We start from the raw sequence: 72,089 nt of genomic DNA on the forward strand, positions 1-72,089 counted from the left end.
CTTTGAAACTAAAGTAACTTTATAACCTATATATACCTAAATGTTCTAAATATAAAAAATAAAAAGAATTATAAATTTTTGGGAAAAAACTTGACATTGACATGAAACAAAACCATTCAAAACATCAAAATTAATTGCACCACTATTAATTGGAAAATGTCAAAATCCACAATTGTTCCACCCATATTGTTTACAATCTTCAATATTGAAGGAGGGATAAAAGTGGCACTATGCATGAGCTTCTCTGCACGCTTTCCTACCATTTCACCATTTAAGGTAAAGTGAAAGGACTCAGTCATGCCATCCTCCATGACCAATAGGTGTTCCCACACGTCCTTGAGAGTCCATTGTGATGTGATAGTCACATTCTTGACATCTCCTAAATGAGAGCCAATATATAAACTTACCCCTGTATTATCATCATCATTAGAGTCAAGGGGGACCCAATTGCCACCTGTTTTCTTCCAGCGTCTATATTAGAAAGCAAAATATAACATTTGGTGGGAGATGTGGTACTTGACAACCACATTGTCCTTACATACATGGCATTGAAACAGATCACCCTTTTGTTCACCTGACCTGCTTCCCCAATTCACCCCAAGCAATTCCTCAAGGGCATTCTCATGTAGGCACTTGCATGACCACATGGTTTTTGTTCTGTGCATCTGGATATTCTAAAAATAAGAAGCAAAAATGTGCAGAGGCACAAACTAAGACCACCTTAGCCATTTAGAGCCAAATGTAAACTTCATGGTCATGCCCACATCCTTTGCAATCTTTTCCTTGTCTGATTGCACTGTTCTTGTGTCCACCATGTTGCAATCCATGTCTTCAAGTTGTGGTGTTGCAATGCATTGAAGATGGCCATAGCCTGATGTCGTCCTTGGAGTAATGTACTTGGCATTATACCAATAGATATTTCTCTATTTCAAAGCGGAGGACTTCTCTCCAACATGCATTTTCCTTCCTAAATCCTCATGAATGGCAATAAACTTACCTAAGAAGCACTCGACTGGTTCCCACTCCTCAAAGTTTGAAGGAAACTCATGGAGGATGGCATGTCTGAGTCCTTTCACTTTACACAAAATGAGTTACACTTCAAAATCTTACACAAAATGTAGACTTACAATGCGATGGTATTGTCGATTGATTGCTTGATGGAGGAAGGCGCATGTCCTTCCCCATGTAGATGTGTTACATCTTTGCAAGCCATCCTTTCTTCGCAAGCTTGAACTTCATGATGCAGCCCTTCCATTCATGCAAAAGATCACCTCTTTTCCTCTTGGGAAGCTTATGTGGACCCTTGGCAGATCCTCTCATGACTATCCAATCATTCAAGCTATAGGTGCAAGGCACCCATTCACCTAGTGCATTTTTGCTCCTATGGGACATAGAGTACATGTATGGTCTCCTCACCATGCTTGTACAGAGTTCACAACAGCAATAGTGGACTAGAAAGTGCAGCTTGGAGGGAGAGAGCAGCTCTGATAGAGGGAGAGAGAGGGAGAAGGTATAGAGGGTGCAACTGAAGGTTGAGAGAAGCTCCAAGAGGTGCTGTAGATAGGAATGGAGGGAGAAAGAGCAGAGGGAGATGAGCAGCTGCTCTAGGAGGTGTTGTAGCTAGGAATGGAGGGACAAAGAGTAGAGGGGGATGAGCATCCACTACAAGAGGTACTATAGCTAGGAATGGAGGAAGAAAGAGCAGAGGGGGATGAGTAGCTGCTACTGTAGGAGGTGCTATAGCTAGGAATGGAGAGAGAATGAGCAACTACTACAGGAGGTGCTGGAGAGGGAGAAACATAGTGGACCAGAGTAGGAGGGGGCAGAGAAGATGCCAAATGAGTTCCCACGTTTGAAAAATGGAGGGAGAATGGAGCTAGACCAGAGAAGAGGAGGGGGCAAGCTGAGAGGGGGGGAAAATTCGCCCAAAAGGGCCCACCACCTCTTGAATGACTTGTAGGTTTGTTTGGGGGAGGTGCATATGGGAGAAGGGTCAAGCATGGGTTGAGACGGGGGGGGATGGTTTGAGTGGTCCCCGGTGTAAGAGGAGTAGTCAATAGGGGCTGTTTGCAGGTCTGCCCACCCTCCACCTCAACATGGCATTGCCCCACAAAAAGGAGCACTCCCATTGGTACACAAATACCTCACTAATCCCTTGAAATTAGGAAACACTAATTGGGGGCCCTTTGGAGACCTCAATTCTCCCCTAATGTATAAGGTATAGATTCTTTGGATCCCTCAGTCGTGATCACACTGTATAGACAAGGCCATGTAATTTGATGTTGGAGGGGTCGAACGGTAGTGCATCCATTATTAGGCCTTGAGAATGATGTATTGTTCTTGCTGCAGCTAGTTGAATAGGAAATTGTACTCGTGTAATGGTGTTTACTTTGTTTTTTCCAACTTGGAATTCTCTTGTTATTTGTTGAATTTGAGTCCAATTGGATGGGATGTTATTTTTGTAAATGTTTTTGTTTTCTAGTCGAGTTTTTGCTTCCCTTGAAAAGGATCCACACACAAGGAGGTGAGTCTTGAATGTTTGCATCTTTGAAAATTCTGTCTGCACCATTTACTAGGCCATCCAATATGTTTAAGTTACCCGAGGAAAGCTCTACTATTATATCTTTTTTCAAGTGCAACTCTTTGTGCAATCCAGTTGTGTTTTTTGAGTTGTTTGGGATAGTTAATGTTTTGCTGCATGTTTTGTGTTTCTTATCTATTGCAAGCAAAACATGTTCATCACCTTGCAACAAATTGAAAATTTCTTCATTGTGAATATCTTTTGCATTGTTTGTGTAGAACAAGTGTGGTATTGTTTTTTTGGCCAATGGATTTTTGAAGTATAGATTGTTTAAGAAAAAGATATCATTTTTTGTGTGCTTAGCTGTTCTAATTTTGTTGAGGATGTTGAGATATTCAATGTTGTTTTGCCGCATTGGAGTAAGCAATTCATATTGATTTACATTACTCTCCCAATATGATGAAGATGTAGTATTGGAATTGTTCACAAATATCCATGAGTCTTTTGTTGGGCTGGCACAAGTCGCCGCACAAGAGTACATCAACTCCTCCAAAAGGTTGTGAGTGGTTGTGTTTAATCTCTCTCATTCGCATCTCTGTTGCCACCAGTGTGCTGTGTCCAACCAGTGAAATTTCATCGATCACAATTAGTTGGAGATCTTGGTAGAGAAGGGATAGTTCTTGAAGCTTTTCAGCTGATAAACTTGTGTAGTGACTTGCCATGAGTGGTAAATGCAAGTCTAAGTGAATTGTTGTTTCCCCAATGTTGAATGCTGCTTTTCCAATGTAAGCAAGAAGCAAAACTTTTGGGAGTTCAATGTTGGAAGATTCTTTGTGTGAATAGTGTCGCATTAGAGCTTGTACAATGGCTAGCAAGGTGAATGTTTTCCCGGTTCCTACATTTCCCGTGAGGAATTTAATTTCTTTGTCAATTCTTTTTCTTAGCATTATGTCATCTAAAAGCAAGCATTGTTCTTGGTTCATTTGTTTAATTCTGTTGTAGTATTCTTGATTTGAAAGCATTTTAGATATTTGAGGAATTGTTTAGGAATTGTTTTGCTCTTGTTTGATTTGGTATGTCAAGTGCGAGATCGCATTTTTCTGGGTGTTTGAATGGTTGTGCTTGTGTTTGTTGTGGTGGAATTATTATTTGTAGTATTGGAGGATGATTTTTCCTTGGGAATGAGCTTGTTGAACTTGTTTCTTTGTATGTCAATTATTTCCTTGTATTGTATGTAGAAATCATGCCAGGTTTGGTCAGTTCTTTCTAGAGAAGACTCTTTGTTTTCAAAAGGTAGGAAAAGAGTGCACAATTCTCTTGTTGAGAGTTGTGGTGCCATGAGCACATGTAGAGCAAAGGTATGAGTAAAGGACAAGTTGCCACATGGCATGGAGGAGATATCCCACATGTGAGCAAGCAAATGGATGTAAGTACCCTCACCTATAAAAGGGAGGTTCATTTGAAGTAATATCAATCAAGCACTTTTGCACTATCTCAAGATTCTCTTTATGAGTCCAAGCTAATCTATCTTGGAACCTAATTGACTTGAGCTACATGTTATGAGCCTCGGGGGATTCGCAGGGGGAAACTTATGATATCACGTGAGTGTACAATAGGTGGTTTTTTTGAAATGAGGCATAAGCTTATACATTAGGGGTGGGGGCCCTTTTTTTTTCCCCAATATTGAATTTAAGCTAGGGGGACCACGTCATATTTAGGAAGGGGGGACATAATATAGGTTACCTTTGGTAACTAGTCCAAGCAAGTTTGATTTTGTGTATGGTTTTAAATAGTCATAGGGAAAGTAACCTGAATTTGCTTATTGTGTAATCTAAATGCTTGAGAGAGAATGTAGATTTAAGGAAAGGGGGGGACATAATGGAATTTTGGTGGTATCTTATAAGCTTAAATAGGGGTGTTTTATCATCCTACGTGGATCTTAAATAGGGGGTTTTCTTGAAGTTCATGCACGCAGGTGACGTCTCGCTTTAATGAAGAGTGAATCCCCCGGGTTATGAGCACTCTCTTCATCATGTCTCCACATAGGTTCCATCCACCTTAGAGTGCTCCATAGATCCTGAGGCACACATGTTTTGTCATGGTATCAGAGCATAGGTTTAGCTCTCCTAGTTTAGCTCATTAGTAGTTCACTAGGATTGATTCCATTCTTAGATTAGTTTTAGAATGTAAGATTAGTTTTAGATCTTGAGAGTTCTTCATTTAGAGAGTTGAGTTCATTGTGAGTTTGAGTGTTTCTTGCTGAGAGATTTGAGAGTTCTTCTTGGAGAGTTTCCATCTAAAGAGAGTTCTACTTTGCACAATGCAAGGTGAAGATGCCGTTTACTAAGGTAGTTGCATGCTTTGCTGTCTTGAGCTTTGTTTCTCGAACACACGGTCTAGTCTTGGAGCGCTGAATGGCTTGGCTAGCCTGAGCCTGCTAGTAACTTTTGCTGTAGTGTTCGGCGAGTAGGAGTTGCTTGACACAGCTCCATTGAATGGGCTAATGGACTTCAATGGCCCCTTGCCTTCTACGACCTTAGCCAACCATCTCCTTCTATGCCTATCCTCCATAGCCTCAACATTAACAGCTGCAGCAATGCTCACGGGCTCCTGCAATTGATAGGAGACTCAGTGCCTGAGCTACAATTTGGAATCCACCCGCTTGAAGCTACGCAACAGAGGGCTCAGTCGTGAATCTCAGCTTCTATAGTCTGATGACCACCAATGAACGACGCTCCAACGACCTTGAAACTCCACGTTTCACGGGCTCTAAAGCTCACGGCAGCCCATCTACCTCTTCGTATCAACAGCAGATAAGTATGGATACAAAGCCAATGCTCCAACATCTTTTGCACTGACAACGAGGACGATAGGCCTTGCACACGGCACACCTTCAACAAGCGATCTCCAGTAGCGTCAACAAGTGCCCATGCTCCAATGAGACCCAGCAGCCCGTCGACTCTCTCGGGCCAACACCGAACATCTCCAACGAAGAGCAGCGACAACCGCCGAGCCACGGACAAACAGCAGTAAGCCAACGGGCTCCCAGATCTAGAGCAATCTGCATTGCCTTCACGACAACCTCTCGTGCCTCGTCCGTTGCCAACGCATCTCCGTCGTCGACGTTCCTGCACAGCAAACCTTCAATTTCTCCTAAGGTTCTAGCATTAGGCCACGTGGCAGATAGGTCTCTAACCAAGGTGAGGTGATGTTAACCCATGGTTCATAGGCTTGGTCAGTTTCTTGCCATGTGGAAGATAGATTCTAACCTTGGTTAACACAATGGTTGAGTTTAGCTAACCTTGAGTTCAAAGACTTTGGTTAGGTTACATAGGGTTTGGTTCAGTTGCAGGTTGGTTAAGTTTCAGTTTGGTCAAAGTTGTGCCACATCACCCAAGTGCCTTCTAAGCACACAGCCTCTTGTTAAGCACAACATGTGAATCTCTGTGCCACATCATCAAAGGCCCCTCTTCTTCACAAAAGCTTCAACAAGCCATAACTTGCAATCCAGGAAGAATTTGGACATGCTCCAAAAAGGAAAAGTGATCGTCTTTTTGAGCTCTACGCGCTTGTCAGATCAGAATCATTGTATGCAATTAGACACTGCCAATATTGAAAGAAATCAATTGGTAAGACCTTTGTAACAAATGACAAATCAAAGCATGAATTCACACATCATTGTCATAAGCATGCCAAAAGCACAAGTGCATGAGATGACCATAGCACAAAGCATGGCATCCACATAGAAAGCATCAAGGCACATGGAAGAACAAAGCATCATGCATGAAGCTACACAAGAAAGAAGATTGAATATTGAAGTACCAGCAGGTCAACTACACAGCATCGTCATCAAGCCATGAGAAGAATGACAGGAACAACATGTATTGAGAAACAAAAACCTTGCCAACCTTGCCTATGTTTTGTAAATCAAGCCTGACCACCTGAGAGTAGCTATAAAAGCACCCAGGGGAGGTATTGACATGTAAAATCCACACTTGACCACCTTAAGTAGCAAGGTATGCACTAAGGGGAGGTGATGGAATGTAACTCACATCTGACCACCTTGCAGTAGCCAAAGGATCATGGCACCAAGGGGAGGTGTTGAGAGTTGTGGTGCCATGAGCACATGTAGAGCAAAGGTATGAGTAAAGGGCAAGCTGCCACATGGCATGGAGGAGATATCCCACATGTGAGCAAGCAAATGGATGTAAGTACCCTCACCTATAAAAGGGAGGTTCATTTGAAGTAATATCAATCAAGCACTTTTGCACTATCTCAAGATTCTCTTTATGAGTCCAAGCTAATCTATCTCGGAACCTAATTTACTTGAGCTACATGTCATGAGCACTCTCTTCATCATGTCTCCACATAGGTTCCATCCACCTTAGAGTGCTCCATAGATCCTGAGGCACACATGTTTTGTCATCTCTGAGATAGTTTTTTGGATCTGTATGCTCACTGTAGTTGTTGAACCTCATAATTTTTGGCTTTTCCCACTTTGTTGATGTATTGTCGTTGATTGTGTATTCACTGACAAATTCAGCTAAACAAATTGAAGCAAGAGTTGTTGGACGATGCTTACAATATTTTGGGATGATATCATCGAAAAAGATTTCAGTACTATCAAGATGCATCTTCTCCAATCGTGCTCTCCTTTTTAGTAGAAAAGTTCTGTTTTCTGCAATGTTTGTGTTGATATACTGAAATTATCTAGTAGAGCTAGTTAGTGGCAACGACAATGCCAAGTATGCTGCTTGTTGTGAGCTTATGTGTTGTGTATTGAGAATATCATTGCCAACTTTTCTGATACATTCGTTTGGTGGGGCTTTTGAGGCTATGCTTTCATTGTACGCTACCTTGATAGCTTCTATTGTTTCTTTATCTATTTTTGTGATGTATGATGTGCAATAGGATGCTGCTCCATGTGGGTTAGAGATGATGCAATTTATGTGAGTGTGATGTAAGCTATGAGGTGTGATAGAGGTAGGTGTGATTTCATTAATTTTTTAGAGGATCATGGTGATGGTTGAGATGATTGTGGATCTGAGATGTCACTTGATGGCCAATACATGCAATCACTTAGAGAGTGAAATGGCCTACAAGTTTCTATGTCGACATTTTGTGATGACTACTTTTGAACCCCCATAGTTCTACTAACATGGCATCAGAGCGATGTGCTCTCGTATATTTCTTGCAACCTATCTTAGCAGTAGTTCTTTTAGCCCATCCCAGCAATATGTACTTCTACTCTCTCTCTTCAGTCTCTTTCCAGTGCTAACATTGTCTTCTCACAGCAACAGTTGTAGTAACAGAGCTTTCCTCCAATACTAACGTTGTCTTCTTTGCAGTCATGTAGTCTTTCCATGCAATCATTGGCCTTGGACTAGATGATAACTTGATTCATCATGTTGATTTTGAAAGAGACGGCCGAAGAACATGCAAAGGAGCATGCAGATCTTGTAGGAGAAGAAGATGACAAGGATGAAGATGAGCATTTTTTCTACAAATGGAGAAAAAGCTTTGTCTGCTGCTTACTGTAAGCTATCTCTTCAAGAGGAGAGATATATTGATCGAGCTATCTTGTATGTGTGAGTCAAAGGTACTCAGACTGAGTAGTCCCCCAAAATGAATAAATGGAGTCTTTTTTTGCCTTGTTTCTACCCTACTTAGAGCAAGGGGGGTGTTTTCTGGGTAGACTGATGTACATTGTCATGAGTGGTCAAGCTCTCACATCAAGCCTAATTGTGAGTTTTAGGTATTGGCATCATTGTGTTTTTTTGTAACACATGATTGCAACCTTGAGCCGAAATCACCATGACTAATGAAGGTTCACTAAGACTTCTTCACCGTCGCTCCGAAGGGGGGTTCGGAATCAGAGCCTCAGTGAGTGTGACATGTGTCTTGGTTTGAGTATGAGTGTGAAAGGGGTTGATACTTGTGTGAGTTAGAAAGGCCACACCATTGGCTTGCCTTATACTCTCGTCTCTACTAGAATGTCTAACATCACATTTACTTGTGACATTATATTACATAAAATAAAGAACCAGCTATAGTCTATGGAGATGAAATCATGCAAATCATGTTCGTGTTTTAAGCTCTCTCACATCTATGGTTGAGTTGGTGGATACACCATGCACAAACAGTCTAGAGGTTTGAGCAACTCCTCTTGGAGACTTTTCTTTTGTGACATTCTGCTTCCATCCCTAATCAAAAGTGTATCTCCATAGTCACCTTATTTCTAGAGATACTTTTATTTATTACAACCTGTCTATATAATTAACTACGCATTTGAGAAGCTATCCCTATTAGAAAGGCTATCATCTACAGTTCAAGGCACTACTGTCATAAAGTGGAACTATAACTACGTAGCTTGTCTTCATTCTACAATGCTTTCATCATGTTGTTCTTTGAATGTCGAGAACTTAAAGGTGTCATGAAGAAAACAAAACCATATTCTTATGGAATTTCATGAAATGTTGGCCTATCTAAGTTTTTGGGCACCGATATACATCTTTATGTTTAAATCACTTGTAAGTGAATAGACACTATCCTTGTATCCATCGAGAGCAAGAGATAAGATCATCTCTCTAGCATGTCTTCACGTATGCACATAGAAAAGGATTTCACAAATGGCAAATTAAAAAGAGGAATTTGTGGAGATTGGTTAAAAATGAGGCATCCACTTCTTCCATTGCAACTCATGAGGGAACAACTAAAGGAAAGGGTAAGGGACTAGCTTAGGATTGTGGTAGAGATGTTGACTAAGACACTAAGCATATTTGATCATTGATCTTGGACTTGGGGATAATTATGTACACCACGTCCTTGATATACAGTCCCTAGCTAAAATATTGTGCCAAACTTGTCATGTGCTTTGGAGCTTGAGCTAGAAACTCTAAACTATCTCTAAAATTATATTTCTTTGAACTATAGTTAAAGACATATGAATCTTTTTCTTCCCATTTTAATCAAATGAGGAGTCTTATGACTCAATTGGTTGTTGTACGCTCTCTATTGACACAAGATGATGCTATGCCATTACTTCTTAAAAGTATGCTAGAAGAATACGACAACCTAGTAATTACCTTAAAGAATCTTCCAAATCCTACCTCGGAGGAAATCATCAGCTCCCTTACAAGAGGAGGAAAGAAAGAAGGATTGTAGACCTAGGTAACCTCGGTTACCCAAGCAATCCTGGGTATATGTATCAAAGTAACTAGGCACTGCCAAGGCGAGTCATCAAGTAGCGAAGCAAACAATTATATAAAATCATGGGCAAGTGGCAAGCTGAGAGAATCACGCAACCAAGATGGTGATCAGCCTCCTTTTGTGTAAGTAGAAGACAATTTAGGTTGACTTTGACTTTGTATAGTCCAAGTAGCGTTCAAGCTAACTTGTGACTGTTAAAGTCTTGTGGTAGAGGCTAGAGTCTTGAGTGGAGGCAACTAGAGAGGGAGTTGATGCACCAGCACTTTTGTTGCATGAGCATACTCTTCTCCAACCGAGGCTATTTGCAAAGGGCTACAAGTCCTTCTTATGGAGTAGCCAAGCACCAACCAAGCAATGAGCTGCCACCAATCTACCCAGTGGTGGGAAAGAGACCGTCAACATTTGGTAATCCTACTTAGGACTAATCTGCAAAAAATGAGTTGAATGAGCATTATTAGTCGCTAATCACAAGTGCACAATCATCAAGAGAATCAGTTCATGCTATCAAGCAATAAGCCATGAGAGCTGCTTAGGATAGCATACTGCTATGAGAAAGTAAGCCAAGTATTCCAAGACGATTTGTGGCTTGTCAAGGCTTGCGCGTCAACAGGAATCTGGATGGAGGACTGCAACCAAACCGTATGTAGAGTACTTGGAGCCTTAACAAATGTTTGACACATGCTCGGAATGTCACCATGTGGCAGGCAAAAAGAGCACTTACACTACCGAGGCGATGGGACTTGCCAAAACCTAGAAGTAAAGGGATGGATGATCGACAACAAAGATCGAGAGTAGTGGGTGGGCCCCAGAATCAAAGAGCACGACAAGTGAGAAGGCTTGGCCTAACTTAGATAGAGATGTTGCTCGACTATTATGTCGAGACCAGGAGTGAAACAATCCCTGATTTGCAACCAAGATATGCTAATGAGCAGGACATAGAAGGACCCCCGAGGCTATCGAAGGGTGAACACTTTGAGCATTTTTCTACGAAGAGCTAAGATACAGAGTACTTCCAACAGCTTACCTATGAGCCGAGTCTGAGCACAAACATTGACCAGCTGAGCCTGGGGCCAAGGCACGTCTCAAACTAGAAACATCGCATTGCAAAGGATGAGCTACAATTGAGTCTTGATTGTGACCAACAAGTACGTGAAAGAAGATAATATCAAGACCTGCACGGTTGGGAGATCAAGTGTAGAAGCTAAGAGCTAATGCCCAACAAGTCTAGAGTCTCGATGTGTCTTTGACCAAGAGTGACATGCAAGATGGGAACCATGATATCCCAAGTCTAGATACGTGTCTGATTGTGAGAGGTGGACCACACCCCAAGTCTAGGTGTGCATCCCATATCGAAGCCACTGCCTGCTATACCTCCTCCTGTAGGAGGCTATCAAGGACATGGACTCCCTTCTAGGGATGCGGACTCCCTTCTAGGGAAGTCCGATGCGGGGTTGCTCTAGGAAAAGTCGCCAAGGAGTGATCTCACTAAAGGAACATGGTAGAGAGAGGGAGAGAGAGAGGGCAGGCTAGGGAGAGAGGAAGTGATACTCATGATGAGAGACACTTCCGATTGAAAAAGAAAAGGAACCCCAAGTCACCACATGCGTCCGACCGAGAGTGACACGGTAGATCGGAGGCAAGAAGTCAGAGTCCAGCTACACACATGCATAACCAGTGGCTAGGTGGAACCTAGAGCAAAGGCCGAACACCCACTGAGAAATCAAAGATAGAGTTGGAGCTCGGAATAGGATAGTTGGAGCGTCTGAGTCCAAAGAGCGCAAGGTGACTAGAAGAACAAAGCTAAAGCTACTCATCTCATTAAGGTAAAACTCTGAGACTTTAAGGGAACCGAGAATGAAGACCCCTATAGTCATATGTATAGCTTCTTGCATGCTTGCCACATCAACAGAGACACGACCAAGGAATACATGAATTACTTTCCATATACTTTGGTCAAAACAGACCAAAGATGGTTCAACCAATTTCCTATTGGATACTTCATAGATTGGCAACACGTGTCCAAGTACTCTATCAGATGATAAGTCAATGTGTACTTGGTTGTTCACTGGCTCCCCCATGGACAGGCATCCGCTTGAAATAGTGAACCCCAAGCTCCTCAACCAAGCCATTGCCTTGGAGAAGAGTGGACCTGATAAGATGAAGCAAAAGAAGAAAAGCAAGAGCGAGGATGAAGGCACATCGACTTTAACCAAGAAAGATCCACTCACCTCCAAACTCAAGAAGGCATTGTAGGAAATGGGTATGCACTCTGCATAGCCCAATTTCAAGCTTCCAAGAAAGCAAAAATATTATCAAAGATCTTCTGCCATGCACGAAGCCAGTCTGTGTGTGGTAGTCTTAGAACCAACGAAAAGTGGTGTGACAAGTGCTCACATAACGGGCACACAAAGGAGGAGTGTAGAACCAAGTATCGTGATGCATGTACCAAGTTTGGGCATGATCGATCAAAGTGTTGGTATGCCTACAAACACATAGCGCATGTCAACTAAGATGCTCAGGAAGAAATAGTAGCTGCTTCACTAATTTCAAGCATATCAATGCATTTTTCAATTCATCATTGCGTAGTCACCAACATCACTAGATACGTACCAATATCAACTCCCACAATTGAGCTTCAATTAAGTATTGGCCCCTTTAGAGTTGTTTTATCACCTCACGTTGCTCTTTGTAATGTCATGTTGACCTCATGTAGGCGGCCTCAAGATTTGGAGCTTTTCTATCTCTTTCTTTAAAAAACTTATTTTCATTCTTTTACTAGACCATTGATTGGATTAACACTTTTTATAACTAGGTTGAGACACCGTTCCCTTCAAATTTAGGCAAAGGAGCTTTTATGTTTGTTTTCTCAACTTTGTACTCCTTTAGCCGACCTTACATTCTTATAATTATGTGTATTTCTACCTATAATCCATGCTCTTTTAGCAATCAATGGACATCTCATAAAAAGGGAATCCAAATAACTACCATCAATTCATTTGCATCTCATACCCATCCTTTTTCTCTAGGTTTTGAAATTGTGTGAAAGCTCAACTAAAGGAACTATGATATAAAGTAAAATCAGCTTCCAACTTACAGCATGCACCTCAACCTAGGTGGTGTTGAGTTTCATGCAATGTTTCGCACCCATCCGATAATGCCATAGATAAAGAGCTTGAAGGCCCACCTTAAGAAATTCTAATGTGACTGACAATTTCTAGGTTTTTAGAGACATGGCTCGAAAAGATTTGAGGTTGTATTGGGCTAATTTTGTGTTTTAAGAGTAGAATATGATGAGTGGGTCTCAATGAGTATTTTCAACAATATTCCTATATGTGACTTCTATCTCAGCAGACTAGTTTTATCGAAATTCCTACTTGTCAGTTATATCTCAACTATATAAAATAATATATTTTGAACGATAGAAAGATAAAAGCACCAAATCTTGAACATGAATTCTGTTACAGAAAAAACCACCCCACATAACAAATATGATCCCCATCCCTTGTAACAAGGTATGGCGTTCCTTATTTTTCAGTTATAAAACACTTGTCCTTTTTCCATTTTTAATGGCACTTTTTACACTTCGCATTTTATACATATATCTAGATGAATCTAGCAACATCACCAAACTCATCCTCTAAAAACACAACACATAGTACACTTTCAATCTGATGATATCACTCATAAGGTCGAAAACCATAAACTCCATCACGCATAGCAGAGATGACATCCCCACGCACGTCATTAGTGCCAATCAGTGGGTGTAGACCATAGTATAAACATATGCTCACACACACAAATCCACACACACTTGAGCATCCATTTATAGCAAAGGTATTCGTACTGAGTTTCTGTCCGCCCTTTGGAGGTGAAGGGCAGACTAAGCCGTGACAAAGGCTAGCACTAAAGGAGAAGGCTAATCAAAGAGTACCACATTCTCTTTAATCAGCCACAAATCTTGTGAAGACTATACAACTTCATTTTAGTCTCTCCCAAATGAAAATCTAAGCAAAAAAACCTTAGACAATCTAGCTAATACGGCAACACACCACTTAAGATAGAAAGAATTTAGGGCAACTACAACCAGCAATACAACCCGTATTCGACGAAGGGTGATACAACAGCTATGGCTTATACAATCTAAACTGACGAAACAGCTTTGACTGTATTTCCACGACTCTCCCTCTCTCTCTCTCTCTGAACATACACTAGGGCCCAGGACAAATTGTCGGGCTGGACCCCCCCCGAAGGTCTTTATTCATTTCAGAAAATCTGTTACAAAAGTTCAGCATGAAGCTGTCTCGTAAGTCTCTCTCTCTTTTACGTGAAAAGAAATCCTTCTTTACAAGGGCTTCAAACCCCATTCAAATTGGCAACATGCCACTTGTCTACAATCTAGACTAACTCTTATTACAAGCCACTTAGGGCCATTCTGGAGTCTTCAAAGCTCTCGGTCACACGAACCGCTTCCTAGGTGCTTGTCAGGCTCCCATTTCGCTTAGGAAAAATAATCCTTGCCAGTACCTGCAACAATTAATTAAAGCGCACCACCATGGTACCCATTAATTGTTAGCGCTTTGCATGCAAATAACACACTGTGGACTAATCCTAGTCACGGTGGGCGTCCCCACTGAACACATGTGCACATCTAAACAAATATATATATATATATATATTAATAAATAAATATATATATATTTTCTCTGGTTGACCGGAGTCAACACTCTTGATTATAATTAAAGAGCTTCGACCCAAGGTCAAGGTGCCTTAATTATAGCCAAGTCTCTCCAACCGAGGTTGGCACATCTTGGTTAACCGGGGTTAACCCCTCTTGGCGCATGCCAAGTCTTGTTGACCGAAGTCAACACTCTCTGACCGTAGTCAGGTTTACTTGACTAAAGTCAAGTATCTTTGACCGTAGTCAATCCTTTGACCATTAAAATAACTCTTTGACCGTAATTAACACATATAAAACTCTTTAATTATGATCAAATAAATGGTCAACTGTACTTTGACTTAGGATATTTACATTGTGGTGACATCCCCTCGGCTTCTATTCAGTTGACCTCAACTGAAAAGCTTCCTTGTAAACATCCAAAAGCTGTGGATGATCGGATAACATGTCTTCGTCCATCCACTTGGCATCTAATGCCGTATAATTCTTGAATTTTACAAGATACCTGTAAAATTCTTTACCCTGAGGGCCTTTACGTATAGTATGGTACACAATTTGCTCTGGCTGAAGGACTTCCTCCAGCTCATCCACTTCTGGTGGATCTTCTGATACTGGTTCTGTAGGCTTTGGTCCCTGAAATTTCTTTAGAAGACTCACATGGAATGCATTGTGAATCCTCCAATGCTCTGGCAATGCTAATCTGTATGCAACTTCATTTATTCTCTCTGTAACCCTGAAAGGGCCATAATATCTGGGAGATAACTTTGCATACACTTTCTGTTTGCCTTTAAACTTGTGGAGCCTAGCTTTTTCAAACCTCAAAAGTATCCAGTCCCCTTCCTTGAGATCTAGCTGTCTCCTATGTTTATCTGCAGCCCTTTTATGTTTGTCTTGAGACCTTTCAATTGCTGTCCGGACTTGGCTGTAAGCTGTCTGGAGGTCTCTTACAAACTGATCAGCAGCAAATATTTCATCTTTAGTCCTCAATATAGGTGGCAAAATCACCTTCCCATATATGACTTCAAAAGGGGCTTTCCCTGTAGAGCTATGTACTGTATTATTGTAAGCAAACTCTACTAAGGGTAGGTACTTTTCCCAGTCTGAACTCTGGTCACCCACGTAGCATTTCAGCATATCCAAAATGGTAGAATTTGCTACTTCACTTTGACCATCTGTCTGGGGATGGAAAGAAGAAGAAAAATTCAGATTCGTCCCCATGTTATCAAATAAAGCTCTCCAGAATAGACTGGTCATTCTGGGATCTCGATCACTAACAATGGACTTAGGCATACCATGATGTTTAAAGATCTGTGCCATGAACAGCTTAGCCATATGATCTGCCTTTATGGTTTTGCGAACCGGAATGAAATGAGCTTGCTTGCTGAATCTATCAATGATAGTCCAAATCCCATCATTCCCTGACTTTGATCTCGGCAAATCAAAAATAAAGTCCATTGTAATATTTTCCCATGGTGCCTGAGGCACGGGAAGAGGCATAAGTAGGCCAGGTGCCTTCTGTCTATCATACTTCATTTTCTGACACGTAAGGCATTCAGTAACAAACTGATGTATATCTTTCCGCATTCCTGGCCAAAAGAAATACCTCTCTAGTGCTAGAGTTGTTGCTGTAATTCCTCTGTGTCCAGCATAGGGAGGTGCATGGCATTCCCCTAAAATCTTTTTTCTCATCTCCTGGGTGATGCATAGGCAATCATCTTTCATTAAATACCCATCTTTCAGGGAATAGTGACTGGTGGATTGCCCTTCTTGCATCTGCTGTAAAATTCCACCAAAATCAGAATCATGAGCATATTGTTCCCTCATGCCTTCCAGGTCCTGATGATAAGCAATAGTGACATTATTGACCTGGGGTCTTCGGGACAAGGCATCTGCCACTCTGTTCCGAATTCCTGGGGTATGGACAATCTGAAAATGATACATTGACAGCATGTTTGCCCATTTCATATGCTTCTCTGAAAGCTTGGTCTGAGTCAAAAAGTATTTCAGACTTTGGTGATCTGTTTTGACAGTAAAATCTGCACCCAAAAGATAATGTTTCCATGTATGGATGGCATGAATTACAGCCAATAACTCTTTCTCATAGATTCCTAAATATCTTTCCGCATCCCGAAGTCGTCTGCTTTCATAGGCTACTACATGACCATTCTGATGCAATGCAGCCCCAACACATTCTCCACAAGCATCGCAATCCACATCAAAAGACTGATACAGATCCGGAACTACCAGAATGGGCTCTGTAGTCAACTTTTCCTTGAGTGTATTGAATGCTTTCTTCTGTGATAATCCCCATGTGAAAGCTGCATTTTTCTTAGTGAGGTCATGTAATGGAGCTGCGATATCAGCAAAGTGTCTGATAAATCTTCTGTAGTAAGAACACAAGCCTAAAAAGCTTCGAACTTCATGTACAGTTTTCAGCTCTGGCCATTCCTGAATGGCACGGATCTTCGCTGGATCCATTTGTATCCCATTCTTGGATATTATATGCCCCAGATAATGGATTTCTTCCAGGAAGAATTCACTTTTCTTGCTGTTGGCATAGAGCTGATGATTTCTCAGCTCTTGAAACACTATAGCAAGATGTTCTCTGTGGTCTTCCTCTGTCTTAGAAAAAACTAAGATATCATCAAAGAAAGTACCCGTAAAATGCCTGTACTTCCGGAAGATGCGATCCATCATTCTATTGAATGTGGCTGGAGCATTTGTCAATCCAAAAGGCATCACTAAGTATTCATACAACCCGAATGTTGTGCGGAATGCTGTCTTATGCACATCCTGAGGTTGTATCCTCACTTGGTGGTAGCCACTCTTTAAGTCTATCCTGCTGAAAACTGAAGCTCCATTTAGCTGATCCAAGACATCATCAATACGCGGAATAGGGAATCTATTCTTGATGGTCATTTTGTTCAGTGCGCGATAATCGACGCACATACGGAATGAACCATCTTTCTTCTGCACTAACAGTACAGGGGAACAAAAAGGAGACGAGCTGGGCTGAATCAAGCCTTTGGACAGCAAGTCCTGTACCTGAGCCATAATCTCCTCTCTCTGAGTCGCACTGACTCTATAAGGGGGTCTGTTTGGTGGCTCACTACCAGGCATTAACTCTATCTGATGATCTTCTGGTCTCTCTGGGGGTAGCTCCCCTGGCAAAACATCAGAAAAGCAATCTTTAAAGTTTACCAGAAACTGAAACCTATCTTTGTCTGCATCATTCATTTCAGCATGCATATCATTCTCTTTTTCTTTTACAAAAACCATGTACGCAGAAATTGCAGACTTTATTGCTTTACCGCATGAAACATCAGATACAATGGGGATAGTGTCCCCTTTATTCCTGGCAATTACACGCTGATTTTTCCCCCTATGTACAAATTCCAGCACTCTTTCAGGAAGAGTCAACTTCACTGCCTTGCGGTGAAACCAAGGCATCCCCAAAACTACATCATAATGTTTCAGTGGAGAAATGAAGAAGTCTTCCTGATCCACATAACTCTGAATATGAAGACGGAGCTTCCCTATCAAGGGAGTAACTGGCACAGGATTCCCACAAAACATTTGATCGGCATCCAAAGCCCTGCCTAGCTCTTCCGTCTTTATTCCCAGCCTCAGGGCTAGATCCTCTGATATGAAATTATCAGTAGCCCCTGGATCAAATAAAATCAGCGCTTGCTGGTCTCTAACTTTGCCCCATGATAGCAGCAATTCTCGTTCTTCTGGGTTCAAAGCATGACCCAGTATATCAGGAATACCCCCCGCCATTGGCTTTTGCGGTCCCCGTGGCTTCTCTGCCTCTTTTCCCTTCGATGATGAAGGCTTTTCTGGGCACTGGGCAGCCACATGCCCCTCTTTACCGCACCTGAAGCATTTCCCATCTCTACGGAATTCCGCTATCTGTTCAGGGGTAAATAGAGATTTACCCTTATAGGTCTTCGAGAACTGAGTACCCCTCGGCTTCTGAGGCTGAAACCCTTTCTTTTCAGCCTTAGGGGACTCTTTCTTTTCTGATTTTTGAAAATCAGTTTTCTTTTTATCAGCACGTCCTGCATGCAAGGATGGCACTGTAGATGGATCTTGTAGCGGCACAAGACTCGCTACTGAGGCTGAATGCATAAGATCTTGAATATTCTTTGCCCCCAAAGCATTCACTACTGCCTGAATTCTTGGAGTGAGACCTGCTCTGTACTTCCTCATCTGGGTACCTTTGGAGATCTTTTTGAACGGTGCAACCTGCAAATAAGCATCCCAAAACTTTTGGTTGTACCCATCCACTGTATCTCCTGCATCCATGTGCAAGCTGTCCCAGTCTTGAAGAACATGGTCTCTAAACTGTTTAGGCATGAACTGCTGGTAGAAGGCTTTCTTGAAGCCCTTCCACTTTCTTGGGGCTGATCCATCTGTGGTCAGTGCACTCCACCATGCACTAGCCGTTGCTGTTAAATGTAGGCTGACCATTCTTAACTTGGAGGATTCTGAAAATTTCTCAGTACCGAATGCAGCATCAAACTGTCTGATAAACTGCAATGCTTTGTCTGTATGACCATACTGTCCATTGTAGGTCATAAACTTAACAGATTTTCCTCCCTCTTTAAATTCCCTGGTCGCTTTGGAAGATTTTCTCTTCCCAGACTTCTCGTGTTTCCTTCTTTTCCTGGATGGTTTATCTGATAAGGAAGAAGAAGACATAGAAGTTGAACTCGAGGTAGACGGTGATGGACTAGGAGATCGGTGATGACGCCTCGATCTCTTTTTACTATGGGACCGTCTCCTATGAGATCTATGAGATCTCTCTCTCTCAGACTGTACACGAGAGTGTGCCTCTGGCATTGGCACGTCATATACTGGATTAGGCATAGTGGAAACAAATGCTGAGCCCTGGGATCCCTTTTAAGATTTTCCAGTTCTTGTATACGAGTGCGTACCATTTGTTCAAATTCTTGTTGAGATTGTGGCACATTCCTCTGTCTTGGATGCACATCCCTATCTTGAGAATCCCACTGGATAGGTGATTGATCCATATTCTGAGATCTGCAGATTTTTTTTTTTTCTCACACTGTGCAAGTAACTAATGCACACTACCTTTGCTTTTCCAACAGAGAAGGTACCTCAACAAGAGGTGTTTTGCATTCACAATCTAGGCCAGTACGGGCTGTCAGTTCAAGGCATGTACCCACACAACTGCCAAAGCATCATCAACTATGTTGCCCTTTTCTGGCTGCTGCAGATGGCCTCAAAAGGCATCTATTTTTTCCTCTTTTTACTGCTCAAAGGCATGCATACTCCTTTTTCTGCAAATCTCTGTTTTCTCTGCTTTTCTCTGGTTTTCTGCTACTTTTCTGACAGTAAAAGTCTGACAGGCAGGAGAAAATTGATAGCCAAAACTGTCTCTGCAACTGTCTTTTTTTTTTTTTTTTTTTTTTGAAGGAACAGTAACCAGATGGAGTGACTGCTAGTTAGTCTAACCAGACTAACTGGTTCTGGTTACACCAACCAAACTGATCTGGTTAGGCCAGATTAACTGGACCAAAGTTGAACTAACTAGACACTGGTTCAACTAACCAGAGTTAACTGACTGCAGTTGACTTAACCAGGGTTTCACTAACCACAGGTCAACCAACCAAGGTTTAACTGTACCAGGGTTAACTTAACCACTGGTCTGCCAGGCTGGCTGCCACGTCAGCATCTTGCAAGACCTCTGCCACGTGTCCTGCACCACGTGTCCCGCGCCACATCAGCTCTGAGCTGGATGCCACGTGTACTGCCACGTCATCAGCCTGCACATGCTGCCACGTCAGCACCCACGCGTGCCTGCCACGTCAGCTCTGTGTATGCCACGAGTCTGCCTAGGTGGCACCCTGGCCACGTCAGCTCAGCCAAAGGTTTCAAACCTTGGCTAGGCAGGAATCATCGCGCGTCGCGCCTGCGCCTTGTTGATCGATCTAAGCCTTCACGAATATGCGCTGAAGGTCTTCGTCGACAGCTCTGTTAGACAGCGGAATAACTCACGTTGTCCGTCCGTCGGATATTCACGGGACCCCAAATAGTGGCGCAACAGAGGCGTACACATTCATCACAAACTCGGAATCCCCCATCGCGAAGGCGTGTCCACACCTTCATGCTTTGCTTGAAATTCGATGTACAGAGGTCAGTCCCTGTAATCCGTTCATCGATGTCTGGTCTTGCCCCGTCCAATTTGAAGCCCCAAGCCTGCCAACTGCCACCTCTCTGGGCAACGCCATCCTTTCTTCGGGGCAACGTTGGATCTTCTCTCTCGTGCTGAATCGTCACAACCTGAGAAGGTTATGAACCCCTGCTCTGATACCAATACAACCAGCAATACAACCCGTATTCGACGAAGGGTGATACAACAGCTATGGCTTATACAATCTAAACTGACGAAACAGCTTTGACTGTATTTCCACGACTGAAATTAACTCTCCAAAAGCTCTCCCTCTCTCTCTCTCTCTGAACATACACTAGGGCCCAGGACAAATTGTCGGGCTGGACCCCCCCGAAGGTCTTTATTCATTTCAGAAAATCTGTTACAAAAGTTCAGCATGAAGCTGTCTCGTAAGTCTCTCTCTTTTACGTGAAAAGAAATCCTTCTTTACAAGGGCTTCAAACCCCATTCAAATTGGCAACATGCCACTTGTCTACAATCTAGACTAACTCTTATTACAAGCCACTTAGGGCCATTCTGGAGTCTTCAAAGCTCTCGGTCACACGAACCGCTTCCTAGGTGCTTGTCAGGCTCCCATTTCGCTTAGGAAAAATAATCCTTGCCAGTACCTGCAACAATTAATTAAAGCGCACCACCATGGTACCCATTAATTGTTAGCGCTTTGCATGCAAATAACACACTGTGGACTAATCCTAGTCACGGTGGGCGTCCCCACTGAACACATGTGCACATCTAAACAAATATATATATATATATATATTTTTTCTCTGGTTGACCGGAGTCAACACTCTTGATTATAATTAAAGAGCTTCGACCCAAGGTCAAGGTGCCTTAATTATAGCCAAGTCTCTCCAACCGAGGTTGGCACATCTTGGTTAACCGGGGTTAACCCCTCTTGGCGCATGCCAAGTCTTGTTGACCGAAGTCAACACTCTCTGACCGTAGTCAGGTTTACTTGACTAAAGTCAAGTATCTTTGACCGTAGTCAATCCTTTGACCATTAAAATAACTCTTTGACCGTAATTAACACATATAAAACTCTTTAATTATGATCAAATAAATGGTCAACTGTACTTTGACTTAGGATATTTACATTGTGGTGACAGCAACAACATGGATGAAAACTTCACAAGGCAAAATTTGCATGTCCATTAATCCGACAGAAGCCTATATCTAAAATAAATCCAAGAACATGCTCAAACTGATCCACTCAAAACACAACACAATGTGCAATTTCAATCTCATGATAGTCACTCGTAAGGTTGAAAACCATAAATTCTATCACGAATAGCAGGGACAGCTGCTATGACATCCCCACTGATGTCATCAGTGCACACATACTTGAGCATCCATTTATACAAAGGTCCTTGTACTGAGTTTCTGTTGGCACTCTGCAAGTGAATGTAAGACTCAACCATGCATAGCACTGACTAGCTACTATGATATCCCAATGCATCATCAATGCCCAACAGTGGATGTAGACCATAGTATATACATATGCTCTCACACATACAAATCCATACACCCATACATATTGAGCATCCATTTATACAAGGTCTTCGTACTGAGTTTCACCGGGCCTCCGGAGGTGAAGGGTATCTTTATTATTGCATTTGTTAATGTATTGCACATGCATATTACTGAAAGTATAAAGTTGAAATAGAAAGTTTAGAGCTGTAAAGTTTGATCTGGTATGTAGTTCCAATAGATGCTTCCTCCTGCACTGTGATAGATCTTCTGCAGAAGACATTAACACTAGGCTGAAAGATGTAACTGAATCTCTTCACTCACAATTTTCAGTATCTCTTCAATCCTGCCAGAATTAAATCCACTATTAATCAACCATGAGATTAAAACTTAAAGCCCAGAACAAGACACCCAACCTCCATTTCCTGCCAGCATTAAAACCAGTTTGCATGCAAATGTCAAGGATCCTTTCAAAAACTCAAGATGAAAATTGGGGGTTTCACCTGTTCCTTTTGATATTCACTTCTGCAAGCCAAGCAGTAAGATACACCTGCAACATCATTGCATTGTAGTTTGCTTTCAGGCCCATCTGTTCTTACTCTGATAATAAAACTCTCTGTTATATGCCTTTCACAAGAAAGTTGGAAAACAAGAAATAGAGACTGAGTTTACAACTACCAGAAATACTTAAAATGAGAGCGTAATTCAATCAAGCAATTGATAGATCCACAAGTTTGATGGTATCTCCAAAGCCACAAGCATGTTGTCCTAACCCTGTGCACTACCAAATGTGTGCCCAAAACAGAACAACCCCTAAAAAACAAACCCCAGCTTCCCTCTCCTCCCTCTTTGATAGCTTACTAAATTGAGAGTCCCAAATCTTGAGCTTTGCAATGACATAAAATATAAAATGCTTGATCTATATCATTACGATCTGGATTCCACTGTCTTTGACCTTAGCCTGCAGCAGAGTCCATCACTAGCACAAACGAACCTTATTCACACAACACTGAGGTCTGTCTCCACATTTTTGTTTCTTGTCTCTCAGGTTTGCTCACATCACTTACCTTATTTTCCTTAGGTCTGAGAAAACTTTAATGTGACTTGACACTCAGGATCACACTGCAATCTCCAGCAAATGGAGGTAAGGTGGAAGGACAGAAGTCATGGAGCTTTAGTATTAGTTATGCTAGGCTAATTGCCCGAAAGCATTTATAGAACACAGGCCATGCAGCTAATAGTATTAAGCAGCCTAGCCTAATTGGCAGAAAAAATTTCCAAGAAGGTCTGGGCATTTCCAACTGTACTCTTTTGTTTGTATGTGGGTGCATGGGTGTGCATGGGTGTGGGTGGGTAGGTGGGTGAGTGTGTAGTTGAGGGAGGGAGGAGGGAGGAGGGGAGGAGATGGAAAACCTCGATTTGTTCATTCATTTGTGCCCCCACTTTAGCCTGCATGCAACCCTCCAAGTGTCACAGCATCCTCTTGCCCTTCAGGCAGCACATCAGTACACTAGAGTATCAGCCCATGCAGGCTTTCTGCTATTCGAGAAACACCGACTAGCTCTTGGTTTGATGCCTCCTCAACCATCCACCTATATGGTCACTGTTTTACTAGCTCTCTAACCTTGGACGCAAGTATGTCACTATGGGAAAGTCTTGTGGTTGGATTTGTGGTCACCAGAAACATTTCTTGAAAAGCGTTACTACAGGGTTTCGAAGATTGACATTTCAAAAATCTCACATTGTCAGACGTTACATTCTAAAGATTTTACTGTCCATATCTAGAGTCTATACATCTCTCTCTCTCTCTCTCTCTCTCTCTCTCTCTCTCGCTCCATGTTCAGGGTTGGACCAAACCGACAAGGGTCACCATAGCCCTAGTCCGACGCAGAGCCTCTGCCATGAGATCACACTGAGCAGTACCCACAGCTAGTCGACAGCACTCTCTCTGATTTCGTACTACCACTGTCCCGCCAGTCATTGGGTCCTCCATAATATTGGACCGGATTTGGCTTTGTATTTTGATGACATGATGATGTTGGTGATGGGGAGGGTCATATTGATGTTATGTTATGACTCTGTATTGATGTTCTTATGGCTATGTAGCATGTAGCATGTAGCATGGGTGTCGATGTTCATTTAGTAGCTCCACCCTTTCAGCTTGTTTGTATCAGGCTTTTTCAAGTCTCATGGACCCATCAGTCTTTTGAAGACTTTAATAAACATTAATAATCATATGGGCAGTCATGGCACTTTATGAAAGAGACCCAGGAAGGGTTCAGACTGGTGTAGGGTCGACAGAGGAGATCATGAGCACCATTGGGTTGTCCTTTGCCACCAACCTTGTTCGGCCTCTACATAGATGAGCTTGAGACCTTTATCGGAACCCTAGTGGGGACTGATTGCTCTCTAGCCGGATCCTTACTTGATATGCAGATGATGTGGTCCTCCTATCTTCCTCAGCAGAGGGACTCCAACGACACCTAGACGCATTACATCCTTTCTGTGAGACACATGACTTGAAGGTCAACCTTGGTAAAACCAAGGTCATGATCTTTAACACATCTCGGGCAGCCATGCACAGAGATCATTTCACCTTGGATGGGTTACTAGTGGAGGTAGTTTCATACTACATCTACCTGGGGGTCATGTTCTTCAGCCCGATCTTTACCATGCGACCAGCACTACCGGCTCGACTGAGTAGGGGGTACGATGCGCTGGCCAGACTTGAGCGACATTACTTTCACACTCACTTCTAGGACCCTCAGTCTCTCCTCTTGGACTCTTTGGTTTTGAACCGTAGGTATGTGTGGCAGCCCTTGTTGAGGGCCTGATCTATTAGAGATGGAGTGGGCTGGAGTTGAGAGGCTTCAGGTTCTCACGCTTTCACGGATGATCTGCAGTAAGCCTTCCATTCGACATCAAATAGTTCTGGCTAAGTTCAGGGCATCCTCACTACAGCTCGATGTAGCATTCCAAGTCATCACATATCTCTTCCTCATTCGGCAGTATGGATCTTAGACCATAGGGCGATGAAGGCTTCCTTGGTTGGCTTCATACTCCTCCATGACACTGGCAGCAACAGAGGGGGATCTTGGGTGTTGGTATGCCCATACTTGCAGATGGTTTGAGAGCCTTGGGCTCAATATAGACAGGCTACCCCGATTCCTGCTCACATATCACGAGGTGAAACAGGTCATCCAAGAGGATCTCCTACAGTTACACACATTCACCACTTGGTTGACACCCTGTGATCTCCCTATGAAGCTCAACTTCTACACAGACCACTGTCTATGGATCTCCCGGGAGCAAAACTTCATCGACCCACCAGGATACACACAGATCCACCTCCCCCACTCCATGAGGATTTCGATCAGGCAGTTTTGGGTCTCATCACAAGCCTCCGCATAGAGATTGGTCGAGCGGAGGGCATACCCAAAGAGGGTCACATTTGTACCATGTGCGACTCCTTGGAGACTGAGTCGGAGGAGCGTTTCACTTTCAGGTGCCCGGTCTACTACGAAATCAGAGGTCGATACCACTGCCTTTTTAGACATGGTTTTGGCTCCCTACCCAGTTTCCTTTCTTACCCAGACCAAAGATGCTTGGCAGCCTTCCTTCATGAGGGCGTACGACACAAGGAGCAGTTGCTCAGAGCATGTAGGGGAGATCATGACACACATCCAAACTCCACCCAGAGCATGATCACCGAGTTTTTCCAGCCATACAATACTGATCAGTAGGACTCACGGAGGTGGCAGCCCCGGGAACCCGAGCCAAAGTCAAAGACAAGTCAGACTCGCCGGCGCACTGAGGCACAGATCACGCTAGGGGACCTTGCTTCCATGCTTACTAGACCCGATGCCCGACCCACAGGAGTGACTGTGGCAATCGTTCACCGCAGGGCTACAATCAGGAGACTTCAACGAGCTGCACACGCCGACAGCTACCAACGCCCTATCATAGGGTTTTTGCAACCTCACACCCTGACGCCCCCCGCCTAGGGCTGGCACTTTCATTGGCTTCCACTCAGAGAGTTTTTCCCTTCTATGTATCGACGCCATTATGGGTAGGGTTATGGATTATGGATTTTGTATGTCCTGGGTGTTGATGCCTGTTTAGTGGCTCCACCCAACAGTTCATTGTATCAATTTCTTTTAATCTCATAGACCCTTTTTGGTCTTCCGAAGACTGTAATAGACTCTCTCTCTCTCTCTCTCTCTCTCTCTCTCTCTCTCTCTCTCGATTGAACAATGGAATTTCAAAATATATGTAAACTGTAGCTCCTACATATATATGAATATATAAGAACTATAGATCATAGGTGAATATGGACATATATGGTGTTTTCGGGGCCTGCCCTAGTGCACACATGTCGAGAAACAACAGCCCGTTTTGCATGTTTGACAGAAACGTTCCAGGAAGAAATGTTTCTACTGCCCAGAAACGCATTTTGTGTCACAATACGACATGAGTTTTCATTTACAGACCTTCACCCATACATAGATGCCAAAAAGTGATTAAATTTAAGCTTGGAGTTTACGTTCTCATATTGCTAGCAAGATGCTTCTCTTCCAGCTGGACAGGAAAGAAAATGGCTCATGGAGTGTCCAAACGTCCAATCTGAACTCTGCTGCTCTAAATTCATGGCTACTTCCCAAAATGCAAAGGCGACCCTTAGTCACTTGTAAGATGCTTGGGACAGCAACATATGCATCTGTGGCATAGGCTTGGGAAGATGTTCTGGAAAAGTTTGTTTTGAAGCAGGTCTACAAGGATTTTCCATGCTGGCATCTTTAGCAGATGAGTCTTCCTCCTGATACATGGACCATGGTGAATGTTGCAATGTAAAGGCATGATCAACACTTAGCCGATGCTCTTAACTTAGGCCTCTTGCATGAACACGATAAGATCCAAAAGTGGAGATTAATATGCCCTTTTATCTCACTTCCTTTGAACATCTAGCTTTTGAGTCAACTCACTCATTTGAAGCTTTTCACACGGCACAAAGATCTTAACATTTCTCTGCTCAACAAGGACAGACCCACATCAGATTAAAATCCATTCCTAAATATTCATAAAAAATCAATAAGCCTAAAGCTTTTTTCCCTTGAACTAGGACATTCTAATAAGACAAAAAATGTCCGAAAATAGACTAGAAGATACAAGTTGAGCAATACATGACCTTATTAAACAAAATATGGATGGGACAGCCCCCCAACACGGCAAAAAATGGACTAAGAGCCCTCTGGCCTGACCTGAGAACCAGCCGGGCCAAGAGCTGAAGTGCATCCACATACAAATATGATCACATGATCTGTGCCGAGGGATCAAGCAAAAGAAGACAACATCAAGGACAACCCACCCTCAAACTACCATCAGAGTTTTCTCTTGTAGAGGCCCCAAGGTTCACTCAAAAAAATCATTTCAAGAATGACCCCCTGCAAACCTACTTTACATATGCTAGAGGGTGCCTTAAGACGACCTCAGCACTGTCAAAAAGGTCTGTCTGCATAAGCCTTTTCTGTCATCAGTGATCTCCTGCTCAGGAGACGGAGCCTAGCACTTTCAGGTTTCTGCATCTTTGGGATATCTGAAAGATGTACTTTTTCTTTTTTTTTCAAAGAAAGGAACCTTCTATCAATGCTTGAAATATTTCATACAAGACAACAGCCCCGAAGGTGCTGAGTATGAAAAAATCGGAAAAGGCTGAAAGAAAAACCGGCCTGTTCCAAAGAAGCCCAGCTCACTGTCTAGGAGATCTCTGGAACTGGGGCTAACAGCCAAGTGGGGGGACTATACAGCCAGCGAATCCCTCGCGAAGTGAAGATGTAGAAAACACCTGCAGGCCAAGCCTTGCAGAAACGAGCACGCCTCTCAATAGTCGCCCTGGAGCCTGGAGTCCCACGCTCCCAAGTGGTGGACCGTAGAGTGTAAATGATATCCTGCCAGATAGCAACCAAGGTAGCCGAGGGTGGAACCCGGTGCTCTCCCATCACAAGACTGCACCGAGCCACCCAAATGTTCCAAGCCGTGATGCTTTGCGCTCCTGAAGGGTCCTCCTCCACCTGAGGGCGTGAGCCTGCAGCTGCACACGCCTCTCAATAGTCGCCCTGGAGCCTGGAGTCCCACGCTCCCAAGTGGTGGACCATAGAGTGTAAATGATATCCTGCCACATGGCAACCAAGGTAGCCGAGGGTGGAACCAGGTGCTCTCCCCTCACAAGACTGCACCGAGCCACCCAAATGTTCCAAGCCATGATGCTTCGCGCTCCTGAAGGGTCCTCCTCCACCTGAGGGCGTGAGCCTGCAGCTCCACACTGCTCCTCTGAATCGCATCGGCAACCCATGCAACCTAGCCCTCACTCGATGCCATCTCTGAGTGCTCCTAGATCTCTGCCATAACCTGCTGAATCTCCTCGTCCTGCAAGAGGTCCTCTCGGATGCGGACCCCCTTCTAGGGGAGACCTCGGCGGGGCTGATCCAAGTGAAGTACCACTAGAGAGTGGTCAGACAAAGAGTGGTCAGACATCGTGGTACCTGCTAGAATCCCGGTAGCACCGCCTTTGTGTAATGCCCAGTCCCCAACATAGAAGCGATCTAATCTCTTGAGCAATCCATTGTGTCTCCTCTGTCCAAAGGAGAGCGAGCCTGCTTGCTTGTTTTCTTTTTCTTTTTAACATGTGTCCAGTTCCCTTCCGAGGGGGTAACCCATGGGGTCTGAGACTCCTACTACTCTGCCTGAGAGGGCACTGAACTCGGGCCTACTGACTCTCCCTACTCTATGGAGGAGGGGGAGACCCATGGGGTCTGAGACTCCTACTGCTCTGCCTGAGAGGGCACTGAACTCGGGCCTACTGACTCTCCCTACTCTATGGAGGAAGGGGAGGAGGCGCGCGAGGGAGGCCACAGGGGCAATCTCTGGCGAGGTGGCCCATCTGCCTGCATCGAAGACACTGACCTGGTAACCCGGAGATCTCCACCCTCTTGCGAAGTGTGCCCCCTTCCAAGGTCTCGAGAAGGATCAACTCTGGGAGGGAATCCGGACTCTCCACCACCAGTCTGATCCTGGGGACTCCATCTGCTAGAACGAAGGCCGTTGTCTCTGGCGGGGACTCTAGCACCGTGCCAAATGCCCGGCCAATGAAAGGGAGGATGGCTCGATACTCCTTGGGGAGCCTTGGGAAACGGAGTGTAGCCGAAAACCGTGGAACATGGTGTGTCGTATCCATGTCCTCCACTGTGAACCCATGATACCAAGGAAAGAGTCACACAAGGTGCGGGCCAAGGAGTATGGGACTCTGCTCCACAAGTGTCGAGGCGGTGTCAGGGGAGCTCAGCTGGATGAGAAAAACGCCTCGTCCATAGGTGGTGACCTCCTAGATGTAGTCGCCCTCTAATGTCAAGCTCGCCTGGATCCACTCTCACACCTGTCTCCGTGTAGGCGTGAGGCCCACAATTCTGCCCACAAGCGCCTTGTCCTGGAGGGACTGAACTGCCTGTTGTACCTATTGCTTCTCAGCTGGGGAAAGAAGAACCTTGACGGCTGTGGGAGTTTAGGGTGCTGCCATAGAGTCCCTCTGGCCAGACCAAAGATCGCCACCAAGATTTTCTTTCACCGTAACAAACACGAATGCTCCCGCTGCAGGGAGGCAAATGAAAAAGGAAAAGAAAGAACGACGAGGCGAGGTGAGGCAGAAAGACGGAGGAGAGAGAATGGGAGGCGGCAGGGAAAGTAGAGGGGAGGAGAGGAAGGAGGGAGAGGAAGGAGGGAGAGGAAGGAGGGAGAGGAGAAGGAGGAATGAAGAGGAGGAAGGAGGGCGGGAGAAGAGGAGAAGAAGGGGGGGGGGAGGCGGAGTGGCGAGGGGGGTGCACTGACGAGAGGAGGACAGAAGGACGGGAGGAAGTGCGGGGCAGCAAGGAGGGGGAGTGGCAGGCAAGGAGGCAGAAGGAGGGGTGGAGCGGGGGAGAAGGCAGGGCGGGGGGCGGAGCAAGGGACGGTGGCGTGGGGGAGAAGGTAGGGCGGGGGAGAAGGCAAGCCGGGGGAGCTGCAAGGGGAGGAGGCGCGGGGTGGGGGCAAGGCACGGGGCGGAGGTGGAGCGGGGAGGGCAGGGCAGAGCGGAGAGGGAGGAGGGGCGAGGTAGAGCGAGGGCGAGGGGCAACGAAGAGGAGGGGGCAGCGGGCGGAGTAGACAGGAGCCGCAGGCAGCCTACAGGCCGCCACGGGCAGCAGGGGGGAGCTCACTGAGCAGCTCCTCCATCCTTGTTGATTCCTAATAGATGTACTATAGAAACCCTCTGACTTTCAAAGCGCGCTCCACCAAGCTTCAAAAGGCCTATGTATCCATTAATTTTCCACCTGATTCGCCCAGACTATGTATCTAATTTTTCAGAAAGTGAGCAATTTACCATTTCCCAACGGTTGTTTATATAAGCATCAATCGTTATTTCAAACATTACCCTTGCTATGTGTTCAACAAAATAAATTCCCAAGAAGTCTAGAGATATGGGACAGCAGTCTAGAGATTTGGGATACTCTTCAATGGGTGGGATTAAACCTTTAGCATACCAAGAGGAAAAATAGGTACTGTAAAGCATCAGATGCCCCACCTGCAAAACTTCTCTCTTAGCTGGAGGGACAGGACCTTTTGGAAGGGCATCAGCAAGTCCTATATGCTCCCCTGCAAATAACCCAGGTATGTTCAAATTTGTTTTGAGATAAATATCCTGCAGTATCTTTTCAGAAAAATTTTCCTTCAAATAGCCACTTTCAACCCCTGAGTATAGTGTACAATGAAACTCTGAAATAATAAGCCACTGCACAATCAACCAAAACAAAAATAATATAAGCAGCTATAGAATTATCAAAAATCAACGAGACAAAAAAAGAGATAAAAAATATAAAAGTATCATGCTAGAAACTTTAAATATCTATGTAGACGATGAACCTTCAGGCTTTCAAAGAGGCAATGAACCCCTCTCTCTTGAATGCCACCACTCTGCAAATTCCTCCTACATTTGCCAAAAATTGACATTGAAATGGCCAAAGTTGTCAAATTTCTTCATCTACCCCTTCAAAATTTGCAAGCCTTGATAATCCACTTTGCCTCCATAGGAGCCACACGTTGGATGCTTCTAAGAGAGGACCTTACCCAAAGGAATGAGAACTTTCAAAGAAACAGACCTCATCCTCATAGAAAGAGAGGCTTAGATCCTAATGGGCCTAACCATGTCTTAACTATCTAGGATTAAGGCTAGATGAATCTAGGATCTGGATAGATCTAGAGTTTAAGAAGCCACATGTGGAGTGCTTCTAGTAGAGGGCCTCACCCAAAGGAATGAGAACTTACCCTCATAGAAAGGTAGGCTCAGATCTGTTACATCCCTAGGGGCCTAATCATGGCTTAACAATCTCGGATTAAGGCTGTATGAATATAGGATCTCGATAGATCTTAAATTTAAGAATCCTCTTAACCCCGGATGGCACAAGCCAAGTTGAGACAAGGCAAACCCGATGATGTTATTAGCCGAGGGTTGCGGTACACTGACCAGTCTAACCAAGGGGTAGGAATAGCTAAGCCTGATATGAAAACACTGGCTATTTAGGGCATAACTCTAATGATTAGATTTTGAAATTGACAATAGTTGGAGCTAGGCATATTAAAACAAGCTGCATCTCAATACGCAAGGACAACAGTTCATATAATTGTCTTTCAAGAAGAAGCAAAATGCTGTGAAATAAAGCTGCCCCAATCGTAAAATCACTCGCATCGGCCTCTAAACATAAGGCCGGGTAGGATCAAGTAATGCAAAAACAGGAGCTTCCTTGATAGTTAGCTTCAAGGTTTCAAAAACCTTGTTCAATGCATCATTCCAAGAGATCGACTGGGTAGACCTGCGTCCACGACCTTTCAATATGTTAGTCGAGAGTGCCTTGATGTGCAAATAATCACACACAGACTTCCATAGAAAGACCGTAAATCCTAGGAAAGAATGGAGTTGTTTCACTATCTGAGGGATGGGCCATTCCAAAACCTTATGGATAACACACATTCTCCACGAACCATCTTTCTTCTTTCTTAAGAGGACAAGTGCACCCCAGGGTGATTTACTTATGCGAATATAGCCCATATTCAAATTATCTTGTAGCTGTGAAGCTAACTCATCCTCCTCAAGTGGGCTCATCCTATAAGGTGGAATAGTAATAGGTTGAGCCCCAGGTACTAAATCTATGCAATGATCTACTACCCGTTCTGGAGGTAAACTTTCCGATAGTTGTATAGGGAATACATCTATGAAAGCATCTAACAAACTTCTCAATTCACGGTGTTCAAACACGCTTGAATCATTTTTGTTATTAACAGAGACAACAAATGAAGAAACCAGAATCAAAACACACTGATACACATCATAATGAGAAGTGTTTATTATATTCCGAAGCTGCATCGTAGATACAATAGGTCCCTGAGAAGAGGGTATATTATCACATTGAATACAAAATTGGGTGTCCTTGTCCAAAAAAGAGGGAGAGGGGGAAGGGGAAGGGGTGTGCAACACGAGAGAGAGGGAGAGGGAGCGCGATGCAACGCAAGGGAGAGGGAGAGGGAGAGAGGAAGGGAAGGAAGGGGAACACGATGAGAGGGAGGGTGTGATTGAAAAGGGAGAGGGAGACGTGAGAGTCAATATACTTCCCTCAAGGAATTCAAACTTCCCACTCTAAAATTCAAACTTCCGTTTCCCATTCCCCCCTTTTTCCCATTTCCCCCTTCCCCCATTCCCCATTGCCCATTGCCCGATATCCCCTTCCCCTCCCCCTCCCCCCCCCCCCCCCCCTCCCTTCCCTTCCCTTCCCCACCCCTTCCCCCCTTTCCCTTAGAAACCTTGTGGAACCATAAACCCTATTTTATGGCGATCAGCGGACTGTAGGCCAACTTGCCAAAACCCAGCTTTCAAATCAAATTTGGAGAAAATAGTGGAGCTAGAGATCTTTTGCATTAAGTATTCCTTATTGGGAATAGGGTATGAAACAGAAAGGAGACATTTATTAAGGGGATTGTAGTTGATGACCATGCGTTTCTTACCCCATTTTTGTTCGGAGTGCTTGTTGACATAAAATGCCGCAGCTGCCCATTCAGATCGGGATTGGGATATGAGCCCCAGGTCGAGAAGCTCTTGAATTTCTTGATTGCACAAGACTTGATCTTCATGTGGAGGTATTCCGGGAGGCATAAGTTGTATAGTAACAAGCCAGGTCTTCATCGGATTGCGGACAGGTTGAGCAGGCTGGGCAAAGAAGTCATGAAGGGAGAGGACACTTGTGGACGCGGACCAGAGTTAGTGTAAAGTTTGCACTGAGTTAGATGCTCACCTAGCTTGCGGTCTAAGGAATCTATAGAAGTTTGCAGTTTGGTGCAATTATCAGTAATCAGCTTGGGATGAATGCGAAGGCCATCGATATTGATTCCTAGACTTTCGAACTGGTCAAAGCAAGGAGGTTTTTGGGATGACCTACTTGGCGGGGAGTGGAAAGAAGGAGCTGGAACAGAAAGTGTAGTAATTGGGGACTTCCAGAAAGCAGGAGGAAGGAAACCATAAGAGGAGTCATGTACACTATGAGGGGGTCTAAACACGGAGGGACCAGAATACTTGTTTGTAGGAGGAAGGCGGCGGATAGAAGGAGCAAGAGAGGAGTCTGACAGTTCTTCTAAAGTCTCAAGATCTCTACAATGAAAACTACGATTAGACCCTCGCCGGAATCCTCGTCCGCGGGCAGCGCCTCGACTGGAGCTGCGGACAAAGGTTGGAGCATAAACTTCTGGAAGAGGTGGCTCTTCAAGAGGATCATGCTCTGAACTGCCAGACTAGATTTCAATATCTATATGGAAGGGAAATTCATAAGACTGTATACATTTGGGTCATCTTCATCTGATCGGACCATTTGGACATAATCTTGGGAGTACTCATATGAGTCGCAGGGCACCCCAGATGTTTGTCTGCTTGGGCGAGGTTTCTTCCAAATTGTTTTTGACTCCTCGGAGATTGCACATACAGTGCTTCAGGCTAGCCCATTCGCACTGAGCTCCAGGAGGAATTTTTCGACTCCTTTTTCATTGGGTTTTGATCTTGTCGAGGAGGACAACCGGACGACGTCACTCTTCATCAGATTTCCAGGCCTTCCTCAGGTGTACCATCGACTTCTACATTCCATTTGAGCCACCTTTGGAGTGGTTACTGAGATCCCTCCTCTCCCTGAGATGCCTTCTTCAACAGCAGAGGCAGTCAGGTCCGATGGGGTACCGCGTGTTAGGGTCATTGTCTCTAACCCTAGCATCTCGAATGACCACATTATGCTTCAGCGCCAGATGGCTCCTTCAGACAGAGAGTCGAGATTGCAGGGAGACAGGATCAGTGTAGGATTTACAGGACCCTTGGGCACTTTGCCAGAGATTGCCCAAGGAAAAAGAAAAGACCTAAAAGATCCACGGGTCGCCTCATAGCTTCACCCAACTTGGACCTTCCTCACGACCAACTCCTACCACTTCACGCGCTGCTAGACCTTCGTCTTCACAACCAAGACCGGTCTCTCATCGTGGTACTTCTACAGCGCGGATAGGACAGTCAACATGTCCTGTTTCGGTCATCCCTTGTTGGGTGCCTGTAGTTGGGGAGCCAATTCCACCTCAGGCTACCACTGATGGGACCACGGACCCGTCTCTTCAAGCAAGAGACATTCTTGTCCCGGTTCCATGTGCAGATGAGACTGCTCTTGCCCCTTCACGTGTTCATGTGCAGGAGCGTTCACCTAGGGAGATCCTTTCGGCAGAGACCCATGCCTTACTTGAGAATAATGCCAAAGTCGTGGCTGAGGTCATGCAAATTCAGGCCGAGGTTGAGTTCTTGCAACACCCCCCTCCTTCTGACAGAGGTAAGAGGGTTATTGGTTCCACTCCTTCCGCAGGGCTCCTTCGCACTCCTGCGCCAGAGGTACTTCACACGAATTCATTTTCAGTTCTGGCAGACTTGGCTGAGTTTGAGGTAGAGGAGGAGTTTGTACCCTCTACACTCGGGAAGCACATTTTTCAGACATCCGTGGACAGAGTTTCCCCTTAGCAGGTGTGGGTGTGCTATCCCCAGTTGCCTTTCCTCCTCTTAATAGGAGGAACTTTTCACAACAAAGGGCTTTCTCCGCTACTAGGTCCGGTAGGATCTTCCACCTGGCCCCCTCCTCTCGTAGATGAGGATTGTCAGTTGGAACGTTCAGGGCCTCGGGGGTGTACCTCACCGCCGCCGCAAGCTGCTGATTCATAACCAACTTCATCCAGGTGTTGCTAGGGGTCCCATGGACATTCTAATGATTCAGGAACACAAATTGGATGTCAGGGATTGTGCCAAGTCCAGTAAGCTTCTTTCAGGCCATACTTTTTGGTCACCTGCCTTGGGCACCAGGGGAGGTACTTGCATCTCTGTTTCTTCTTCTATACTCTCCTTGGTGATTGGACACGGGATCTTAGTCCCTTCCAGAGCTCAATGGCTTATACTTTTGTGGGCATAAGGTTGGTCTCTTAAACCTTTATGCACCCAATTCTAGAGGGGATCGTGTTCTTTTTTGGAAGGAACTGCTCTCTCGGTCACATATTGCAAATGCTTGGATTATAGGGGGTGATTTCAACATGGTTGAAATGCCCTCACACAAAAGGGGTGGTAGGAAAGGTGGCATTCACTCCCTAGAGAGAGCAACGTGGGATGCCTTCCTTTTCTAGTACAATGACAGGGATGCTTGGCACGATGATGCTTTTTACACTCAGCCACATTCTCTCATGTTTTCTTGGTCGAACAAGAGATTGCTGATGCCCATACATGCACGGTTTGACATATTTTATGTGGATGATTGGGCTCTTGACAGAGGTGGTAATATTTGCATTGCAGCTGGGGTGTCTACTTCGGATCATTTTCCAGTGGTTCTGATGGTCTTAGATCCTCATGTGAGGGGCCGCTCTGCCAGTGTTAAGATTCCAGATTCCTTTTATGCAGAGGAGGGCCTTACAGAAACAGTGTTGAGGACCTGGGTATCTCCTTTTATGCAGAGGAGGGCCTTACAGAGATAATGTTGAGGACCTAGGTATCTCATTTGCAAGATGGGCAGCTTTCTCCTTCAAACTTAGCCGCAGCCCTCTCCGATATTAGCGACTTTTATCTTTCAGTTGCTTGTAATAGGAGGGGTGAGATCCTCAGACATGAGATAGGTATCCGCCAACAGTTGCCTGCCCTCGAAAGGGAGAAGCAAAAGAGGCCTACAGATGCTTCGATTCAGGTTCGCCTTGCTACAGCAAGGGCTCAGCAGCAGTTACTATAAGATCAGAGAGCAGAGTATGCCTTTCATGCCACAGAGTCATTTTGGACTCAAATGAGAGGTAGGGTCAACAGCAGTTCTTCTCTACTCTTGACGCCAGACATAGTAGGGAGAGCGTCTCAAAGCTTGTTGATTTAGGCGGAGTTCTTTAGACACATCTTGATGCCATCTTACAAGTTGCCACCGATTTTTATGCCTCCCTTCTTACAGCAGATCCTGACACTAGGGAGGTCTATTTACAGGTTCTGCCCCAGGGATTAGTTCAATCTTATGCTGAACATTCCGCTCTGGAGGTAACCCATAAGGTAGTTCATCCCTAAAACAATCATAGAACTCCTCTGCTATTTGATCAGCCAACTTAGCCATCTCTCCATTTTGAGCAACATCAGTGCTAGCCGAAGAATCATCAATCGGCTCTACCGATGCTGTACAAAGAAACAAAAACTCTTCTTGAGCTTTTGAATTTCCATTACGGAAACCAACGGTCCTTGAGGTATAACTTTTTCACCTCGTAAGACATACAGCACATCATTCATCTTGAATTGATAAATGTGCTTTTTCCAATCTATGACTGGATTCTTCCTAGAATGCCAAGCCTTACCCAAAGCTATCTCTGCATGAGCAAGCTTAGTCATTTCAAAATCAAGCTTCTCAGCATAGTCCTGAATTCGAAGCTCCAACTGGATAACCCTTTGGTCCCATACTTCGGTTAAACTTCCATCTGCCATTCTGACTGTATATGCACAGTCAGATGGACTAGTCTTTAGTTTCAGCCTCTTTACAAGCTTGGAGTTAATTACATTGTGCGTTGACGCTGAGTCAAACAACACAATGACATCATGATTAGCTACTTGCCCTTTCATCTTAATCATTAAAGGCTGTATATCCCGTTACTGCGGGCTTTGACATGATATTATCAAGTGCACTAGTTACTAACTTAGCAACAGACACACATAACAAAAAAAGTACTGACCTTTGAGAAGATCCCGCTAGCTGAATCTGCATTTGTTCTGCTCTGGGACTTCCCTCCATTTCCATGTCGCATTCTAAGACCACCATCTCAGCCATCCGACGATCCTTGTTTCGTGGACAATCTTTCCACTGATGAGGCTGAAGGCATCCAAAACACAAGCCTTCTCTCCTCACTTTTTTCATTTACTCTCGATTCAAAGAAGACTTCGACCAAGCCCGGGCTGCCATTGGTGTTACTTTTCTTTTCATTCCAATGGTGGTACTTGATTTAGGAGTCTCAACTGGTTTCGCCTGCTTGGATTGACCACTAGGATGTGAGGCACTCCCTTTGCTAATCCACTTCTTCTTAAACCCAGTTTTCTTCGGGTACCCATACTGAGTCCCAACCTGCACAAACCCACTTGGTCTGTTCCCTTTTGCATCCTCATAGTTCAGGGCTATTGCAATTGCTTCATCCAGCGTGTTCGCATACTTAGCCCAAACTTTCATCTTGATTCGATCATTCAATCCAAAGATAAAATCTTTTACTTGGATTGACTGAGGTAGGGGTTCATCAACTTTCATTACACTTTCTATGAACTTATCAGTGTATTCCGCCACTGATAAATTTCTCTGATGAAGGTTTCGATACTGATCCCAAGCTCGGGATGCTTCGTCACGAGGTAGGAAGTGTTTTCTAAATTCCTTTTTAAATCCCTCCCAAGTAGTGGATGCCACTCCATCTTTCTGTTGTTTTATCCACCACCTATCCACTGCCTCATTAAACATATGGGTGGCCTCGCAGATTTTCTTCATATCATTCTTGATTTCACAAATGGCGAAGACCTCGTCCCATTTGTGTAACCAGGTCTCAATGATATCGGAACTACGGTCAGACATCCGACCAGAATACTTTTCTGGCCTATAATTGGCAATATTAGGCACCTTAGCCCTCCTAGGCTCGACCGTATGAACACTAGACTCCGGTTCCATTGGAAATTTACCTTCTCTTCACGAGATGGTCTAGCAGACATACTATGAACCAATTATCTGAGCTCAGATTGCCCTACATTTGCTTGTAACTGTTGCACTAAAATCTGTTGCAAGGCATCCTCTAACATTGCAATTCTGCCAGATAGTGTATGACCTGCTGGGCGCAACACCTTCGGCCGGACTCCCGACTCTACGGGATCCATCCTAGAAGCTTCTTCTTCTACTTCCATTTAGGTCGATGGGTGTTTTTTTTAATTTTAAATGAAATAAAACACCGCCTCAAACTGTATTCACAAACTGTTTTTTTAATCTCATAACCACAAAAGGTGTCTAAACAGGCGTAACCATCAACTGAAAATAGCTGAGAACCAAGATAAATATATTTTCCCTATACTAGGGAAATATCTGCAATCTCAAATAACTCAAACACGGAGATAAATAAACTTAGAAGGCATAGAAAACCCCCTGGTCATTCATGTAGGATAGAGAGATTAAGTTGTTCCTGTTGGGGTAAAGGCACATTGCCTACCCTTAATTAAAAGAATTAAAGATAGGACACCTATGACTGTCTTAAGACAGTCATAGGGTAAACCTAATCCTAATAAAACATAAGTGAGTTTGTGGTGTGGCTCACTCTTCACTTCACACCCACACAAGTGTGTCTCTCTCTGACTCTCACTCTCTTGCTCTCTTTCTCCTCTCTTCTCCCTCTCAACTGGTATCAGAGCCATCGAGCTGTCTCTCACTCTCCCTCAACCTCACCCATACCGTACGGACGTACGGACAGTTCTGTACTGCCGTACGTCGTCCGTACGACTGTACGGACCAGGGCGATTTCGTACGGCGGCGCGTTTTCAAGTGGATACGGCGGTCGCGGGCTGCAGGTCTTCTGCGCGGTGCATTTTCGCGGTGTCACGTCTAGGTGTATCGCATTCGTACGGCAGATCTGCAGATTTTTTGTCACGGGCGGAGCTGGTCGCTGATCGAAGATATTCGTGCACAAGAGCTGCTAGCTGCAGCTCGAGGCACCGCATCCAGCAGGCAGCCAGCTGCTTCATAGCAGCTGCTACTAGCTGCTAGGTCTTTGAGGAGAGCGTGGGCGTCGCCAGCCTGCTGCAGTACAGCAGCTCTTACATCAGCTGTACGGACTGTCCGTACAGTCGTACGGATAGCCGTACACAGGTACGGACGACAGACTGTCCCAGGTACGGACGACAGTCCGTCTGCAGGTACACAGGGGTTGACGTCGAAACAGCAGGACTTGGTTGTTTTTTTTTGCTGCAAAGTCTCATTTTTTTTTGGGGGGGAAGCGCGTGCTGCAAGAAGGACAGCAGTACAGCAGGAGTTTCTATGCATTTACTGAGTGAAATTCTCAGTTTTGGGTGATCTTATCAAAGGGCTTTTGCCTGGATGTGTTTGCAGTATATGCCTTGAGGCAGTGTGTAGCCAGGGAGCACACATTTGCTTTATTTCCGCAGTGCATTTGGTGACATTTGTTGCAGGTCACATTCTTTGTACACACTTTGAAAATCTCAGTTGAGCCACGCTTGGTCAGGGCGCATCGAGTTTACTCGGTCCCTAACTGCCCATCGTTGACAGTGCTCAAAAGATTTTCTTCTTTGTGTCTGTACGTTGTGAGTTGTGTTGTTACTGAGTACACAGGGGCAGCCTATGCATTACACATTGTCAGGTACAAGTGTCAGAGAGATTTCATATTGCATGCTACCTCATTGTTGAGGTGTTCTCCACTTGATTCAGGGGTCAGATCAAGGGGCTTTTGCCCAGACTTTGTTTGATAGCACTTGGGTTACCAACAGAGATCTTCAGATGCATTTTCTCCCCTTGGTATAAGGGTGATTGCTTGGGATTTATCCCATTTACTGTTGCAGGTTTTGTGACAGGCTGAAGGGTCATTTCCTGTTTTTTGGGGTGTTTGTCAAGTGGTTTCTGCAATTTGAGTCAGTGACATACCTCATCTGAGGTGGGAGAAGTGATCAGTACAGTCAGTACAGCAGTGTTGGTGGTTTTGTCAGATAATTATGCACTGTTAAGCTCTTGTTGAGCAGCAGCAGCAGTCTGAAATTACTGTTTTTTTATGCCTCCTTGAGCTCAGAACAGTTTGTCAGAAGGTACAGTATTTGCAGGGACATTTACTGTTTTGCTGCAGATTTTACTGACAGTAAAAACAGCACCTTTGAGAGTGCTTCTGGCTCTTGAATAGAGCAGGCTTTTCTGAGAAATCAGAACTTTTTATTCAGTCTTTTTTTTTACTTCCAGGGAGTCAGGTACTTTCCTCATCTGATATGGCATCAGGAGGAGGTGATTCTTCAATTCTGAACATAAAGAAACTGGAAGGAGCACATAACTATGCATTATGGGCAGAACAGTGCTTGAATGTACTTCTGTTAAAGAAGATTGCTAAGCCCATAAGGGTAAAGGGTGTCAAGCCATCTGATATGGCAGCTGATGACTGGGAAGAGCTTGATTTGTCCGCGAGGGCAGCTATCATGCTTACTATTTCAGACACTCTTGTGTTCAATGTACAGGCTGAAAAGACCTCTTATGGTCTATGGCAAAGACTAGAGGAATTATATGCCCAAAAGAGTTCAGCCAGTAAGGTCTATTGGTTGAAGAAGCTGGTTGATCTTCGCATGAAGGAAGGTACAGCTATGACCTCACACTTGAGTGAGTTCAATGCTATCTTTACACAGCTGATTGCACAGGGGTTGAACCTTGATGAGGAGTTCAAGGCTACTTTCTTGTTGTGTACTCTTCCTGAGAGTTGGGACACTTTCAAGACCACCCTGTCAAACTCAAATGCCACTCTTATTTATGCTGATGTAGAGAGCTCTCTTCTTATGGAGGAGATGAGCAGGAAGAATAATGCGGGCAGCAAGTCTTCAAGTGCTTTGCAGATACAGGACAGAGGCAGGACTCAGCAGAAGGGGAGATCTGCTAGTAAGTCCAAATCCCGTAGTCAGTCCCGTGGCAAAAAGGACATTGAATGCTTTTATTGTGGCAAGAAGGGACATGTGAAGTCGAAGTGCTTCAAGTTCATACGGGATCAGAAAGCCAAGAAGGCTGAAACAAAGGATGCAGGAAATGCAAGCAAAGGCAAAGGCAAGGCCAAGGCAGATGACTTGGATGCAGTGAATGTTGCAGCAGAGGACAGTGACAGTGACATACATGATGTTTTATGCTCTTCTGCTGTAATAGCACATGCTTTAGTTATTGATGGCCATGACATGCACACCTGGCTCTTGGATTCAGGTGCTTCTTTTCATGTTACACCTCATAGGGAGTGGTTTACTTCCTACACAGGTACTCATGGAGTTGTTCATCTTGGGAACAACTATGCATGTCAGATTGCAGGGATTGGCAGTATACAGATAGTATTTCCTGATGGACAGTCATTTATGCTTGATGGTGTTCGCCATGTGCCGCAAATCAAGAAAAATCTGATTAGCACTGGCTTATTAGATGACAGTGGTTACCACACCACATTTGGGGATTCCAAATGGGTGATTACTGATGGCCAGACTGTAGTGGCTGAGGGTTTTAAGAGTGATACCTTGTACCCTCTTTATGTTTCCAGTGTGGGTAATCATGTTGTTGCCATAACCGAGCTGCCAAAGGTTTCATTGTGGCATAGCCAGTTGGGACACATGTCTGTTAAAGGAATGCAAGAACCGTCACGTTTGGGTTATCTGCCGCCTCTCTCTTTTTCAGATTTGCCTACTTGTGATCATTGTATTTTTAGCAAGCATTCTGTGACTCCTCATAAGAGGAGATCTCCCCAGAATAGAGCACCACTTGATCTAGTGCACACTGATTTGTGTGAGATGCCACAGTTATCACTAGGGGGTGCCAAATATTTTATTACTTTCATTGATGATGCCACACGTAAGGTGTGGGTCTATTTCTTGAAGCATAAGGGAGATGCCCTAGATGCTTTCAAGAGGTTTGTCGCTCAGGTTGAAAATCGGACAGGTCGTAGGCTGAAATGCCTCAGATCCGATAATGGGGGTGAGTATGTGTCACATGCTTTTGTGCAGTTTTGCCAAGCTAAGGGCATCAAACAGGAACTCACAGCCCCTCATAATGCATCTCAAAATGGTGCAAGTGAGCGGATGAATCGAACTATTCAGGAGAAGGTTCGATGTATGTTGTCTTATGCTGCATTACCCCATGGCTTTTGGGCAGAAGCCGTGCAAACAGCAGTTCACATTATTAACAGGTCACCAAATAAGGATTTGGAGTTGAAAGTGCCAGAGGAGGTGTGGTCTGGCAAGCCACCCTCATATAAGCACTTACGGGTATTTGGCTGCGAGTGCTTTGCTCATGTACGCAAAGATCTACGCACCAAACTGGATCCAAAGTCTATCAGATGCATCTTTATGGGATATGGTGACGAAGGTGAAATGGGGTACAGGTTATGGGATCCCGTTAAACGGAAGATTATACGCAGCAATGATGTCATCTTTAAAGAAGATAGTGTACACAAGGAACCCGTGCAACCTGTGGAATACAGGAGGGTTATTTATGATGATGTTGGACAGCAAAGAATGCCCATTTATATGCAGCAGCAGCCTGCTGCAGATCACCCTGTTCAAGAGGGTATACAGGCTGAAAATCAGCCAGATAATTTTGCCAATGATGCACCACTGGATGTGCCAACAGATGGGGCTGTAGAACAGCCAGATATGGTGGTACAGCCACCCGTCATGCATGAAGAACAGGCTGGACAGCAGCCTAATCCGGAACATTTTGTGAGGAGGAGCACCCGTGCACAACGGCCTCCTGCCAGGTTTGTTCCAGGAACCAATAATGTGGCTGATTTTATCATGCTGACAGATTGTGGTGAGCCTTCCAGCTTCAAGGAAGCTATGGGAAGAACAGAGAAAAAGAAGTGGGAGAAAGCCATGCAGTCAGAAATGGACTCCCTACTTCAGAATGATACATGGGACTTGGTGCAGTTACCTGCAGGCAGAAAGGTTTTGCCATGCAAGTGGGTTTACAAAGTCAAAGTGGATTCAAATGCTTTACCTCGGTATAAGGCCAGATTGGTTGCCAAGGGATTTAAGCAGGAGAAGGGCATTGACTTTGATGAGATTTTTTCACCTGTAGTCAAGATGACTACTTTGAGAGCAGTGTTAGCTCTTGTTGCTCATGATGACATGGATTTATGTCAGATGGATGTGAAGACAGCTTTTCTTCACGGAGATCTCCATGATGAGATCTATATGAGTCAGCCAGAGGGATATGCTGTTAAAGGGAAAGAGCAGCTTGTGTGTAAGCTCAAAAGGAGCTTGTATGGACTCAAGCAGGCGCCAAGGGAATGGTACAAAAAGTTTGATGCCTTCATGCAGTCCCAAGGGTATCATCGGTGTGAGACCGATCATTGCTTATACACCAAACGGGCAAAGGATGGCAGTTTGATGCTACTCATTCTATATGTGGATGACATGCTTATTGCCAGTAAATCTCAGCATGAGATTAGTGCTTTGAAGAAACAACTGCATAAGTCTTTTGACATGAAAGACTTGAGTGATGCAAATCATATTCTTGGCATGCGTATTACTCGTGACAGGTCCAAGGGACTTTTGTTTCTGTCACAGAAAGAGTACATTGACAAAGTACTGCAGAGGTTTAAAATGGAGGGGGGAAAGTCCATTAGTACCCCGTTGCCTCCACATTTAAAACTCAGCAGTAAGGACAGCCCCAGATCAGATGATGATAAGGCTGAAATGGCCAAGGTTCCGTATGCATCTGCAGTTGGATCTTTGATGTATGCCATGGTTGCCACTCGTCCGGATATTGCTTTTGCGGTGGGAGTCATCAGCAGGTATATGGCAAATCCAGGCAAGCGGCATTGGGAAGCAGTGAAAGGTGTCTTGAGGTATCTCAAAGGTACCAAAGACTTGTGCATATGCTATGGTAGGAAGGATGCATTGGTGCATGGTTTTACAGATTCAGACTATGCAGGGAATGCAGATAACCGGAAGTCTACTACCGGTTATATTTTCACATTTGCAGGAGGTGCTATATCATGGGTGTCTCGGTTGCAGAAATGCGTTGCACTGTCAACCACAGAAGCTGAATATGTTGCAGCCACTGAGGCTTGCAAGGAAGCAATATGGCTTACTCGGCTGGTGGGAGATTTGGGCATTACAGGTGACATGTCAGTTTTGCATTGTGATAGTCAGAGTGCTATCATGTTGGCAAAGAATCCGGTCTTTCATCAGAAGACCAAGCACATAGAAGTGAAATATCATTTCATCAGGGAGGTACTGGAAGACAAGCGTCTTGAGCTTGTGAAAGTACATACTGATGATAATCCTGCAGATTTGCTCACTAAGAGCTTGCCTACAGAGCGGTTTGCACATTGCCGCCACATCATGGGATTAGGATGAGACCATTCTTACTTTATGGTCTTGTATACAGTAACTGTATATTGCTGTAATTTTTATTCTTTTCTCCCCTTTAGGCACATTGGCCTTTAGGTGGGAGGTTGTTGGGGTAAAGGCACATTGCCTACCCTTAATTAAAAGAATTAAAGATAGGACACCTATGACTGTCTTAAGACAGTCATAGGGTAAACCTAATCCTAATAAAACATAAGTGAGTTTGTGGTGTGGCTCACTCTTCACTTCACACCCACACAAGTGTGTCTCTCTCTGACTCTCACTCTCTTGCTCTCTTTCTCCTCTCTTCTCCCTCTCAGTTCCTGCTGTGGCTCAGCTACACCCTCGTTGGAGACCCAAAACACCCATGTAACCTCGCCTTCAAATAAAGAGAGCCCTACGCATGAAGGCAGCAACCAGCCCAATTCAAAATTACACAGCTTTTCCACATCTAGTGTATATCAGCAGTCACGACTGATTTACGTGACTATTTTACTCATGGACTTCGCACCGCAATCGATCCACGATTCGAACGCCAGCCAATCATATGATGTTCCACTCAGCCTTTGGTGTTAACCAAAGTTCCAACAGCTCGTCACAATAAACTGCCGCTTCGCGATGCCAAGAAGCCAGAGTTCAATAAACTGTGATCAACGCGTGCGCCACCCTGATGTTCCACGCAGCCCCAACGTTGACGATCTATTGCGAACAAAGAAGAGCGTGATCGTTTATCACGTCCGTAGGTCTCTTCATTTCCATGACTTTGCTAGCAAAGCCAAGCCCACACACGTATTGCTTCCTTACACGCGCAACTCGTATGCCAAGTGTTTGAATCCCTTTATAATTAAAACGTCCAATCGCACTCACGTCACACAATCATCATTCGTTTTGACGTCGATTTGGAATATTGATCGGTTACCTCCTATTTCGATGACGTCCGTGAGCATATCATACCAAATTACAATCTGTGCTTCGTGTTATTCGTCGTCAACTTTGGGCATCACACAGCCCTTTGATTCACAAATTGCCGCGATATACTGCAGATGCACAAATACCGTGGACAGGGTTCCCCGTCACTCTCATGAGTCCTCGACCCAACCCAATCACGAATGCTCTGATACCAAATATTACATGAAAACTTGTTTACTCCTAGCTTTACGTCGAATCACCGGAGCAGGCACGTAGAATCACCTCCCAGCCGATCTCGGTGGTAGAAAGCTCACTCATCATCAAAATCATTTCGTGAAGGCTCTTGCTTACACAATTCCACCAAGCCCCGAAATTCCCTAGATGGATCTCGTATGCCACATGTCTTCATTCTAGGGTCCCTCCTTAATGCATCATTTACCCCTCTCTTGGGATTATCATTAAAACCATTTGCCCCTTGTCACATTTCATGCATTTAGGTCCCTTAGCCTTAGATCCACCTAGTCTAGTGCCATGTCACCCTCACCAAGGACCTTGACCTTGATTCCTTTTTTATCATATACATGAAGCCCAAACAAATAATATACAAACATTGATCCTTTAAAGGAAAATGCCGACTGACCCTTCCGAGGTCATGTTACCTCGACTTGAGCGTAACAGATGCACCCTTCACCAACGTAGAGTTCAGGACTGCTCTCTCTGCCCTTCACAAGGGCAAGTGTCCTGGTTCACATGGACTTACCCCCTTATTTTTTATTACATTTTGGAATCAGATTGGGGATCACATTACCTCAATCCTGCAGGGTATATGGGACTCGGGTGAGATGCCAGATTCACTTACAGAGAGCCTCATTCATTTGATTCCGAAAGGGGGTTGCAGGAATTTAGTGTCTCAGTGGAGACCAATTACCTTGCTGGGTACCTTGTATAAAATCCTAGCTAAAGCTATCAGCCTTCGTCTGCAGCCCTTTCTCCCATACCTTATCCATGATATACAGACGGGTTTTGTGCATGGTAGAAACATTTTTTATGACATCTTCTCATTTTGGGAGGCTTTGGATTGGGCCATACATAATGGCCATTCTACTCTTGGACTTTGAGAAAGCTTATGACAGGGTAGACTGGGGCTTTCTGGAGGGCACACTTACTCACTTTGGTTTTTCAGATGCATGCATCAGAGGGGTGTCAGCCCTCTACATATCAGCCTACAGCCAGGTTCTTATTGGTGGAGTCAGGGGGGAAAGGTTTGAGATTACCAGATCGGTCCGTCAGGGATGCCCTTTAGCCCCCTTTTTATTCCTTTTTGTGGCTGAGGCTATGAGCTATTACATTAGAGCTCAAGCTGGGATTGTAGGGCTCAGGCTTCCTTTGAGGCATGAGGATGAGCTCTTAGATAGTGAGTTAGCAAATGATACGGCTGTTTTTTTGGATGCCACTCCACAAACACTGACTTCATTCAGGATGACATTGGATTTGTTTTGCATTGCGGCAGGTGCACACATTAATTGGAACAAATCCAATGGCTTTTGGATCAGCGATGAGATGTACAAATGCGATTGATGGTATCCAGGTTCACCCTTTCCAGGCTATAGCCAGTATTTGGACCGACACAGTACACACTCTAATGGCCATATGGGCAACATGCAGGGGTCCTCCAGAGCAGACACTGCCAAGAGAGTTAAATGTAGAAGCTCAACTGAGCTCTCAAATTGAAATGACACTTGAAATGAGCTACCTAGGAAACCAAAAAGAGTTGATGATTTGTCATGATGATGTGAGACAACAAATGTCACCATCAGATCAATCATCGGTCATACCTTTGCCTTATTATTGACCTCATTTTATTTTTCTAGATGCCAAAATAGCAAAGCCCCAGTTGAGAAATTTCCTTGTAATATCCTACAGGCTACAATTGTCTCTGATGAATCATCCTAACCAGCCTCTCCCTTGCTTAATCAAAGCACACAAGAAACAATATGAATCACTACTGTACTAAGGTCCATGTTTTACCACATACAAACAGAGAAGTAGTATGCTGATGATTGATCACAGCTTTGACTGCAAAGAGACAAGGATGGTGGAGAGTAGTGAGTTGATTAACCATGCCTTTCCAGCCATGGAAAGCGAAGGAGCTGGTGGGGTGAAACAAGATTTCTTCCTAAACACAAGACAGACTTCCATAAAATGTTTTAAGAAAGCCTGCAAGCAAAAAGCAATAGCCGGTCATTTGACAGGCAGGATTGATCTTTGGGAGAAGCAACATTTGGTTGATAGTAGAGATCAAAATGGTTCTGCATTTCAAATGTTTCTTACACATCTATTTTCAAAGCAAAGGCGGTCCAAAAAATGCAGCTTGGGAATCAGTGTTACGTGTATATGCCCAAGAATCAACACTAACCCTATGGGGTAAGTTGTACATAACATCATTTGTCTTCATTTAGGTTTCTATGGTGTACTCTCTCACTCACTCTAACCCTATCTCCTTTCCCCATTCACACCTCACCCTTATCAGGATAATATAGTTGGCATTAGCAGGCTACAGAATATCTTATGGGCATGGATGGTTCTCTCCTTGTGCATCCAACTTACTTTTATTTGGCTTGGTGGCAAGTTAATGTGTCTGGCATCCAAAAACTCAAAGATGACTCACCTCTGGCTTCCTTCCTGACCATGCTTTTTTAGCAGTGATGTTGGAAACCCATTAAGAAGGACTCAGGTTGGGGCTTGATTCTCTGAGTAGGCTGCTGTAAAGCTTGCAAGTTTTCTTAGCACTTCTTTATGCTTCTTCATCTTGGAATATTCCAAACTAACCTTGCATTTGGCTACCTCAATATCTACTTCAGCAGCATGGGCTACTACCTTTTGCACAAATACTTATGCCAACACTCATCCTAGCTGTTTATTGGCAAGTTGCAGCTAAAAGGTATCTAAACTATCAACTGAAGACACATTAGGAATATTGAACTTGTTGCATAAATCCGTCAATCTTACTTCAACATGATGTCTAACAATATGGCAACTTTTCTTTTCTTGTAAGGTATATATCCAGTAAAAATTCATGGAATACATTGTGCATTTTATTACCGCAAAAGTGCAAGGTTACAATTTTTTTTTGTCAAATGATAATGAAGTCTGAAAGACAAGGCATCAAACTATTCCTTAATATACATGTAGATGTCACTTTCATACATTGAAAAAGTGGAGTATTAAATAGAAACAAGAAATGGCCTTTAAAGTGGTGTGTAGCAGCAGATCAAATTTTGATATGTGAGTCTCAAATGCACCTTACCTTTATCCTGATCTCAGATACAAACATAGTTACCAGCTCCTCTGCCAACATCTCTGCCAGGTGAGAAATAAACAGAACCCTTGTCAAGATAATTACCAGCTCCTCTGACAACACTGCCGTATGTGCAAGAAATGGAATTTGTGAATGTGATGTGGAAACAAGAGCATCCCATTGAGAACCCTCAAAAGGGAAGAGGATCACCGTGAGTAGACAAAGAGAGGGTGGAGAAAACTGCTATTCCATCCCCATCTCCTATGTCCTCACTGAGATATCGCTTGTCAGAAAACTCAATAAGAGGCCCTTTGGGAGAGCCCTTCACATATGTCCGCATTGACCCCTTTGCTCTTATCATGTTTGATAGACACTGAACCTGAACAATAGAAAAAAGCACACCTCAAAATGGGAAAAGGCCATGGCCTATTATGTCTACACCTTATACCATATGCACAGCATGTATACAGGCAGGTTTTTGTGGGCATGTGTGAGCATGGGCACGCACATCTAAATGAAAAAAGAAAATATTGAATGTTCTCAGGATGAGATAACAATTTTCCTCTCCCACACCTTGCGTAACTATTTTTTGATAGTAAATTCCTTATGTTCATGCAGATGATGAAATCAGGGGAGAGCATCCACAACATGATAGATAACAAACCAACTCTTTGTAGCTTCCGAGAAGCCGCTCAAAGAAGCCCTCCTGCATTTAACAGAGCCATAATCACAGTAAATCAAGGGGAAATCTCTACAAAAGTGTGTTCCAGTGCGCGCATGTGTGTGTGTGTGTGTGTGTGCGCGCGCGTGTGTGTGTAGAAGACATTACAACAAACCTTTTCATAGTGAAGAGAGGACAAATTTAAAGTAGGAATGAGAAATGTTTAGTGACTAACTTTAAAATAAATAGAAAATCCACTATGAATGAAGTAGCATTACTAAAAAGGGTGAACATTTGTTTATGAAAAAAGGAAATGTGAGAAGTTGATAAGTCGTTGGCAGCATCATTTTTATTGAAGAGGGGAATCTAGTCATCCAAGTACATAAAACAAATGCCCAAGTTCAAGTGCACATCGAAAAAATTGGTTATCTTCATATTTTTGTGACGATGCCGCACTGAATATTTACATGAAACATGACCATGAAGAAAGTCTACCGCAATTTCTGGGACCAGATTTCCTAACCGATAAGTTCATAGCTTTCGTACATTGTTACGACAAATCCTAAAGTCTGTAGCTATCGGTTTTCATTAGAATGCAATCGAGACGACTCCTTGGGATAAACACCTTACCGCCTGGTAAAATAATTTTTCTCGGGCCTTTGTACGTATGCCATCCATTGCCTGCAGCACTCCAAAGTCCATGGATGCCACGTACCTACAATTCGGAGAAGCTAAAAAATGGCGTCGATGGTCGGTGGCGTGGATTGCGAGTCGTACGTAATTAACATGATATGTAGAACACACAAACCAAAACTAAACTACCTCTGGGAGAGATGCGCATTGACTAATGCGGTGGCTACAGAAAGAGCTTCAGCAGATGCAGCAGCCCAAGTTGCCACCTGCATGTTGATTGCAGACCAGGTGTTTCTAACATTGCGTTGAGCTGCAGGTCGCCAGAGCCGGGGTCCTGCAGGGGAAGAAGGGCTTCTTCCCTGCATTGGGTTTCTAAGTAAAGGCCATTGGCATCTAATCCCCTCTCCTCACAACCCAACAGAGCACTGAATTTTTTTCGCCACCCTGGATATCGTACGCCCTTCTATTGTGGATAACCCATGAAAGGCAAGCAAGACTCGAAAGGCACTCAAATGTGTAACAAGGTAGAGTGTGTGTGGGGAGGGGACATGTGATGGAGTGGTCGGACAAGTAGCACTGGTTGGTGCCGGCCATGAATTGGTCGGACAAGTAGGAGTGGTTGGTGCCAGCAGCGATGAAGTTGTTCATGTCGATGTTTATCCATATATGGTCCAGTGTGGACACGTACGTACATTGTGGTTCGTTTCGTTAGTGCTAGAAGACATCCTTTTTGTTGGAGAGTGCTAGTGAGAGCATTTGCTGAAGGCGACTTAATGGCTTCTCGTAGCCGATGTTGAGGTCATCGATGATAATTAGCGGCATGTCTCTTTATCGTCTCTAGAGTGTTCTCCAGAATATATTAGTCTCATAGAAACACACTTAGAGAAATTATTATGAGATTGCGAACTGTAGTTGACATGTTGAAATACATTTGCAATGATGAACATAATGACATGGGAGCAAACTCATTAGTTCAATATAAGAATCAAAGGATCCCAAGATTTATGAACTGTTGTTGAAGAAATTGACCTAACAATCATACTTATTAATTTGGAACAATTAAGTGGATTGAGATCCCCAAATTTGATTAGATCTCCACAAGTGTTCGCAAAATGCTTTTCATTGAGTTGAGAACCAATAAAAAATATTGCATTAGCAAAGACTCGTTCAACAAGAACAAAGAGAATTCTAGAATCATTTGAACTGCTAGTGGAAGATCATGATTTCATGATAAAATGGAAGAGCTAATATAAGTTTGCAGCTATACAATTGATGCAACGGAAGATAACCAATGTCTCTTCACCAATGATAATAATGCAACATTGTTCCACAATTATAAAGAATAAACCCAGAAAGAGAAAATTTGTGCATAGCTAAAGCAAGATATCTACTTTTCTCTCACCTCTACCCCTTAGTGAGCCACCATTCCCATCCATGGAGTCACCTCACCATCCTTCCATGTATTCTTTCATCACACCCTACCTCATGCCACTATGTTCCACATCTCTCCTCACCTAGTTCACTTAGCCAGTACTTGTTGCTCATCCCCCCTTCATACCACATCCCCACACGTAATTCCATATCATGCCTAGTAAGTGCGGAGGTCATTGCTATAGTGACATCGTTCGGGCATGAGAACACGAGAGTTTCTCCAAATAAGTAGGACGTTTGTAGAGAGTGGACAGGATGCAAGCAATTCGATAAGCACATCATACACATGCTTGACACAATGCAGGTTAATGGTGGTTGTCCTAACCATAGCATGGTGATTGTATTTGATGGTCTAAAGATTTAGTTAAATTGTTTGAATTCTAAAGTGGGCTGACTAGTGTGGTGGTTGTGGGCAAGTAGCCACCTAAGGGCACATGCACACCCACACAGCTGTAGGACACTTTGGGCCTAAGATACCAATGTACATATGGGATATCTCCCAATATGACATGTGGCATCCATAGGACACACTAGAATAAAACACACATAAAACTCACTCAATTTGACTCCATTTACTAACACCCCCCCAAGAGGAAAAGTAAGGGACTACTATAATGGAACCAAGAACAAAACATGGTAATGATGAAATATACTAATCTGTGCACCCCATGTAACTTAGAGGTTAAATTCTAAGCATGTTCAGAGGTTGATCCAAGCACTCTCATGGCTTGTCAAGACTCCACATGACTCAAAAGCTCATGTCTTAGCATGGCTACATGACCATCTCATAGGTCTAGGGGCTACACCAACATCCTAGAGCTTGGCCAAGCCTGATAAAAAGCCTCATCAAAGACTAGTAACATCCACAGAGTATAGTTACCGAATGCAGGGTAACCAGTGATTAGAGGTGATTATGCTTCATGATTTACTTCAACGGTTACATCCATGGAAGAAGTACAATACAAGCTCAGGGAGTTTGAGCCCCAAATACCCCAAGGCCAAAGATTGCAGGCAACGTGCACAAATTGTATGTTCTGTTGAGTTATAGGTTCCAGTTGGCCACATTGTATGTTCCAACTGCAAGCTGCGGTTAAGTGTCTCACAGGAGTTAAGCCTCACCGCACCAGGTTTTGACCCTCATGCATGGGGTTTCAACCACAAATTTCTCTTTTCCTTTTCGTGATACTTGCATACCACTATCTACATTGCTTTGAGGAGATCCTCCTGATCTCAATCTGCATGTCCATGGCATCTACCCTCAATGCGGTTAGCCATGGGATGCCTTCTTGCACCTGCATGTAGCCTAGTTGGCAGTGTGCCAACTCCGTCCAACCATCAGGCCACACATCGCCCCCATCTGGTGTCCAAACTAGGACCTACTAGATAACTGAGCTACTCAAATGCCTTCTCCTCATATGGGGGGCTTACAAGTAGAGTTGGCTGGTTCCCGCGTAGTTACATGGCAGTGGAGCATTGATATCTAACAACAAGTGCAGAAGAAAGAAATGATGTGTGGTATGTTGACTCAAGTGCGTCAAACCACATGACAGGTCATGCAGAATGGATGCAGGATGCAAGGAAAATGGAAAGACCAGGATTTGTGGAGACAGGTGATGATACTGCACATCCTATTGTGCAAATTGGTAAAATTCCTTTGTCTATGCAGGATGGGAAAAAGAAATACCTATCTGATGTATTTCATGTCCCGAATATCACCAAGAACCTGGTTTCTGTTGGTCAAATGGTTGAGCAGGGCTTGCAGGTCAGATTTAATCCTCATGGATGCTTTGTTGAGGATATGAAAAATAAAGGTCGCTTGATAGCAAAAGGGAAGAAGAAGGGCAGGATGTTTACGTTGGATGCGGACATGCCTGAATTGAGTGCAGCAATGTTTGCACATGGGACTGGTGTAGTTGCAAATATTGGATATCTGGCATAAATGCACTGGTCATGTTAATGTACAACGACTTAAATTAATGCAGGCCCAAAATATTGTTGCAGGATTGCCTAAGTTCAAGGTTGCAGAAAGGCATAAGGTATGTGAAGCTTATCAATTTGGAAAACAGGCAAGGAAACCATTTCCTAGACATGTTAAAGAGAGTAAGAGGCCATTGGAATTAATCCACTCTGATGTGTGGACTACTAAAGATGCATCTTTTGGAGGTTGTCATTATTTTGTCACTTTTATTGATGACTAGAGCAAAAAAGGTTGGTGTATTTTATGAAAAAGAAAAGTGAAGTGTTTGGGCATTTCAAAGCTTTTAAAGCTATGGTTGAGAAAGAAACAGGCCTGCAAATAAAATGCGTAAGGTCAAATGGAGGGGGAGAGTACCTCTCAAATGAGTTTGCAAGGTTCCTGCAGGAGCATGGCATAAAGCAGCAATATTCATGGACTCATACCCCACAGCAAAAAGGACTTGCAGAAAGGAAAAATAGGCATATTGGAGAGGTATCTCGTGCCATGCTCAATGAAAAATACTTGCTAGATTATTATTGGGCTGAAGCAGTTGCTACAGTACTCTACATAATGAACAGGACTCCCACTACAGCAATACATGGCATGACGCCAGAGGAGAGGTATATTGGTAGGAAACCATATATTTCTCATTTGAAAGTTTTTGGTTGCATTGCCTATGTTCATGTGTCAGATGAGTTGAGATCCAAGTTGGATCTGAAAGCTGAGAAGTGCATCTTTATTGGTTATTCTCTACAGTAGAAAGGGTATAGATGCTATAACCCTTCTACTCATAAGTTTACAATAAGCAAAGATGCTTTTGATGAGATGAGCAGCTGGTATAAACCAGTAAATGTGATTGATGATGTAGATGCACAAAACATACTTCGCCATGGATAGGCATATTGAGATAAGGAGGATCTCCTCAAAGCAATGCAGATAGTGGTATGTAAGTATCACAAAAAGGAAAAGAGAAAGTAGATCAGCCCATGTTTGATGTGAATGTAGGTCACTCTTATGTGGATGGTGAATCCAATGGCTCAGAACAGAGCCTTGATGATGAGTTGGGTATTCCTTCTGTTGTTACACCTAGAGTAAGGAAGACAAGGGATGTTTTGAGAGCACCTGGTAGTGAGCCTATTTTGCATAGGTCTACCAAAGCTAGGTATCCTATGGATAGGCTGAAATATGATGGATTTATAGCCATTCACTATGCCTATATGGTCAAAGTGATACATGAACTAGAACCCACTTCTTTTGAGCAAGCCATGGGAAAAGAAAAATGGGAGAAAGCCATGGATGCCTTGGAAGCAAATACTACATGGGAATTGGTGCCTTTGCCTAAAGATAAGACTGCAATTGGCTGCAAGTGGGTTTATAAGGTGAAGCACAATGCATATGGTTCTGTGAATAGATACAAGGAAAAATTAGTTATCAAGGGGTATGCATAGACATATGGCATTGATTATGAAGAAACATTCAGTTTGGTTGTAAGGATGGCAACTGTAAGAGTAGTCATTGCTATGGCTGCATCAAAGGGATGGTCTTTACATCAGATGGATGTAAAGAATGCTTTCTTGCATGGTAATTTGCAAGAAGAGGTCTATATGGAGTAGCCACCAGGTTATGTTCATGTTGTTCATCCTGAGTTTGTTTGCAGGTTGAAGAAAGCCTTGTATGGCTTGAATCAAGCACCCAGAGCATGGTCTGACAAGATAGGATAGTATCTTGTCACTATTGGCTTTCAGATTTTCAAGGCAAATTTCTCACTTTATGTGAGAAAAACAGAGAAAGGCATTATGCTGCTTGTCATTTATGTTGATGATTTGATCATCACAGCTGATAGTGATGAAGATATCCTTCATGTGAAAATGTTATTGAAGCAGAAGTTTGAGATGAAAAATTTGGGAGAGCTGCATTACTTCTTGGGCATTGAGGTGATTAGATCCACAAGTGGGATATGGCACTTGTAGAGGTAGTATGGATTGGACATGCTGTCCAAATATGGGATGACAGGCTGTAAGCCCATTTCAGTTCCTTTGGAGCAGAATGTGAAGTTGAGTGCAGATGCAGGTGGGCTCTGGAAGACCCTACTATGTACAGACGCATAGTAGGAAGTTTGATTTATATGACTATTACCAGGACATATTTGAGCTATGCTATTGGGTTGGTAAGTCAGTTTATGTAGGCTCCAAGGAAACCGATTTGGATGCGGCTAGACGCATACTGAGGTATGTGAAGTCCACATTGCAGTATGGACTATTTTATGAGACGGGTTCAGATACAGTTGCATGGATACATTGATGCTAATTGGGCTAGTAGTATTTCTGATAAACGATCTACGAGTGGATATGTGTTCTCTTTTGGAAGTGCTACAGTCACTTGGAGCAGCAAGAAATAGCCTACAGTTGCCTTGTCGAGCACAGAGGCTGAGTATAGGGGTGCAGCAATGGCTTGAGGTAGCTTGGTTGCGTAAGCTACTTTATGATATGCATCAGTCTACAAATGGGCCAATTGTCATTTATTGCGACAACATGAGCAGTATACACTTGGCAAATAACCCAGTCTATCATGCTAGAACAAAGCACATTGAGGTGCATTATCACAATGTACAGAAGAAGGTTTTAGTAGGTTTTATTAATCTAGTTTATGTGAGCACAGAGGATCAGATAGCTGACATATTCACGAAGGCGTTGGGCGCGAAGAAACTATGCAAGTTGAGAGACCTGCTTGGTGTGCAGGAATTGGGATTGATGAGCTCGAGGAGGAGTGTTGAGATATCAAGCTCCACTCGTGATATGCCAGGGTGACCGTTGTTCATTTATGTCATTGACTTGTTAGCTACAGATGCAGTTGGTACAACGCCCATGAATAATAGCTGGATGATAGCTATCTTTATGTACTCTAATTAGTGGCTCAGTTAGTGTGCCACCTAGGTTAGTTGAGTTTGGTTTGAGACCCACATATAGGGTTCACCTATTCCTTTTGTACTTAGAGAGAGTTCTTTTGGCTTTCACAACTAAGAAGAGGAAAACTGTTTTCAGCCACCACCTTTGTGTGTATTCCCCCATTGTGTATGTGAGAAAGCTGCAAGTGAGACTCCTTACTTCTCTCCCACTTCTGCACAATAAGAGAGGGGAGGAATAAGAGAGGAGAAGAGAGGGGAGGAAAAGAGAGGAAAAGAGAGGAAAAAGAGAGTGAAAAGAGAGGGGAAAAGAAGAAAAGAGAGGAAAAAAGAGAGGGGAAAGAGAGAAAGCATATGATTATGTTTATACATGAGCATATGAGCATATGCTCATGCATAAGCATATAAGCATAATCATATGCAAATGCATATGCTTATGAAAAGAGAGAAAAGAGGATGAAAGAGAGGAAGAGAGGATGACAGAGTGGAAGGAAAAGAGAGGAGAAAAGAGAAGGAAAAGAGAGAAAAAAGAGAGGGGGAAGAGAGGAAAAGAGAGGCAAAAGAGAGAATGAAAGAGAGGGGAAGAGAGGAAAAGAGAGGAAAAAAGAGAGGAATAGAGAGGACAAAAGAGAAGGAAAGAGAGGAAAAAAGATTGAAGGAAAGAGAGAAGGAAAAGAGAGGAAATAGAAAAGGGAAAAAGAAGAGAAGGAAGAGGATGAAAGAGAGGAAAAGAGAGGGAAAAAGAGAGGAGAAAAGAAGAAAAGAGAGGGGAAAGAGAGGAAATGAGAGAAAGCATATGATTATGCTTATGCATGAGCATATGAGCATATGAGTATATGCTCATGCATAAGCATACGCAAATGCATATGCTTATGAAAAGAGAGAAAAGAGGATGAAAGAGAGGAAGGGAGGATGAAAGAGTGAAAGGAAAAGAGAGGAGAAAAGAGAAGGAAAGGAGAGAAAAAAGAGAGGCAAAAGAGAGGCAAAAGAGAGAATGAAAGAGAGGCGAAGAGAGACAAAAAGAGAGGAATAGAGAGGAGAAAAGAGAAGGAAAGAGAGGAGAAAAGAGAGAAGGAAAGAGAGAAGGAAAAGAGAGGAAATAAGAGAGGGGAAAAGAAGAGAAGGAAGAGGATGACAGAGAAAAAAAGAGAGGAAAAAAGAGGGGAAGAGAGAGGAAAAGAAGAAAAGAGAGGAGAAAAGAGAGGGGAAAGAGAGAAAGCATATGATTATGCTTATGCATGAGCATATGAGCATATGATCATGCATAAGCATATTTTCATAAGCATATGCAAATGCATATGCTTATGAAAATAGAGAAAAGAGGATGAGAGAGGAAGAGAGAGGAAAAGAGAGGAGAAGAAAGGAGGAAAAGAGAGGAAAAGAGAGGGAAAGAGAGGAAAAGAGAGGGGAGGAAGAGGGAGGGAAAGAGAGGGGAAAGAGGGAAGAAAAGAGCGGATGAAGAGGAAATAAGAGAGGAAATAAGAGAAGAGAGGGGAAGAGAGGGTTCCTATGCCCACCACTACAGCTAGCGCTTAAGGTGCTAGTTGCAACAATGCAATCACGAAAGGAAAAATAGGAAAAGAGGGGAAGCACATTCTTACCTAGAAAAATCCCGCACGGAAGAGGAGGTGTTTCGTGTACTAGCTCTAAGAAAGAGAGGAAACACACCATTTTTCAAATAACTAATTAGTGAAAGGAGGAGTTTGGAGAAGCAACTTTCCAAAGGGATTCGATTGAGGGGACAAAGAGAAGCCTACAAACAAGGAGAAAGCACGAAAGGAAGGGAAAGTGAAAGTAGATAAATACCAAAAAAAGAAGAGGTGAGCCTTCTTTCTTTCACCAAATCTCATTTTTGGTCCTTCAACTCTGAAAATCAAGCATGAAAATTAGCACATGGGCTTAGCAATGCAAGGAGAAACATGCTTTAATACTCACAAAATGAAATCTCACAAAAAATGAACCTACATTCCTTAAATAGACACACCTTCTTGAAAAACATCCTTTCACATGAGTAGAGAGGAAGAAGGGTGGAGAGGGAGCACAAGTGTTGGGAGAGGGGCTGGGTAGGGGTGAGGAGTGTGGGGAATAGGTTGGAGGAAAGTTAGGTTGCCGAATATAATGAAGGAGAGTTTTTTTCTTTTCTCGCAATAGAGTTGTGAGAGGTGACGACGACGCGTGGGTTCCGGGTTTTAGCTCCCATCATCCGTATATACCAACACTGCTTCGTCGCGGTATATACCAACTCTGTATATCTTATAAGTGTTGGTATATATCGATGATAGAATAGGATATAACATTGGTATATACCGATGGTATAGGGCACAAAATCTAGCAATAGGCATAAAAGCTCTTGGTGGTTATTTTTTGGATCTTGAGTAGATTTCCTTGCATTTTGTGTTGTGATTTTGCAGGTATGTAGATGGAAGGGATGAGTGGAAGCTCGTCAGATGATGCGCCAATGCCCAAGAGCACGGAGTGGTTACAGAGAGGTTGTATTGTCATTGCACTCATTGCAAGCGAGGAGTACGACATCAATGCCGTATTGTCATGCGCCACTTGCGGATGTATGGGGAAGAGCCTGCACTAGTATCCAGTGCCCACCGTTGGTGGTGCACATGGTGATGGATCATCAATAAGTCAATGCTATTTGAGTTTGTGATTAATATTGCATGCGTACTTTACACGAAACCTTGAGATAGGATCTTATATTTACACAAAACCTTGAGACAGGATGAGGAGGGTGGTAAGGGTGCACGTATACCTTCACACTTTGAGCAAGAGGATAGTCTTGCAGATGTGCCAGATGATGATGAGGGTATGATGGACATAAGGGATTCTATTTTTAGGAGAACTACATCACATGTACACCTGATGTTCGAGTCTGAGGCCAATATGCGAGAGTTGCAATGAACACGATTGTACGAGGGTGCTGGGATGTTAAAACTATGAGCTTGTCTCTCAATCTTGAACCTACAAGCAAAGTATGGGTGGTCCGATACAAATGTCTCAGCCTTAATGAGGTTAGCTCTTGTATTAATTTATCTCATAATTTGGACATTGTTTGTTTTGAGAATCATCATAGTTTCTCATTATTCGAAGCCTATGTATGTTTGAATTGTGATAGGTTGCTCCAGAAGATGTTGCCTACACCAAATACCATCCGCATCAAGAGATTAAGCGAAAAAGATGCTGACAACAACGGTGGGTATGGATTATGATACCATCCATGCTTATCATAATGATTATATTCTCTTTCGTCATGAGGATGGAGATTTGGCTAGTTGTCCAGAGTGTGGGGAACAACGATATGAAGATGACTTGTAGGGCAAGCAGATTCCAGTAAAGGTCTTGAGACATTGTCCCATCATTGCTAAAATACAGCACATGTTCTGATGCAAATCTATAGCAAGGTTCATGAATTGGCATGCTACAGATCGGCCCACTGATGACACATTGAGGATTCCTGCTATAGATTGTGCTACTTAAAAGCACATAGACAATCAGTGGCTAGACTTTGCGAGGGAGCCACACAACTTACATCTTGGGCTTGCAATGGACGGCGTGAACCGTTTCGGGTTATGCTCGACATCTTGGTCGACATGGCCTATAGTCTTGGTGAATTACAATATCCCACCATGGCTAACAAACAATAAAGAAGGGACACCTCATGCTTGCATTGCTTGTGCCAGGGAAGTACAAGACAAAAAATATGGATGTGTACATGGCACCTTTGATAGAGAAGTTACAGATCTTATGGAGAGGAGTGCGGGGCTTTGATATTTCCGGAGCTCCTAGAAATACCAATGAAATTTTGGTCAAGGGAATCTTGATGTGGACCATGCATGACTACCCAAAATATAGAGAGTGCATCGGTACATGGTTGTGTCTTTACACGTATAATATATGATACTTTTATGACTTTCTTTCTAGCGCGTCTTATACTAACACATTCAAGGATTTCTACAGGACTTGCAATAAGTGGATACCATGCTTGTCCTATTTGTTGGAAGGGTTTGAGTGCGCTTGCATGACACTCCAAACATATGAGGAAAATGGTTTATGAAGGTCATGCTTGATACTTCCACTAGACCATCCACCACCACCATATTTGGAGGCAAGTGACTGGATTCAGGCTTGGAGGGCAAATGGAGAGGAGCCTCCTCCTGGTATGAAGAGGCTATCCATCTTTCACAAGCTTCCTTATTGGGGTTAGTTACACATCAATCATCTCTTGGATCCCATGCATATCTTCAAGAATGTGGGGGCTACTATTTGGGCACACTTGGTTGGTGACAAAGACTCGAGAGGAGTGCCAGAAGACTTGCATGCTATGAATAAAGTGCCTCATTTGTGGCCCCAAGTGCGTGTTCGTAAAGTTGACCTCTTGAAAGCAACATGGATCCTCTCCAAGAGAGAGGAGGCAATAGTTAAGGCAGACATTACCTCTTTTCGAACACTGACAGGGTATATGCGTTGCTTGAAAGGAGCATTTTTAAAGGAAAATAAGATTAGTGGGCTCAAATTCCATGATTGGCACAAGGTCTTACATGTATTCTAAGCTGTAGGATTAGTGTACCGATAATCATGATGCATTAGTATAATTATGATTATGTTGTATTATTGACATGACTTCTTTGTTGATTGGATAGTTCATCCTCCCAAAATTACACTGAAAGGGTAACTTACAAGAAGATGTTAGAAATGCTATATTCAAGATCAATGGTATTGTATGCTTCCTTGGCTCCTTGGGTGGCACTATCCGTGGATGTGCTAGGCATGGTCTCACTGTGTTGTGAGATTGGCATGGCTTGTTTTGCTAGAGGGCTCTTTGCTTTTTGAGTTGAAAGGAGTTTTTTTTGTGCCTCTTCTTTCTATTGTCTTGTTATGATCAAGATTGGCTGTGATGCCACACTTGGTGTTGCCACACTATGATTTTCCACACTTATCATCCCCAAGAGTACTTCAGATTTTATTTTTGTGGTTGGCTGAGGCTTTGTTCTTAGTGGGAAATCCATGCAAGCATGGCAAGCATGCCCAACTCAGCATTCCCTACACATAGGTTGGAATGAAGTGGGGTTACCCTTGTGTGGGCACTCTGCTATGTGATGGTTTCCTCCACAACCAAAACACTTGATGGGTGTTGGATATGTGGTGGGTCTTACTTGATTTGCATACACTCGGATGAGTCCTTCAACACCATCCATGTAGTACATAGGGTATTCTGTTTCATACTCATAGTGAGGTTCCTGCTCTTCAGTTTGGAGTTGTTGCATCGAAACTACTGGAGCAAGATTGGGAGCCTGTGGATATTGTGGGGGATTGGGATTCCTCATTAGTTGAGGCACTTGTGTTCTCACTGGGAGTGGGTTGAGATGTGGCACTTGTGCATTAGGTGCTAGTCCCAGTAGGTGCTAGTCTCGGTTGTCTATATACTAGGATTTGCGATGGCTTTGGTTATTGTTGGGGCCGAGGTTGTGCTACCCTCATATTGTAGAAGCAAGTATTTACATCATGCCCTACAGTATTGCACATGGGGCACCATAAGCGTGGGTGCTGAGCCACTTCTAGTGGGTTGAGTCTATTCCTCAAGATCGGGCATTCATTGGTCTAGACCCAAGCACACCTCCTTGATAGAACACATGGTAGAAGCATACCGAATGAAAGAATGGATAGTCAGATTGTTTCGAATGGGGTTTGTTACAAAATATTTACAGTGGAAGGGTATTGATGTAGTATCATTAATATTCAAAATCAAATTTAATGTGGAAGGGTATGAACAATATACAATTTGGAGAGAGGAGAGGAGAAGAGTGGAGATGAGGAGAGAGAGCACAGCTAGAGAGCACACCACAAAAGACTAACTATACACTAGTATTAGTTGAAAGGAAAGAATATATAAACCCCTTTAAGGTTAGCATTAGGGTTTTCAACCCTTGTACCTTTTAGCACTCTATGTGTTAGTACTATGCAAAAATGATAACACATGATGAGATGGTTCTCAACACCTTCCCACAAGATTAAAATCATGGCTTGTCAACTATGTCCGTCATCTTCAAAGTACACTGACTCTTCTTGAGCCATGATGGTAGTCATAAGAACATAACTGGTGGTTTCAATCTGAATTTTTTTGCCTTTCTGAGCATATGTCAATCTAGATGGTGGCTTGCTTTCTCTAGTAGACTGTTTGAGATGTTGCTCTTTTTGGGGTGTCTTATTAGCAATTCTTGTTGTTCTTTATCAAGCATTTTCATAGGTGATTAAGGAATTGGTGTGACAATCTTCTGAGAATTTGATGTTTTCCATTTTGATTCTTCAAATATTACATCTTTGGAGATTATGACCTTTTGGTTGATGGGATCATACAACTTGCATGCTTTGCTTTCTTTATTGTAGCCAACCATGATGCATTTATGTGACTTCACATCCAACTTTCTACAATGGTCATCCTGTTTATAGATACAAGTTGCAAAGTAGATATTTAAAAAAATGTGTTAATAGTGACACTTCACATATCCAAACTGATGCTTAGCTAAACCACATGCTTCCATATATAATTCAGGGTCATTTTAGGTCTAGTTAACGCAATTTTTATTGCAGTATCCACAAATTTCCTACATTTTTTGCTTACCTTTTCTTTTGTAGTTATGGTGGATTGAACACTTTCTAAATGCGCCAATAGAGTGGTTTTCTAAACACAAATAGTTGCAAAGATAGTACAAAAATGATTGTGGACAGCTCAAAAGATAAGGCTTTTGTGGGGGTTAAAGGCCACTATGCCTTAACCCCTATTATATACAATACTCAAATGCATATATATATATATATATATATATATATATATATATATATATGGATGACATAAAATATTAGGGTGTTACGCACCCACCAAAACTTGTGTGGCTCTCTTTTAGATCTCACTCTCTCTCACCCTCTCACATTCCACTTCCGTTGAGAGTAACCTCAACTGGTATTAGAGCCTGGATGGTCTATTTGAGGCTTGTGGGCGATCTAGCTGAGCCCGTGTGTGAGCTTGGAGCTCAAAGTTTGGGCTGATAGGGTGCCAAGGCATATTGCTATCCTTTCCATCTCTCCCTACTATTGAAAATAGCACTTGTGTTAACCATAAAAGAGCACTTGGGACAAGCCTGGCATTAGGAGGTGCTCCTAACCGGATCCCAAATAGTGCTTGTGGTGTTAAACTCATGCCTCCAAGCCTTAATCTATTTGGGGCTCAAAACCCCTATAGTATGAGGCTCAAAACTTGGAGTGGAAAGGCCAATTTTTGGCTACTTGCGACTCGCGTGAGGCACTTAACCGCAATTTGTTGTTGGAACCTGCAACTTTTGACTGTTGGGGCTCAAACTCCCTGAGCTTGTACTGTACTCCTTTCATGGCTGCAACCATTGAAGTAAATCATCAAGCCTAATCACCTCTAAGCACTGATTACCCTACATTTGTTGGTGACTGTACTCTGTGGATGTTAACATGCCCTCTTCTTGTTGCTGAATTACCCTCGGATTAGCTGTGTTGGAGGAGGTGTGTGGAGAGGATTGTCTGGAGGACTGCGTAGCAATCTAGTTGGCATGGAGTGAGCCGAGTTAGGTATGAGCAATACTTCCAAAAGTGGGTGGCATGCATATCCTCATACATGCGGATGTGGCGGCTATGGAAATTGTAGACGCAGAGGTCCTGAAACTGCATAGGATAGATGTCGGGGTCGAAAGTAATCTAATTGGTCAGATTGTGGAGGTGGTCTCATCGATGGGGCATTTGTGGGTGGGGAGGTCACAAAGGAGTAAGAAGAGGAGGTGGTTGATGTGGACCACTGCTACCATAGTGGGATTGAGTATCGAGCCGTACGGCCTTTGAATGAATGGAGGCAGAAGCAAAATCCCTCCTGAGTCATTTCTTTTGGAAAAGTTGTACTTCGGAAAATTGTGCAACATATTAGGGTCTTGCTACTAAAGCTCTTAGAATTCCACCCAAGTCCATCATCATTCCATTGGCATGTATAGTGGGTGGATCCGGCGATCAATGTGGGCACTGCGATAGTACTGCCAAAATTGCTCCATCTTAAGGTAGGGGATGCACCAGCATGTCTATATACCGGTGTCAAGATCATTGCGTGGGACTGGAGCATTGGGGGCGAGGTGGTATCCTCCTCTTATGCAATTTGGATGTGCACATTGCAATCATCGAAAGATTGGGTGATGAATTGCGTGAGGGGGTGCACCTCCAAGATTTCTTAGAGGTGGAGGTGGGAGCCCTTGTGTTGGCACTTCCAGTGGTGCATAAGTGCACTATTTGGTAGTTCTTGGAATGAATGCAAGTCGGGGCACCACTGTACATTTTTTGGGTAGGAAGGAGGGAGGACGTTGTGGAACCTCATCATCTTCAATGGGCATGGGTTCCTCCTCTGCTGTGCATGTGGGCATTGTATCATCAGCCATCTGTACAAAATTGGCTGCCTTGAGCAACGTGTTGAGATCCTCTTCAAGGAGGTCAATCGCAGCCATAGATGAGATGGGCGGGGAGGCCTCGTGCTATGCGGTGGTGGTGTTAGAGGAAATGGAAGAATATTCAGGCAGATTGGTGCAAGAAAGGGGAGGCAGAGAGAGGGTGGGTGGCTTGTTGGGTGGGCTAGATGCTTAAATTCTCAATGCAAAACACCAAAGACAAAGCATGCTTGTCAGCCTCTGAATAGTGTCGGTCAGTGTCGAGCAATTGTCGAGAAGAAAATCAAATGGGATACATGAACTGATCCTCCCCTTGCTGGAGAAGAATACCTGCCAGAGTGTGCTCACCAAACCTAGGATTGATATAGAAAGTCTTTGACCAATCTAGATTGCGTAGAATGGGTTCTGAAGCCAGAGCATTCTTGATTTGTGCAAACCCATGATCACAATCCTCATCCCCAGAGAAATCAACCCCATCTTTTAATAGCATAGTCATGGGTCGTGTCAAAGCAGCATATTGATCAATGAAGTGGCGATAGTATCCTGCTAGATTGACAAATGAGCATACCTGACGTTTGGTTGTAGGTGGGGAGAGCTTGAGGATGGCTTCTACCTTCTCGGGGTCAGGCTTGACACCCTCAGATGAGACAATATGTCCTAGTAGTGGCTCCAATGGTGCATTTCTCAGGGTTGAGATTGCCGTTTGCATCATTGACCCTTTGGAAGGCCAATCTAACCTTCATGACATGCTCCTTACATGACGAGAATATACAAAAATCCTCTAAAAACACCTCCAAGAAATCCCCCAAATAAGGAGCAAACACCATCTACATAAATCTTTAAAAGGTAGCAGGAGCATTGGTGAGGCCGAATGGCATTACTTTGAGTGCAAATGTCCCCCAGGGTGTGGCAAATGTGGTTTTAAGCACATCTTCTTCGGCAATTCTGATTTGATAAAACCCAGAGTAACCATCATAGAAAGTATACATCTCATGACCACTTACCTTCTCAAGAATGAGGTCTTGAAAGTGCAAAGGATGATGATCCCTCTTGGTGGCTGCATTGAGTTTCTTATAGTCGATGCAGACCCGCCACTTGTTTTTCTTTGGGGTGACTACCACTGGCGAAACACATTCAGTATTGTGAACCAAAACAATAAACCTAGCCTCTACCAGCTTTTGCAACTTCGAGCGCAAAGCATCGATTTGCAGGGGCCCTAATCTTTGATACTTCTAAGCCACAGGCTTCGCATCAGGCTTTAGCTCTATCTTGTGCTCTATGGTAGTCACATGGCGAAGGTGGTGGTAGCTAGTTGCAAAGAGGCCAGGGAAATCTTTGAACATTTCTAGGAACTCATCTTTCTCACTTGGAGTGAGGTCTGGGGAAAGCATAGATTCAAGCTGTTGAGGACTAGCTATTATCTATTCTGCAGGTGGCGGGGTCGGAGACACCTCCATCATGTAAACTTCCTCCTCTAAGAATTCCTCCCCCCAGTCTGATTCTTCCATTGATTCAGACACCGAGGATGAGAGAGTATCACTGTCTTGCTCCTCTTCTTCTTCCGGTTCCATGGCACTGGGTTGCACCGGGATCTTCTCCTTAGAAGCACCAAAAGACATGTGTCCTGTCTTCTAATAGCTGACTGCATCACTCTTTCTCAACCATGGTCTCTCGAGTATGGCTGGGTAACTCCTGCCTATATCTTCAATGTCCACTACATAGAAATTGACAGTGGTGGTCAACCCATTGACAGTGATGGGCAAATCCTCAATGACTCCCAGGGTGGTGAGACGTTGACCATCTGCTACCTTGATTCGAGTGGAGGAACGCCTTGTACATTTCAAATTCAATTTCTTCATGATTCGGGGCACCATGATAGAGCCATGATATTACATGTAACTCCCCCATCAACACACATTTTTGACATGGCAATTTTCTATGATGACATCGACTGTATGTGGGTGTCGATCAATTTCTTCAGAGATAGAGGATACCTCTCTTACCTTTCCCTTTTTCTTGTTCCTCCTTGTTGAGAGCCCTTGCTACAGCTCACGTCTCACCTTAGGGCTTAATGCTATTAGTTGAGGGAGCGTGATGCTTAAAGAACGATGAGCAAGGTCCTGAACAATCGAGTAGTCTTCTTGCCTCGAGCCGATGGAAAAATCTGAGGGTGACCACTTACTCTTGCGGGATCTTTTAGTCTTCTCTATTGGTGGGTCTGCCATCTCAGCATCTGAGGGCTCTGAGAAGGAACCTTCTTCCTAGGGCGGCCCGGTCCCCGATTTGGAGAGGGGTCCAAGGTAGTACAACTTCTTTTCCTGAGGTCAAGGATCTCTACATCAGAATCCTCTGTGCCAGACTCACTTAGAAGATTCACCCTTGGAATATTGGGGCATTCCATGCGATAATGACCCTTCTAGTGGCACTCGTAGCATACAACATTAGCAGGTCTCTGGGACGGTGGTTGGCTTGATTTGGGATGCCCACCATCTCAAGCCAAAGATCATTCAGGGCCTTGGCTAGGTCATTGACTCCAGGTTCTATTGCAAGGGGGGCCTCTTTAGGTGGAGGGGACAAGGGAGTAGAAAGGAGGGGGGCTCATGGGTGTGGCTAGGGAAATCTTTGAGGCGGAGGGTGAGAGTATACACCTTGTTGAGGGTAAGCATCTAAGGGAGGACCATACATTGAGGTGGAGGCAGTGGATACATCCCTGATGAGGGCTGGGGGTATGCCCCTGAGTTAGACCCCCCAGGTTGTTGTTGCAGGAATTGAGGGGGTTGCGGAGGGACAATCGTCTTCTTTGAAGCGGGGTCAGACTGAACTTTATCAAACTTTTGAGCAATCTCATGTGCTAGCACCATAGTTTTTGGATTCCCCCATTTAAGCTTGAGGTGGAATTCATCACTTGCTCCTGCTATAAGGTAGCCCAGCACATGCTGAGTCATTCTAGCTCGAAATCCGGCATTGTCCTCCTGTGTGGCAATTAAACGGTCTAGAAGCATGGCCGCTCGATCCACATATCGACGCGCCATCTCACCTTCTGACTGCTTCAAGTTTGCCACCTACAGGTACACATTCTCCGACTCCTCTTCTTTGTTGCCAAAATACTCAATCATTGCTGTTGTCAACCTTGGCCAGCTTTGGCGAATGTCTTAGGCCTGCTTCTCATACCACTCTTGAGCCAAACCCTCTAGAAATGTGGGAAGAACCAACAGCCATCTGTCCTCAGTAAGAAAGTTGAGAGAAACACAACGACGCTTGAAGGCCATAAGGTACTCATTTGGATTTTCTTCCACCATCCACAAAATACGGGAATGTCAGCCATGCTTGGAAGATGGAAAAGAGAGTGGCAAGATGAGGCTTATCTATGGACAAACAATAGAAAGAGGAAGCTTGAACTAAAAATCGAGTGAAGATACATCCACAAAGCACACATAGGCAGGGTAGGGTGTGACTGGTGTACTGTGCAATACTACATGGGAAGAATCTTCAGCATAGAATAGCACATAGACAATCTTAAAAGGACCAACCCTCATGATATCACATCCATCTTTACAAGCGAGGGTTAGAGACGCGGCACTGCATGAGGTTGTTCATCAAGGCAAACAAGAATGCCATGACAAATGTCAATAGTTGGAGAGCTTGCACATCACCTTCAGCTTCTTCCAGTTCTTGTAGTCACCATGCTATTTCTTCAAGGGGTGTGCGGGCTGGCATCCTTCTTTTGAGCAATGTCCTTGAGGACCTTCCTGATGATCATCTGAAGTTGGTGAACTCGTATTAAGTATGCCCAACACTTAGTTTCATGATAACCACAACCTTTGCATTCCTTACAAATGATCACCCTCCTTCATGGCTTGCGGCTTTGTTGGGGTGGTGCTTCCACTCGCGTCATGCGTGATTGAAGTACAAGCTTCACGTGCCAAGAAATCAGCAACTAGATTTTGAGCTCGAGGGATATGCTGAATTTTTACCTCTTCAAATTGGTTGCAAAGTTCCAATGCTTGTTGATGTCATGGAACCAAGCCTTTGCTCCACACCTTCCACCTTCCACTAACTTGTTCACACACTATTGAGAATCTCCTTGCACTTCAAGTTGCTTGGCATGATGTTCTTGTGCCTTTTGTAGCCTGAAAATTAGCACCGAGTACTCGGCTTGATTGCAAGTACTTGCAGGTGCAGACTTGCTGTAACAATACTCCTCACCACCTGGTGAAGTGAGCTTCACACCCATGCTAGCAGCCTTGGTCGAAGGTTTGTAAGCTCCATCAAATTGAAGGATCCAATATGTCATCACACCAAGACTAAAATTCGGACATCCCAAGTTTCTTGGTAGTCCAAGATAGGTAGGAGGAGAGGGTGAGGAGAATTCAACACTTGAGCCAAATGTTTAGCACCAAATAAACTTGCAATCCTTTGTTGATAGTTTATCTTTAGACCAAAAAGAATTACAACTTGAAGCTTGAAATGAGGCACAAAAGGTTGATAAGGTACAAAAGGATTCCTTGGTCGAAACATTACCAACCATAGCCAAGGCTTAAAAACCTTTGTAGTGAGATTGAGAATAAACCATTTAGGATGAGCTTATCCACAGGAATTAACAAGCAGATGCGGCAAATCTCCCCCCAAGCTTGGGGAGCATCCCACCCTTTGATGAAGGACACCGTTTTAATTACCTCTGAAGTAGCAAGTAGTTCAATCACCGCACAATGAGTAGAAGTAAAATCAAAGTTCTCCCAGTGTATCAGTAGTTCTTCACCATGAATCATCCACGGTGTATCATTCCACCCGTCATCTCCTTGAACAATGCATTGGATAATCAGCCGTTGAAGGTCGACATGAAGATCAAAAAAGAGATCTCGTGCATTGGTAGCCATAAGGTGCGGAGGACCAGGCACCAAATCCTTAAACGCGTCGAGAAGTGACATAAATATCCACCCTCCTCGTGTGGCGTACGTCCGTGAAGTGAGCTTGGAGAAGTTCTGAATCGGTGATCTAGCAGGAGATGTGAATAGAGCACATGAAATGAAGTACTTTTGCTTTTTACAGCAAGAGCAAACTCCCTATGGTTAGAGAGTTACAGTTCCCAAGATTTCAATATATAAACAAAAATCATTACATTTTCACCACTTCCACCTTGTTGGTCCAATGACAAGTCTCCCTTTTGTGAAGGGGGAGGTCTTGGGTTCAAATCCTACTCTTAAATAAAAAGAGAGGAGAGGAGAAGGAGAAGAGAAAGAGAAAGAGAAGAAGAAGAAAAGAGAGAGAGGGGGGGCGCAGGATCTGCTATTAAAGTTTTGCAGAAACTCAGAAAACTGTCCGCGACCAAAAGACATAGAAGCCCAAAAAACTATCGTGCAGGTGAACACAGTAGATGCACGGAGCGAGAAAACTGTCCACGACCAGAAGACGTAGCAGCCCAGAAAATTATCGCGTGGGTGAACACAGTAGATGCACGGAGCAAGAAAACTGTCCGCGACCAGAACCGCGACCAGAAGACGTAGCAGCCTAGAAAACTGTCGCATGGGTGAATGCAGTAGACGCACAAATCGAATGCGCACGCAGTAGCTTAGAAGGAGCACAGATGGTATAGTTTTGCAAATGCGACCGGTATGAGTAGAAGATTCGCCACTAGCCATGGAGATTTCGATCCCAACAGCCACACCAATTCTATTAGCCAGAAAAGAATTCAAGACCAGAGGCTAGAGGCTAAGCATGGCGACGCTCGAGGGCCATAGGGGAAAGGAGATCGTGAGGGCGAACCATTATCATGGGAGAGGAAAAAGGAATTAGAAGGGGAGGGAATGAAGAGAGAGACTATGACACAGGGAGAGGGGGAAGAGAAGCATGTACATGATAGGATGAGGAATGTAAAGATGGAGACATCAAGGGAAGAGGACTATACTTTATTTGAAAGAAAGGATGAGAGGGAAATATCAAAGTACTAGCTAGGTGGCTTTACAAGAATGAGCGTGTCTCATCAAGGAACCAAGGTGGTCGAGCATAGAAGAATTTAAGGCGATACTCATTGGTGCATCCGAGTATCACCATGCCATCAACTCCTCAAGCTGATAGGTTCCATTCGTGAACTTCTTTTTGACTCGATATGGTCCCTCCCATCGACCGATAAACTTTTTGTCTAGCCGCTTGTCCAGACGGCTATCAAATCTCATTACCAAATCTCCTTCTGCAATATCTTTCTTCTTGCGTAATTTGGTGCCAAAATGGGTCTTGCGCCTTTTTTTGAGAAGATTCCAAGTTTTGTGAGGCCTGTAATCTACATTCATCCAAGGCTTCTAGCTATACCAAGCGTTGAGCATAGGCATCCTCCTGTCCTTGTATTCTTGCAACAGTTGTGCGAAGACTATGTATCTCCAATTCAATGGGTAAAATGGCTTCTATTCCATACACTAGTTGGAATGGTGTAAACCCAATAGCTAGCTTGTGTGTGGTTCTGTAAGCCCATAAAACTTCTGCCAAGTGCCTATCCCAATGCCTTTTCTTGGTGTCAACAAGCTTTCCCATTGAATTGCACAACAATCCATTTGTTTTCTCAACCAAGCCATTACATTAAGGATAGTATGGCGTGGACATGCTATGATTTATCTTTAGCTTATGCACCACATCTTCAATTAGTTCATTTCTAAAAGAGGTTCCTCCATCAGTGAGAATTTCCAAAGGACAACCAAAGCGTGAACAAATTTGATCAAAGAGAAATTTTGCAATTGTGCTTGCCTTGCTATTGACTGTGGCCTTGGCCTCTGCCCATCGAGTTGCATAATCTGTGGCCACTAATAAATAATGCTTGCCTTGAGATGAGCGAGGGAGTGGTCCCACAAAGTCCAACCCCCACCTCTCAAATGGTCCATATGCTGGAATAGGCTTCAAGGGCCCAGGAATCAGCTGTCACCTTCCAAACTTTTGGCATACTTTACAACTTCGACACCATTCATATACATCCTTATGGAGGCATGGCCAAAAGTAACCTGCATTAAGAATTCTCCTAGTTGTGCTTGCTGAAGCAAAATGACCAGAGCATTCATGACACATTTCGAACTCCTTACCAATCTTTCTG

The 72,089-nt window shown here is 43.8% G+C and overlaps 1 protein-coding gene across 2 annotated transcripts; it reads right to left on the reverse strand.

Annotated features, from left to right (window-relative positions):
• Window positions 1-22,029: 22,029 nt before the first annotated feature.
• On the reverse strand, window positions 22,030-51,027 carry LOC147890531 (uncharacterized). 2 transcript variants are annotated; one of them, XM_087390873.1, is made up of 8 exons: window positions 50,458-51,027; window positions 50,266-50,350; window positions 49,639-49,680; window positions 49,185-49,353; window positions 48,984-49,036; window positions 30,680-30,886; window positions 22,575-22,621; window positions 22,031-22,417 (listed from the first exon to the last, which is right to left on the reverse strand). In XM_087390873.1, exons 1-8 carry the CDS (start codon window positions 50,631-50,633, stop codon window positions 22,360-22,362), a joined length of 837 nt encoding a protein of 278 aa, XP_087246999.1. In that variant the 5' UTR covers window positions 50,634-51,027; the 3' UTR covers window positions 22,031-22,359. The 2 variants fall into 2 exon arrangements, with proteins under 2 accessions (XP_087247001.1, XP_087246999.1); XM_087390875.1 differs by lacking the exon at window positions 30,680-30,886 and having other exon boundaries at window positions 22,030-22,417.
• Between the last annotated feature and the right edge of the window lie 21,062 nt (window positions 51,028-72,089).

The sequence above is a fragment of the Dipteris shenzhenensis genome, chromosome 19, assembly GCF_047967505.1.
Source record: "Dipteris shenzhenensis isolate YYH24624 ecotype China chromosome 19, Dip_SZ_1.0, whole genome shotgun sequence".
Lineage (NCBI taxonomy): Eukaryota > Viridiplantae > Streptophyta > Polypodiopsida > Gleicheniales > Dipteridaceae > Dipteris > Dipteris shenzhenensis.

Bases quoted from the DNA above. Each gene is read 5' to 3' on its own strand.
- LOC147890531 (XM_087390873.1), bottom strand. From the start codon at position 50,633: ATGCAGGGAAGAAGCCCTTCTTCCCCTGCAGGACCCCGGCTCTGGCGA. The intron at 22,622-30,679 runs GTGGGGCATCTG...ATGATGTTGCAG, and splicing joins CTAAGAGAGAAGTTTTGCAG to GTGTATCTTACTGCTTGGCT. The intron at 22,418-22,574 runs GTGAAACCCCCA...TAATTCTGGCAG, and splicing joins GTGAATATCAAAAGGAACAG to GATTGAAGAGATACTGAAAA.